The 66,230-nt window shown below is 47.3% G+C and overlaps 1 protein-coding gene across 3 annotated transcripts; it reads right to left on the bottom strand.

Moving 5' to 3' along the window:
- Positions 1-19,781: 19,781 nt before the first annotated feature.
- si:ch211-214j8.12 (uncharacterized protein LOC100000539 homolog) lies at positions 19,782-64,203 on the bottom strand. Of its 3 annotated transcripts, none has more exons than XM_068028630.1 (4): positions 61,391-61,468; positions 45,175-45,360; positions 41,067-41,233; positions 19,782-22,214 (listed from the first exon to the last, which is right to left on the bottom strand). In XM_068028630.1, the coding sequence occupies exons 2-4, from the start codon at positions 45,323-45,325 to the stop codon at positions 20,889-20,891; spliced, it is 1,644 nt and encodes a 547-aa protein (XP_067884731.1). In that variant the 5' UTR covers positions 45,326-45,360; positions 61,391-61,468; the 3' UTR covers positions 19,782-20,888. The 3 variants fall into 3 exon arrangements, with proteins under 3 accessions (XP_067884731.1, XP_067884729.1, XP_067884730.1); XM_068028628.1 differs by lacking the exon at positions 61,391-61,468 and adding an exon at positions 64,062-64,203 and having other exon boundaries at positions 19,783-22,214; XM_068028629.1 differs by lacking the exon at positions 61,391-61,468 and adding an exon at positions 64,062-64,203 and having other exon boundaries at positions 19,783-22,214; positions 45,175-45,355.
- Between the last annotated feature and the right edge of the window lie 2,027 nt (positions 64,204-66,230).

Below are 66,230 nucleotides of genomic sequence, written 5' to 3'. Positions count from 1 at the left end.
GGATAATTATTAAGCAGTCTGCAGCTGTCCTGTTAGTTTCTGCTGATAAGTTGTTTCTGCAGCCCTGAAGTTATGAAGTCATTTCTGATAAGCTGTCTCTGCAGCTCCGAGGTTATTTTGTTAGTAGACGATACTTAATTGATTAGTTCACTTTAAATGTCCCAAATAGTTCTGTTCCCACACCTGCACTTGTTGCTCCTACCCTTCACCTTAACGGGTGCATGTTGGCTCTGAACTCTCACTATTTCCTCTTTGAATGACTCCCACTGGTCTGATGTAGACTTTCCTACAAGTAGCTGCTCCCAGTCCACCTTGGCCAGATTTGTTTTTTCATATTGAAATCGGCCTTCCCCCAAGTCAGTACCTTTATTTCTGGACCATCTTTGTCCTTTTCCATAACAACCTTAAATCTTACAGAGTGATGGTCACTATCCCCGAAATGTTCCCCCACTGACACATCGACCACTTGTCCGGCTTCATTCCCTAGGATTAGGTCCAGAACTGCCCCTTCTCTTGCAGGACTTTCTACATACTGGCTCAAAAAGCTCTCCTGTATACATTTTAAGAATTCCACCCCTTTAAACCCTTTTGCACTAAGACTATCCCAGTTAATATTGGGGAAGTTGAAATCCCCTACTATTATTACCCTATTATTTTCACACCACTCAGAGATTTGCCAACATATCGGCTCCTCTATTTCTTCCTGACTGTTTGGAGGTCTGTAGTACACTCCCAGCCAAGTGATTGCCCCCTTTTTGTTTTTAAGTTCTAACCAAATGGGCTCATTTGAGGAACCTTCGAAGATATCATCCCTCCTTATTGCAGTAATTGACTCCTCGATCAACAGTGCAATGCCACCTCCTCTTTTATCCCCTCCCGTCACGCCTGAAGATTCTATACCCTGGAATATTGAGCTGCCAGTCCTGTCCCTCCCTCAACCATGTCTCTGTGATAGCAACAATATCATAATCCCATATGCTATTCAATGCCCTCAATTCATCTGCCTTATTAGTAAGACTCCTTGCTTTGAAATAGATGCAATCCAATCTTGCGTTTTTCCCTTGTGCCTTACCAGGTCTATATTTGCTCAGCCTTCTAGGCAGACTCACTTTCTGTTCCATATTACCCCCTACTGTACCTCCACTCTGTATCCCATCCTCCTGCCAAATTAATTTAAACAACCCCCCAACAGAACTAGCAAATCTCCCAGCAAGGATGCTTGTCCCATTCCGGTTCAGGTGCAACCCATCCAACAGGTCCCACCTTTGCCAGAAACAGACCCATTGATCCAGGAATGATCCTGGGATCTCGATGTTGTGGCCATTTCAGAGACATGGGTAGAGCAGGGACAGGAATGGATGTTGCGGGTTCCGGGATTTAGATGTTTCACTAAGAACAGAGAAGATGGTAAAAGAGGGGGGGGTGTGGCATTGTTAATCAAGGAAAGTATTACAGCGGCAGAAAGGACGTTTGAGGACTCGTCGACTGAGGTAGTCTGGGCCGAGGTTAGAAACAGGAGAGGTGAGGTCACCCTTTTGGGAGTTTTCTATAGACCTCCAAATAGTTCCAGAGATGTAGAGGAAAGGATAGCAAAGATGATTCTTGACAGGAGCGAGAGTAACAGGGTAGTTGTTATGGGGGACTTTAACTTTCCAAATATTGACTGGAAATACTATAGTTCGAGTACTTTAGATGGGTCAGTTTTTGTCCAGTGTGTGCAGGAGGGTTTTCTGACACAGTATGTAGACAGGCCAACCAGGGGCGATGCTACATTGGATTTGGTACTGGGTAATGAACCCGGCCAGGTGTTAGATTTAGAAGTTGGTGAGCACTTTGGTGATAGTGATCACAATTCGGTTAGGTTTACCTTAGCGATGGGCAGGGACAGGCATATACAGCAGGGCAAGAATTATAGCTGGGGGAAAGGAAATTATGATGCGATTAGGCAAGATTTAGGATGCGTAGGATGGGGAAGGAAACTGCAGGGGATGGGCACAATCGAAATGTGGAGCTTATTCAAGGAGCAGCTACTGCGTGTCCTTGATAAGTATGTACCTGTCAGGCAGGGAGGAAGTTGTCGAGCGAGGGAGCCGTGGTTCACTAAAGAAGTTGAAGAGCTTGTCAAGAGGAAGAAGAAGGCTTATGTTAGGATGAGACGTGAAGGCTCAGTTAGGGCGCTTGAGAGTTACAAGCTAGCCAGGAAGGATCTAAAGGGAGAGATAAGAAGAGCAAGGAGAGGACACGAGAAGTCATTGGCGGATAGGATCAAGGAAAACCCTAAGGCTTTCTATAGGTATATCAGGAATAAAAGAATGACTAGAGATAGGTTAGGGCCAATCAAGGATAGTAGTGGGAAGTTGTGTGTGGAATCGGAGGAGATAGGGGAAGTGTTAAATGAATATTTTTCGTCAGTATTTACAGTGGAGAAAGAAAATGTTGTCGAGGAGAATACTGAGATACAGACTACTAGGCTAGATGGGCTTGAGGTTCACAAGGAGGAGGTGTTAGCAATTTTGGAAAGTGTGAAAATAGATAAGTCCCCTGGGCCAGATGGGATTTATCCTAGGATTCTCTGGGAAGCCAGGGAGGAGATTGCAGAGCCTTTGTCCTTGATTTTTATGTCGTCATTGTCGACAGGAATAGTGCCGGAAGACTGGAGGATAGCAAATGTTGTCCCCTTGTTCAAGAAGGGGAGTAGAGACAGCCCTGGTAATTATAGACCTGTGAGCCTTACTTCGGTTGTGGGTAAAATGTTGGAAAAGGTTATAAGAGATAGGATTTATAATCATCTTGAAAAGAATAAGCTCATTAGAGATAGTCAGCACGGTTTTGTGAAGGGTAGGTCGTGCCTCACAAACCTTATTGAGTTTTTTGACAAGGTGACCAAACAGGTGGATGAGGGTAAAGCCGTGGATGTGGTCTATATGGATTTCAGTAAGGCGTTTGATAAAGTTCCCCACGGTAGGCTATTGCAGAAAATACAGAAGTATGGGATTGAAGGTGAATTAGTGCTTTGGATCAGAAATTGGCTAGCTGAAAGAAGACAGAGGGTGGTGGTTGATGGTAAATGTTCATCCTGGAGTATAGTTTCTAGTGGTGTACCGCAAGGATCTGTTTTGGGGCCACTGCTGTTTGTCATTTTTATAAATGACCTGGATGAGGGTGTAGAAGGGTGGGTTAGTAAATTTGCGGATGACACGAAGGTCGGTGGAGTTGTGGACAGTGCCGAAGGATGTTGTAGGTTACAGAGGGACATAGATAGGCTGCAGAGCTGGGCTGAGAGATGGCAAATGGAGTTTAATGCGGAGAAGTGTGAGGTGATTCACTTCGGAAGGAGTAACAGGATTGCAGAATACTGGGCTAATGGGACGATTCTTGGTAGTGTAGATGAGCAGAGAGATCTTGGTGTCCAGGTACATAAATCCCTGAAAGTTGCCACCCAGGTTAATAGAGCTGTTAAGAAGGCATATGGTGTGTTAGCTTTTATTAGTAGGGGGATCGAGTTTAGGAGCCACGAGGTCATGCTGCAGCTGTACAGAAGTCTGGTGCGGCCGCACCTGGAGTATTGCGTGCAGTTCTGGTCACCGCATTATAGGAAGGATGTGGAAGCTTTGGAAGAGGTGCAGAGGAGATTTACTAGGATGTTGCCTGGTATGGAGGGAAGGTCTTACGAGGAAAGGCTGAGGGACTTGAGGTTGTTTTCGTTAGAGAGAAGGAGGAGAAGAGGTGACTTAATAGAGACATATAAGATAATCAGAGGGTTGGACAGGGTGGATAGTGAGAGCCTTTTTCCTCGGATGGTGATGGCAAACACGAGGGGACATAGCTTTAAGTTGAGGGGTGATAGATATAGGACAGATGTCAGAGGTAGTTTCTTTACACAGAGAGTAGTAGGTGCGTGGAACGCCCTGCCTGCGACAGTAGTAGACTCGCCAACTTTAAGGGCATTTAAGTGGTCATTGGATAGACATATGGATGAAAATGGAATAGTGTAGGTCAGATGGTTTCACAGGTCGGCGTAACATCGAGGGCTGAAGGGCCTGTACTGCGCTGTAATGTTCTATGTTCTATGAAATAAAGCCCTCCCTCCTGCACCATCTCCTCAGCCACACATTCATCTGCTTTATCCTCCTGTTCCTATACTCACTAGCACGTGGCACCAGGAGCAATCCAGAGATTACAACCTTAGAGGTCCTGCTTTTTAATCTGTTACCTAGCTGTCTAAATTCTTGTTGCAGGACCTCATCCCTCTTTCTACCTATGTCATTGGTTCCAATATGGACCAAGACCTCTGACTGCTCACCCTCCCCCTTCAGAATGTCCTGCAGCCGCTCTGTGACATCCTTGACCCTAGCACCAGGGAGGCAACATACCATCCTGCAGTCACGTTTACGGCCACAGAAACGCCTATCTGTACCCCTTACGATAGAATCCCCTATCACTATAGCTCTTCCACTCCTTTTTCTCCCCTGCTGTGCAGCACAGCCATCCTTGGTGCCACGGACCTGGCTGTTGCTGCTTTCCCCTGGGAGGTCACCCCCCTCTCAAACAGATATACTGTTGGGGACTCCTGCACTACCTGCCTGCACCTACTACTCCGTCTGGTGGTCACCCATCCCTTTTCTGCCTGTGTAGCCATTATCTGCGGTGTGACCACCTCACTAAACATGCTATCCACGACGTCCTCAGCATCGCGGATGCTCCACAGTGAATCCACCCGCAGCTCCAGCTCTGTAATGCGGGTAGCCAGTAGCTGCAGATGGATACACTTCCTGCACACATGGTTGTCAGGGACACTGGAAGCATCCCTGATTTTCCACATAGCGCAGGAGGAGCAGATCACGGGGCTGAGCTCTCCTGTCATTCCTTACCTTTAAACTAATTTAGTTATTCCCTTTAAAAAATACTAATTACATCGGGTCTTGTTCTACTCCAAACACTACCCAGTACAATCTAAAGTCCTCAATAAATTACACTAATTTAAGTAGTACTACTCACCTTATCACTTGAGGTTTTTAAAAAAAAAATACTTTCCCCTTTTTTAAGCAATTTAAAAGCACTAACACTGTTACTTACCCAACCAATCACCTTGCAGAATTCCCGTGATGTCACTGTAAGTTTTTTTTTCTCCTTTCAAGTCTCAGCATGCGCTGAGAGACACAGGGAGACTGACGCTGCTCCGGATCAGCTTCCTCGCAGGTCCACCAGCCTCCGCTCTGGATCAGCTTCCTCGCAGGTCCGCCAGCCTCCGCTCCGGATCAGCTTCCTCGCAGGTCCGCCAGCCTCCGCTCTGGATCAGCTTCCTCGCAAGTCCGCCAGCCTCTGCTCCAGATCAGCTTCCTCGCAGGTCCGCCAGCCTCCGCTCCGGATCAGCTTCCTGGCAGGTCCACCAGCCTCCGCTCCGGATCAGCTTCCTCGCAGGTCCACCAGCCTCCGCTCCGGATCAGCTTCCTCGCAGGTCCACCAGCCGCTGCTCCGGATCAGCTTCCTCGCAGGTCCACCAGCCTCTGCTCCGGATCAGCTTCCACGCAGGTCCACCAGCCGCTGCTCCGGATCAGCTTCCTCGCAGGTCCACCAGCCTCTGCTCTGGATCAGCTTCCTCGCAGGTCCGCCAGCCTCCGCTCCGGATCAGCTTACTCGCAGGTCCACCAGCCTCCGCTCCGGATCAGCTTCCTCGCAGGTCCACCAGCCTCCGCTCTGAATCAGCTTCCACGCAGGTCCACCAGCTGCTGCTCCGGATCAGCTTCCACGCAGGTCCACCAGCCTCCGCTCCGGATCAGCTTCCACACAGGTCTGCCAGCCTCCGCTCCAGATCAGCTTCCTCGCAGGTCCGCCAGCCTCCACTCCGGATCAGCTTCCTCGCAGGTCCGCCAGCCGCTGCTCCGGATCAGCTTCCTCGCAGGTCCACCAGCCTCCGCTCCGGATCAGCTTCCACGCAGGTCTGCCAGCCTCCGCTCCAGATCAGCTTCCTCGCAGGTCCGCCAGCCTCCGCTCCGGATCAGCTTCCTCGCACGTCCGCCAGCCGCTGCTCCAGATCAGCTTCCTCGCAGGTCCACCAGCCTCTGCTCCGGATCAGCTTCCTCGCAGGTCCGCCAGCCTCCGCTCTGGATCAGCTTCCTCGCAGGTCCACCAGCCTCCACTCCGGATCAGCTTCCTCGCAGGTCCACCAGCCTTCGCTCCGGATCAACTTCCTCGCAAGTCTGCCAGCCTCCGCTCCGGATCAGCTTCCTCGCAGGTCCACCAGCCTCCGCTCCGGATCAGCTTCCTCGCAGGTCTGCCAGCCTCCGCTCCGCTCCCAGGTAAGTGATTGGTGACTGGTATTTGGTGTGTGTTAGGAGATGGGAAGCAGTTTTGCATTAGTTGAAGTTTATATAGGTTGGATGATGGGAATCCAGCCAAGAAAGCATTAGAATAGTCAAGTCTAGAGATAAGAAAGGCATGGATGAGGGTTTCAGCAGGAGATGAGCTGAGGTAGGGGTGGCGATGGGTCATGTAAAAGGGGATGGAAGTGGGTGTTCTTGCTAATGAAATCGATATGTAGTTGGAAGCTCATTTCGCGGTGAATAAGGCTGCGAACAGACTTGTTCAGCTTCAGGCCGTGACCAGGTAAAGAAACATTTCTACAGTTTTGGGACAGTTACTGGGCATTGAAGCAGCTGTATACAGTTCTCATCCTGATTTGAAGTAGACTAGCAGTATATATAATCCTGAAGTAATCCAGTTACCTACTTCCTGAGTCTGATCACATTGGCAATAACTCCTAAAATAACTGAAGCAGCTTTCTCTCTCGCTGTTCATGATGCCACTGGGGAGATGGCCTATATCCGGTTTGCTTTGGCCTACCTCATGTAACACAGAACTGATGTGGCTTTTCATTTGAATTAGTTAAAAGAAAGCAATTGTTTTAGATATTTTTAGATATTTAGATATGTTTTATATTTGGCAAGCAGTTAGGAAGGCGAATGGTAATGTTGGCCTTCACTGCAAGAAGATTCGAGTACAAGGTTCAAGGATGGCTAACTCAGTGATACAGGGCCTTGGTGAGACCACATCTGGAGTATTGTGTACAGTTTTGGTCTCCTTATCTGCCACGGAGGGAGTGCAAAGAAGATTTACTAGGCTGATTCCTGAGAAGGCAGGATTGACGTATGAAGAGAGATTGGGTCGACTAGGCCTATATTCACTAGTGTTTAAAAGAATGAGAGGGGATCTCAGAGAAACCTATAATATTGTAACAGGACTAGACAGGCTAAATGCAGGATGTTCCCGATGGCTGGGGAGTCCAGAACCAGGGGTCACAGTCTCAGGATACGGGGTATGCCATTTAGAACTGAGATGAGGAGAAATTTCTTCACTCAGAGGGTGGTGAACCTGTGGAATTCTCTACCGCAGAAGGCAGTGGAGGCCAAGCCATTAAATATATTCAAGAAGGAGATAGATATATTTCTTAATACCAGGGAGAAAGTACTGAGTTGGATGATCAGCCATGATCTTTTTTGAATGGCAGAGCAGGCCCGAAGGGCCGAATGGCCTACTCCTGCTCCTATTTTCTATGTTTCTATGGATAGTGGCTTTTGGCAAGTTCCATTTGATAAGAAGTCGAGGTTATTGACAACCTTCATTACTCTGATTGGAAGATTTTGTTTTAATTGTCCTCCATTTGGTATCACGTCAGCACCGGAACTACAGGGCCTTGAAGTTGTGAAATACCATCTGGATGACATCTTAGTTCACGGTGAGTCCATTGAAGAACATAACCCAAGGGTTTGAGTGGTTTTGAATTGTCTGCAGGATAAAGACGTAACACTCAATGAGAAGTGTGAGTTTTCAAAAACGTCCATTTGTTTTTCAGTAGCAGTGACATAATGGCAAATCCGCAAAAGACAAGAGCCATTAGCAAATTCCTACTTCCTATTTCTGTCCAACAAATTCATCAGGCACAGAGGCAAGAAGAAGATTGCATCTATATTCGCCAATATTGCCAGCAAGATTGGCCACAACAGTGTCCTAAGGGATAAAAGGATGAAAATTGTCTTCGAACACACAAGACACTTTACCATAGTGGATGATTTGCTGATATATGATGAGAGACTGGTCATTCCAGAGTCGCTCCAGGTAGATATCTTGGACAAAATACACCAGGGTCATATGGGCATAGTAAATGTAGAGCACAGGCTCAGGCATCTGTGTGGTGGCCAAGAGTATCGAAGGATATCGAAGAAATGATTTCAAATTGTCACATATGTGTAATTCACAAACAGGATCAGAGGGAACCCAATTCCCAACGAGACCTTGGGAACTGTTGGCAATAGATCTAATCTTTGATGGAAAATCCTATCTAATTAGAGTCAATTACTTTACAAGGTGAATCGAGGTTAAATGGATGTACACAACAACAACTGAAGCAGGTATCAGAGTTTTACAAGGGGTTTTCGCTACACATGGCATACCTGATCAGATAGTATCCGATAATGGACCACCCTTTGGTGACCCATGCATCTGCTGCCTTGTCCTTCTAGGTGGCAGAGGTCATGGGTTTGGAAGGTGCTGTTGATCCAGTTCAGTTTCTGGTCAGTGGCAAAACCCCAGGATGTTGCTCGTGGGGGATTCAGTGATGGCAATGCCATTGAATGGCAAGGGGAGATGGTTAGATTCTTTCACGTTTGAGATGATCGTGATCTGGCACTCGTGTGGCACAAATATTACTTGCCACATATCAGATCAGGCCTGAATGTTGTTCAGGACCTACTGCATCTGGACATGGGCTGCTTCAGTATCTGAGGAGATTTGAATGGTACTGAACGTTGTGCAATCATCAGCAAACATCCCACTTCTGACCTTATGATGGTGGGATGGTCATCGATGAAGCAGCTGAAGATGGTTGGGCCTAGGACACTACCCTGAGGAACTCCTGCAGTGATGTCTTGGCATTGAGATGATTGACCTCCAACAACTACAACCATCTTCCTTTGCACTAGGTATGACTCCAGCCAGTGGAGGGTTTTCCCCCGATTCCCATTGACTTCAGCTTTGTTCAGGCTCCTTGATGCCACATTCGGTCAAATGCTGCCTTGATGTCAAGCGCAGTCACTCTCATCTCACCTCTTGAGTTCAGCTCTTTTGTCCATGTTTGAACCAAGGCTGTAATGAGGTCAGGAGCTGAGTGGCCCTGGCAGAACCCAAACAGAGCATCAGTGAGCAGATTATCGCTAAGTAAGTGCCGCTTGATAGCACTGTCGACGACACCTTCCATCTTTTTGCTGATGATCGAGAGTAGACTGATCGGGTGATAATTGGTAACTGACCGGACTGGATTTATCCTGCTTTTTGTGGATAGGACCTGGGCAATTTTCCACATTGTTGGGTAGATGTATAGCTGTGTTGTTGTGGTGTTTCCTTAACAACTCTCCACTCTTCAGAGCCTCTCCAAATTCCTCTCCCACTTCCCACAGCAGCAGAAGCCTGTTCTCTTCCCCCAGTTTCCGATCTCTCCTAGCGTCAGCCTCAGCCCAGTCCACTAATCAGACTCGCCTGAGTCAAAAGTGCCACTCCGGGCCTTCAGCACCTAATCCAGGCTGACAATTCAGTGTATTACTGAGGGGTAACATCTTTCAATTGAGGTGTTAAATTGATGGGTCGAATGGCTTTCTCTGCTGTAATGACTCTTTGACAATGTTCTATCTACTTGCTTAGTTGGATATAGATCAGGTGGCACTATTCCAAGAAGAGTAGGTGATTTCTCCCTGGTATCCTGGCTATATTTATCCCTCAACCAGCATGACCGATAGTAGACCATCAGCTCATTTATCTCAGTGCTGTTTGTGGAATCTTGCTGTGTCCAAATTTGCTGCTGCTTTTCCTACATTACAACAGTAAATAAACTTCAAAACTACTTAATTGTCTGTGAAACACTTTGGGACATCCCGTGGACCTGAAATGCAAGTCTTCATTTCTTCTAAATGTAGGAAATGCAACAGCCAATTTGCACACAGAAAGCTCCTCTAATGAGGTAAATGACCAGGTAATCTATTTATGATAAATATTGTCCACAACACAAGGGAGGAATCCCCTCCTCTTCATTCAAAATATTACCATGGAATCTTTTACATCCGCCTGAGAGGGACGATGTCTGGTTTAATGTCTCATCTGAAAGACAGAAGTGCAGCACTCCCTCAGTACTGCACTGGAGGAGCTGGAGTAGGCTATTCAATAAGATCTTCTACCTCAACTCCATCTTCTCCCACTATCCCCATATCTCTTAATTCCCTTAGTATCCAAAATTCTATCGGCCTTTGTCTTGAATATACTAACAGAGTGTGTCCAAACAACGCAGAGCATATGCAGAGCGATCACCGATGTCATCAGTGCGTGCGAACATTTGCCAGTATGAATCTGCACATGCATGCACCAATGTCACAACACAACGACACCAGATGTGATGATATCCGAGCGTTACCTCACCCCTCATTGGCTGCAATGGCAGCCTCCATTTCCCCCCAACGGTATTCCGCTTCGGCTGCTCACTCCCAGCCTCACCACTTCCCCCACTCAGCCACTATGTCATAGAGTTATACAGCACAGAAACAGGCCCTTCGGCCCATCGTGTCTGTACTGGCCATCAAGCACCTAACTATTCTAATCCCATTTTCCAGCAATTGGCCCTTAGCCTTGTATGCTATGGCTTTTCAAGTGCTCATCTAAATACTCCTTAAATGTTGTGAGGGTTCCTGCCTCCACCACCACTTCAGGCAGTGTGCTCCAGATTCCAACCACCCTCTGAGTGAAAGATTTTTTCCTCAAATCCCCTCTAAACCTCCTGCCCCTTTACCTTAAATTTATGCCCCCTGGTTATTGACCCCTCCACTAAAGGAAAAAGTTTCTTCCTATCTAACCTATCAATGTCCCTCATAATTTTTTATACCTCAATCAGGTCACCCCTCAGCCTTCTCTGCTCAAAGGAAAACAACCCTAGCCTTTTCAGTCTCTCTTCATAGCTGAAATGCTCCAGCCCAGGCAACATCCTGGTGAATCTCCTCTGCACCCTCTCTAGTGCAATCACATCCTTCCTGTAGTGTGGTGACCAGACCTGTACGCAGCTGTGGCCTAACTAGAGTTTTATACAGTTCCATCATAACCTCCCTGCTCTTATATTCTATGCCTCGGCTGATAAAGGCAGGTATCCCATATGCCTTCCTCAGCTCCAGACCTCATTACAGCTACCTGTGCTGCTGCCTTCAGTGATCTATGGACACATACACCAAGATCCCTCTTCTGTACTTCCTAGGGCCCCACCATCCATTGTAAATTCCCTTGCCCTTGTTGGTTCTCCCAAAATGCATCACCTCACACTTCTCAGAATTAAATTCTATTCCAAGCACCGATCCCTGCGGTACACCACTGGTCACAGGCTTCCACTCGCAAAAACAACCTTCAACCATTACCCTCTGCCTCCTGCCACTAAGCCAATTTTGGATCCAATTTGCCAAATTTCCCTGGATCCCATGGGCTCTTTCCTTCTTAACCAATCTCCCATGTGGCACCTTATCAAAAGCCTTACTGAAGTCCATGTAGACTACATCAACTGCTTTACCCTCATCGACACTTCTAGTCACTGCCTTGAAAAATTCAATCAGGTAGATGTGATCGCCCCCTGACAAAGCCATGCTGACTATCCCTGATTATTCCCTGCCTCTCCAAGTGGAGATTAAGTCTGTCCCTCAGAATTTTTTCCAATATTTTCCCAACCACTGATGTTAAACTCACCGGCCTGTAATTACCTGGTTTATCCCTGCTACCATTCTTGAATAATGATACCACCTTCGCTATCCTCCAGTCCTCTGGTACCTCTCCTGTGACTAGAGAGGATTTGAAAATTTGTGTCAGAGTCCCTGCTGTCTCCTCCCTTGCCTCACATAACAGCCTGGGATACATCTCATCTGGGCCTGGGGATTTATCCACTTTTTAGCCCGCCAAAACAGCTAATATTTCCTCCCTTTCAATGCTAATATGTTCAAGTATATCACAATCCCCCTCCCTGATCTCTACAGTTACATCGTCCCTCTCCATAGTGAACACCAATGAAAAGTAATCATTTGAAGCCTCACCTATGTCCTCCGGCTCCACACACAGATTGCCACTTTGGTCCCTAATGGGCCCTACTCTTTCCCTGGTTATCCTCTTGCCCTTAATATACTTATAAAATGTCTTGGGATTTTCCTTTATCTTGCCTGCCAGTGTTTGTTCATGTCCCCTCTTTGCTCTAATTACTTTTTTAAGTACCCCCTGCACTTTCTATACTCCTCTAGTGCCTCCGCTGTTTTCAGCGCTCTGAATCTGCCGTAAATCTCCTTTTTTTCCTGGTCCAATCCTCTATATCTCTTGACATCCAGGGTTCCCTGGGCTTGTTGGTCCTTCCCTTCACTTTAATGGGTACATGTTGGCTCTGAACTCTCACTGGTTTTTTTAGATTAGAGATACAGCACTGAAACAGGCCCTTCGGCCCACCGAGTCTGTGCCGAACATCAACCACCCATTTATACTAATCCTACACTAATCCCATATTCCTACCAAACATCCATACCTGTCCCTATATTTCCCTACCACCTACCTACCTACCTATACTAGTGACAATTTATAATGGCCAATTTACCTACCAACCTGCAAGTCTTTTGGCTTGTGGGAGGAAACCGGAGCACCCGGAGAAAACCCACGCAGACACAGGGAGAACTTGCAAACTCCACACAGGCAGTACCCAGAATCGAACCCGGGTCCCTGGAGCTGTGAGGCTGCGGTGCTAACCACTGCGCCACTGTGCCGCCCCATTTCCTCTTTTGAATGACTTGCACTGATGTGATGTAAACTTTCCTACAAGTAGCTGCTCCCAGTCCACTTTGGCCAGATCCTGTTTTATCGTATTGAAATCTGCCTTCCCCCAATTCAGTACCTTTATTTCTGGTCCATCTGTGTCCTTTTCCATAACTACCTTAAATCTTAGAGTTATGGTCACTATCCCTGAGATGCTCCCCCACTAACACTTCTACCACTTGTCTGGCTTCATTCCCTAGGATTAGGTCCAGTACTGCCCCTTCTCTTGTAGGACTTTCTACGTACTGGCTCAAAATGCTCTCCTGTATGCATTTTAAGAATTCCACCCACTTTAAGTCTTTTGCACTAAGACTATCCCAGTTGATATTGGGGAAGTTGAAATCCCCTACTATTATTACCCTATTATTTTTACACTTCTCTGAGATTTGCCTACATATCTGCTCCTCTATCTCTCCCTTACTGTTTGATTTAGATTTTAGATTTCGAGATACAGCACTGCAACAGGCCCTTCGGCCCACCGAGTCTGTGCCGACCATTAACCACCCATTTATACTAATCCTACACTAATCCCATATTCCTACCACATCCTCACCTGTCCCTATATTCCCCTACCACCTACCTATACTAGGGGCAATTGCTAATGGCCAATTTACCTATCAACCTGCAAGTCTTTGGCTGTGGGAGGAAACCGGAGCACCCGGAGGAAACCCACGCAGACACAGGGAGAACTTGCAAACTCCACACAGGCAGTACCCAGAATTGAATCCAGGTCACTGGAGCTGTGATGCTACGGTGCGAACCACTGCGCCACTGTGCCGCCCTGTAGGAGGCCTGTAGTACACTCCCAGCCAAGTGCTTGTCCCCTTTATTTTTAAGTTCTACCCATATAGCCTCATTTGAGGAACCTTCTAAGATATCATCCCTCCTTACTGCAGTAATTGACTCCTTGATCAACAGTGCAATGCCACTTCCTCTTTTACCCCCTCCCCTATCACGCCTGGGACGAAGACTGAAAACTCAACTCCCTACACTCTCATGCACACTCATGCTGCAAACTGATGACTTGGACAAAGTGAGAGAGAAAGAGGACAAAGATAGTTCCAGCCAGATGTAGAACTAAGACAAACATCACAAGGCACAACACCTGCCGGAACTCCAACCAGGATCCGAGACAAACTCATTATGGACAAGTGGCTGAACAAACAGCACATCCACGGTCCAACATCATCCAAGCAGAGCACAGTACATGAGACAGAAAAGATGAGCACTGGTTGCTATACAGAAACAGCCTCCGAATGCGGGAAATCAGTCATCGACCAAATCGAACCGGCCAGAGATACTGCATTCATCCACCAATCCAGAGTCATCTACCAATTCCCCACCTGCACAGCAGAGTCTAAGGGACCATTCACAGGACTTAAAACTGGAGTCAATGGGAATCAGGGGGAATACTCTCCGCTGGTTGGAGTCATACCTAGCACAAAGGAAGTTGGTGGTGGTTGTTGGAGATCAATCATCTGAGCTCCAGGGCATCACTGTGGGAGTTCCTCAGGATAATGTCCTAGGCCCAACCATCTTCAACTGCTTCATCAATGACCTTCCTTCAATCATAAGTCAGAAGTGGGGATGTTCGCTGATGATTGCACAATGTTCAGCACCATTCGTGACTCCTCAGATACTGAAGCAGTCCATGTAGAAATGCAGCAAGACCTGGACAATATCCAGGCTTGGGCTGATAAGTGGCAAGTAACATTCATGCCACACAAGTGCCAGGCAATGACCATCTCCAACAAGCCTTGACAGAACGAGGTGCGGAGCGAACTTACAGCTGAGCGGTCAATTTCAGTAAGTTACAAGTTAATCCCCTTTTGTTTCGGAGGACCAGGGGACTGCTGGGTAAGGGAAAACTATTTATTTGGGCAGTTTTAAAATCTTTTTCTTTTTGCGAGGAGCAGCCTTGACAGAACGAGGTGCGGAGCGAACTTACAGCTGAGCGGTCAATTTCAGTAAGTTACAAGTTAATCCCCTTTTGTTTCGGAGGACCAGGGGACTGCTGGGTAAGGGAAAACTATTTATTTGGGCAGTGGCAGTACCCGAGACACTACATGTGTAGTGTCTCCCACCCATCCTCCTCCTCTAACCCAAAAAAAAAGGACTCTGGTGTGTTGATAAGGTAAGCTTTTTATTTAAAAAGTTCAGTCCGTCGGATTGCTAAGCGAACAAGTTTTGACTTTTTTGTTTTTCGTTTGGTTTTTCAGTAGATTTGTTGGGAATCTAGAATAGTGGGAACGGAGGTAAAGGCAGTTGCATGTTCCTCCTGCAGAATGTGGGAGGTAAGGGTCGCCAAGAGTGTCCCTGCTGACTGCATCTGCGGGAAGTGCACCCAACTCCAGCTCCTCGAGAACCGCGTTAGGGAACTGGAGCTGGAGCTGGATGAACTTCGGATCATTCGGGAGGCGGAGGGGATTATTGACAGGAGTTATAGGGAGGCAGTCACACCTCAGGTAAAAGAAGTAGGTAGATGGGTTACCGTCAGGGGAAGGAAAGGGAACCAGCAGGCAGTGCAGGGATCCCCTGTGGCCGTTTCCCTCAACAACAGGTATACCGTTTTGGATACTGTTGAGGGGGACGACTTACCAGGGGTAAGCAATGGGGTACAGGTCTCTGGCACAGAGTCTGTCCCTGTTGCTCAGAAGGGAAAGGGGAAGAGGAGCAGAGCATTAGTCATTGGGGACTCCATAGTTAGGGGAACAGATAGGAGGTTCTGTGGGAACGAGAGAGACTCACGGTTGGTGTGTTGCCTCCCAGGTGCCAGGGTACGTGATGTCTCTGATCATGTTTTTGGGATCCTTAAGGGGGAGGGGGAGCATCCCCAAGTCGTGGTCCACATAGGCACCAACGACATAGGTAGGAAGAGAGATGGGGATTTAAGGCAGAAATTCAGGGAGCTAGGGTGGAAGCTCAGAGCGAGAACAACCAGAGTTGTTATCTCTGGGTTGTTGCCTGTGCCACGTGGTAGCGAAGCGAGGAATAGGGAGTGAGAGGAGTTGAACACGTGGCTGCAGGGATGGTGTAGGAGGGAGGGTTTTGGTTTCCTGGATAATTGGGGTTCTTTCTGGGGTAGGTGGGACCTCTACAAACAGGATGGTCTTCACCTGAACCAGAGGGGTACCAATATCCTGGGGGGGAGATTTGTTAGTGCTCTTCGGGGGGGTTTAAACTAAATCAGCAGGGGAATGGGAACCTAAATTGTAGTTCCAGTGTACAGGCTGTTGAGAGTAGTGAGGTAGGGGATAAGGTTACAGGGACGCAAGAGGGCACTGGCAAGCAAGAACTTGGTTTAAAGTGTGTCTACTTCAACGCCAGGAGCATCCGGAATAAGGTGGGTGAGCTTGCAGCATGGGTTGGTACCTAGGATCCTGATGTTGTGGCCATTTCAGAGACATGGGTAGAGCAGGGGCAGGAATGGATGTTGCAGGTTCCGGGATTTAGATGTTTCAGTAAGAACAGAGAAGAGGGTAAAAGAGGGGGGGGTGTGGCATTGTTAATCAAGGAAAGTATTACAGCGGCAGAAAGGACGTTTGAGGACTCGTCTACTGAGGTAGTATGGGCCGAGGTTAGAAATAGGAGAGGAGAGGTCACCCTGTTGGGAGTTTTCTATAGACCTCCAAATAGTTCCAGAGATGTAGAGGAAAGGATAGCGAAGATGATTCTCGACAGGAGCGAGAGTAACAGGGTAGTGGTTATGGGGGACTTTAACTTTCCAAATATTGACTGGAAATACTATAGTTTGAGTACTTTAGATGGGTCTGTTTTTGTCCAGTGTGTGCAGGAGGGTTTTCTGACACAGTATGTGGACAGGCCAACCAGGGGCGATGCCACATTGGATTTGGTACTGGGTAATGAACCCGGCCAGGTGTTCGATTTAGATGTAGGTGAGCACTTTGGCGATAGTGATCACAATTCGGTTAGGTTTACCTTAGCGATGGGCAGGGACAGGTATATACCGCAGGGCAAGAATTATAGCTGGGGGAAAGGAAATTATGACGCGATTAGGCAAGATTTAGGATGTGGAGGATGGGGAAGGAAACTGCAGGGGATGGGCACAAACGAAATGTGGAGCTTATTCAAGGAGCAGCTAATGCGTGTCCTTGATAAGTATGTACCTGTCAGGCAGGGAGGAAATTGTCGAGCGAGGGAGCCCTGGTTTACTCAAGAAGTTGAAGCGCTTGTCAAGAGGAAGAGGGCGGCTTATGTTAGGATGAGACGTGAAGGCTCAGTTAGGGCGCTTGAGAGTTACAAGCTAGCCAGGAAGGATCTAAAGGGAGAGATAAGAAGAGCAAGGAGAGGACACGAGAAGTCACTGGCGGATAGGATCAAAGAAAACCCTAAGGCTTTCTATAGGTATATCAGGAATAAAAGAATGATAAGAGTTAGAACAGGGCCAATCAAGGATAGTAGTGGGAAGTTGTGTGCGGAATCAGAGGAGATAGGGGAAGCGTTAAATTAATATTTTTCGTCAGTATTTACAGTAGAGAAAGAAAATGTTGCCGAGGAGATTACTGAGATACAGCCTACTAGGCTAGATGGGATTGAGATTCACAAGGAGGAGGTGTTAGCAATTTTGGAAAGAGTGAAAATAGATAAGTCCCCTGGGCCAGATGGGATTTATCCTAGGATTCTCTGGGAAGCCAGGGAGGAGATTGCAGAGCCGTTGTTGTTGATCTTTATGTCGTCATTGTCGACAGGAGTAGTGCCGGAGGACTGGAGGATAGCAAATGTTGTCCCCTTGTTCAAGAAGGGGAGTAGAGACAGCCCTGGTAATTATAGACCTGTGAGCCTTACTTCGGTTGTGGGTAAAATGTTGGAAAAGGTTATAAGAGATAGGATTTATAATCATCTTGAAAAGAATAAGTTCATTTACGATAGTCAGCACGGTTTTGTGAAAGGTAGGTCGTGCCTCACAAACCTTATTGAGTTTTTCGAGAAGGTGACCAAACAGGTGGATGAGGGTAAAGCCGTGGATGTGGTGTATATGGATTTCAGTAAGGCGTTTGATAAGGTTCCCCACGGTAGGCTGTTGCAGACAATACGGAAGTATGGGGTTGAAGGTGATTTAGAGCTTTGGATCAGAAATTGGCTAGCTGAAAGAAGACAGAGGGTGGTGGTTGATGGCAAATGTTCATCCTGGAGTTTAGTTACTAGTGGTGTACCGCAAGGTTCTGTTTTGGGGCCACTGCTGTTTGTCATTTTTATAAATGACCTGGATGAGGGTGTAGAAGGGTGGGTTAGTAAATTTGCGGATGACACGAAGGTCGGTGGAGTTGTGGATAGTGTCGAAGGGTGTTGTAGGGTACAGAGGGACATAGATAGGCTGCAGAGCTGGGCTGAGAGATGGCAAATGGAGTTTAATGCGGAGAAGTGTGAGGTGATTCACTTTGGAAGGAGTAACAGCAATGCAGAGTACTGGGCTAATGGGAAGATTCTTGGTAGTGTGGATGAGCAGAGAGATCTTGGTGTCCAGGTACATAAATCCCTGAAAGTTGCCACCCAGGTTAATAGGGCTGTTAAGAAGGCATATGGTGTGTTCGCTTTTATTGGTCGGGGGATCGAGTTTCGGAGCCACGAGGTCATGATGCAGCTGTACAAAACTCTGGTGAGGCCGCACCTGGAGTATTGCGTGCAGTTCTGGTCACCGCATTATAGGAAGGATGTGGAAGCTTTGGAAAGGGTGCAGAGGAGATTTACTAGGATGTTGCCTGGTATGGAAGGAAGGTCTTACGAGGAAAGGCTGAGGGACTTGGGGTTGTTTTTGTTAGAGAGAAGGAGGAGGAGAGGTGACTTAATAGAGACATATAAGATAATCAGAGGGTTAGATAGGGTGGATAGTGAGAGTCCTTTTCCTCGGATGATGATGGCAAACACGAGGGGACATAGCTTTAAGTTGAGGGGTGAAAGATATAGGACAGATGTCAGAGGTAGTTTCTTTACGCAGAGAGTAGTAGGGGCGTGGAACGCCCTGCCTGCAACAGTAGTAGAATCGCCAACTTTAAGGGCATTTAAGTGTTCATTGGATAGACATATGGATGAAAATGGAATAGTGTAGGTCAGATGGTCGGTGCAACATCGAGGGCCGAAGGGCCTGTACTGCGCTGTAATGTTCTTATTCTAATTCTAATTCTAAAAGAGAGAATCTAACCATCTCCCCTTGACATTCAACAGCATTACTATCGCTGAATCCCCCACTATCAACAGAGATTACCATTGACCAGAAATGAACTGGAGTCGCCATATAAATACCGTGGCTACTAGAGCAGGTCAGAGGCTAGGAATCCTGAGGCGAGTAACTCGCCTCCTGACTCCCCAAAGCCTGTCCACCATCTACAAGGCACAAGTCAGGAGTGTGATGGAATACTCTCCACTTGCCTGGATGGGTGCAGCTCCAACAACACTCAAGAAGCTCGACACCATCCAGGACAAAGCAGCCCGCTTGATTGTTTGTGGATGGGGTGCCATTCACTCCCTGCACCACTGACACACAGAAGCAGCAGTGTGTACCATATACAAGATACAATGCAGCAACGCACCAAGGCTCCTTAGACAGCACCTTCCAAACCCGCAACCTCTACTACCGCAAAGGACAAGGGCAGCAGTTGCATGGGAACACCACCACCTGCAAGTTTCCCTCCAAGTCACACACCATCCTCACTTGGAACTATATCGTCGTTCCTTCACTGTCGCTGGGTCAAAATCCTGGAACTCCCTCCCTAACAGCACTGTGGGTGTACCTACCCCACATGGACTGCAACGGTTCAAGAAGGCAGCTTATCACCAACATCTCAAGGGAAATTTGAGATGGGCAATAAATGCTGGCCTGGCCAGCGTCGCCCACATCCCACGAATGAATTTTTAAAAAAGCCTGCTTTACATGCAGGGTGGTGGGTGTCTGGAATTCACTGGCAGGAACGGTGGTGGAGCCAGAAACCCTCAACTCTTTTCAAAGGTACGTAGACATGCACCTGAAGTGATGTAACCTGCAAGGCTATGGATCAGGTGCTGGAAGGTGGGATTAGATTGGGCAGCTAGTTGTTTTGGCCGGCACGGACGCGACGGGCTGAGCGGCCTCCTTCTATACCATAATTTTTCTCTGGCTCTAAAAAAATAATTAAACCAGACATTCCTGGGATCTCCGTGGAAATTTTATTGGTGCAAATTCCTATTGTTTGGATGGTAAGATAAGAAGTAGTGAATTCTATGATTGTGTATTAGAAATAGAATCCCAAGTGATGTCTTACACTGGTCTCCTCCCTGTTACACACCAACAGGTCACATCTATCAAACTATTGGAAAAATTCTCCAATGCACAAACATGGTTTAACATATAAAAACACGATTAATCCTCTGCCTTTAACACAATCTTCACACTGCTGAGTGTAGCCAACACCAGGTCACATGTCCATGACCACAAGACCACACGGCACTGGGTTCCATCACCAATTAACTGTACCTTGCCTGTACAGTGTACGGGCCATACCCAATAACCATTCTCCCAGGGGAAGCAGGGAAAACTTCGACAGTGGAAGTGAGATGGTCCGTTTCTTGAAGCAGCTTTCAGCAAGATGTGGAGTGGTGCTTAATCTGATTTCACTCCTGGAACTCACCACCCCACCCCACCACACACAGGGAGACAGTCTCCGTCCACCCCCACCCACCCCACACCCAGGGGCAGTCTCTCCACCCTGTCCCCCAACAGGAGCAGTCTGTGTGTCTCTCTCTGTGCCTGTATGTGCTTGTGTGTGTGTATGCTTCTGTGTGTCTGTGTGTCTGTGTGCGTGTGTCTGTGTGCGTGTGTGACTGGCTGGCTGCATGTGTTTATGTATAAATTTCTCCACTTTCTCCAGACCCCGCCCTTGGACATGGAAACTAGGGAGCTGCCGCTCCCTCTTCCTCCACTCACCAGCAGGATTCCCTTAGCTACACTCAGAGGACTATTGCAGGACAGCAGTGCTCATTACCCCTGATCGGAATGTCACTCCACCCTGCCTCTGCTTTCCTATCAGACATTATTCCCAGAAGATTTTCAAATCGAACTTGCTTCGTTTTGCATCTTCCACAAACTGATCAAAGTGACGGCGGTGAATGTCACGACAGTGCCTCAGGTCCAGTGAGGTCAGCTGATTGTCTGCGGCCAACAAAAGGCAAACAGCAACACTCGACACGCAGCTCTGGGCCAGGCACAGCTCCGACAGCTGCACGAGCGAGGCGGGCTGCTCCAGAACATTCTGGAAGATCTTGTCCAGAGACACAGGGATGTTGATGAGGGACAGTTTGTGCAGTTGCGGTGAGCCCTGCAGTGTGGAGATCAGGGTCGCTGTCATGGAGAGCTGCAAACTGCGAGGCAAGGGAGCGGAATCTTCAATCCTTAAACTGAAATCCTTTAAATGGAGAAACCGCCAGTTGGCGGGAAACAAGCGCTTTCTATCCTGCTGGTTGTCGCCACCTTCATCATCACTGTCTTCATTTACTGGGGCGGAGTTAAACTCCTGCGGAGATGGATGCAGTTGAGCCCGGAAAACCCGGAGATTGGGGCAGAATTCCAGGATGTTGCCGAGGGAGGCTTCCAGGTGATACTGGAAATTCTGAAGGGAGAGAAGCTGGAGGCGAGGGCCCAGGCAGGACAGAACTGGAACCATGTCACTCAATGGCCTCCCGTGAAACCCAGAACATTCCAGGGTGAGGTGGGTCAGCTTTTTCCAGGAATTAAGGTGCCACAAGTCCCTCAGACTGTCGTCAAGGGCAATTGTGGCTTCTGCAACATCTCTGCAGGTGGACGTTAAGATGGAAAGATCCTGACCCAGGCTGACATCCAATCTTCTCAGCCTGAGGACTGCCTGTGGGGCGTTAGCCCCCGACGTCAGTGCTACCTCAGCCAGTGAGGGGAAGCCACTGCTCTGGAGAAACTCTTGGCCATTTCTGAAGAGCTGCCCATGAATCAGGGTTAATGCTTCCATGAGAAATGTGTGAGTGACATACCGTAAGCTGGGAAGAGTCAGCAACACAAACGCCATGACTACCACGTGCTGCAAATCAGCGTCTGGAGAGAGTGTTATCCCCTCAGTCAGGAGATTCCTCAGCTGGAGAGAGTAGAATGCAGCTTGAGTCCGATCGTACACCAGGTGCAGCAAACCCAAGGACGTCACCTCCTTACACCGTGACAGGTCCAACTCTCTCAGCTCTCGGCAGGTAAATCCAATGGCCGACAGGACCTGGCTGTTACACTGGGTGCTGGACAGAGTCAACTTGCGAAGACGCGGAAGACATTCAATCAGGTCGACCAAAATAGAGGACTGGATTCTGCTGCATCCGTGTAGGTTGAGAGCGGTTAGACCCTGAGGGATGGGGAAAACATGAAGATTTTATGCAGACAAAAGTACAGAGACAACTTGTGCTCATACATTAAAGAAGAAAGTCAGATTAGGCAGAGTGCCACACTCCATTCCAACTGCCTGTGCCACACTATCACCATTATCCCCACCTTCACTCCCATCCCCTACCCCTCTCCCCCATCCACCACTCTCACTCCAGCATCCCCACACTCAATCCCAAATTCACCCCTCCCCCCACCTTCATCCCCACTGCCACACCATCATCCCCAATCTCCCATCCCCTATCTCCCATCCCTTACCCCAACATGTCCCTCTCCCCCACCTGACAACCTCACTCCAGCACCCCCACACTCAATCCCAAATTCACCCCTCCCCCCACCTTCATCCCCACTGCCACACCATCATCCCCAATCTCCCATCCCCTATCTCCCATCCCTTACCCCAACATGTCCCTCTCCCCCACCTGCCAACTTCACTCCAGCACCCCCACACTCAATCCCAAATTCACCCCCACCCCACACCTTCATCCCAAGTGCCCCACCATCGGCACCCTTCTAGCAGCAAAACCAGAGTACCACATCGATACCACGATTTGAGCGGTGGTACCACACTGTCCATAGCACTGTCCATGGCAGAGAGTCCCAAATGTCACCATCCCTTTCCAACCACACTCATACGGTGGGTAGAGGAAACCCCGAGAGCAGCCATTTTATGTAGAATTTCTCCCTGCCCCCATCCCACCAACTAGCTCAGCAGATAAAGGTACCATTCACATGGTACAGACCCAGGCATGCCCGAGACTGCTCGGAGTGGGCTGACCTCACACAGGATGTTGTAATTGTTCTCGGACCCCTGGGTTAGGGAAGGCCATCAGCAGAATTCCCACTCCTGAACACTAACTCCAGCCAGAAAGTGAGGGTGTCAATATCAGCTAAGGACAGGATCAGACTCGGCTGGGATGACCCTCGCGGCTCACTTTTCTATTGACACTCAATATCTAGGCTCACATGTTAACAGCAGCCAGTTGGAAAGAGCACTGGTAATTGTACAACACAGAAGGAGGCCATTCAGCCCATCATGTCCATGTTGGCTCTATGTAAGTGCTCCTCAGCTATAGTCCCATTCCCCTGCTCTTTCCCCGAGCATTGTAAACTTTTTTCTTTTCAGATAATTGTTCAGTTCTCTTTGGAAAGCCTGGATTGATCCTGCCTCCACCACACTCTGAGACAGTGCATTCCAGATCCTAAACATTCACTGAATCTGCCTCCACCACACTCTCAGACAGTGCATTCCAGATCCTAAACACTGACTGAACCTGCCACCACCACACTCTGAGACAGTACATTCCGGATCCTAAACACTCACTGAATCTGCCTCCACCACTCTCTCAGGCAGTGCATTCCAGATCCTAAACACTCACTGAACCTGCCTCCACCACACTCTCAGATAGTGCATTCCAGATCCTAAACACTCACTGAATCTGCCTCCACCACACTCTCAGACAGTGCATTCCAGATCCTAAACACTCACTGAACCTGCCTCCACCACACTCTCAGACAGTGCATTCCAGATCCTAAACACTCACTGAACCTGCCTCCACCACACTCTCAGACAGTGCATTCCAGACACTAAACACTCACTGAACCTGCCTCCACCACACTCTCAGACAGTACATTACGGATCCTAAACACTCACTGAACCTGCCTCCACCACACTCTCAGACAGTGCATTCCAGACACTAAACACTCACTGAACCTGCCTCCACCACACTCTCAGACAGTACATTCCAGATCCTAAACACTCACTGAATCTGCCTCCACCACCCTCTCAGACAGTGCATTCCAGATCCTAAACACTCACTGAATCTGTCTCCACCACCCTCTCAGACAGTGCATTCCAGATCCTAAACACTCACTGAACCTGCCTCCACCACACTCTGAGACAGTACATTCCGGATCCTAAACACTGACTGAATCTGCCTCCACCACTCTCTCAGGCAGTACATTCCGGATCCTAAACACTCACTGAATCTGCCTCCACCACTCTCTCAGGCAGTACATTCCAGATCCTAAACACTCACTGAACCTGCCTCCACCACACTCTCAGGCACTGCATTCCAGATCCTAAACACTCACTGAACCTGCCTCCACCACACTCTCAGACAGTGCATTCCAGACACTAAACACTCACTGAACTTGCCTCCACCACACTCTCAGACAGTACATTCCAGATCCTAAACACTCACTGAATCTGCCTCCACCACACTCTCAGACAGTGCATTCCAGACACTAAACACTCACTGAACCTGCCTCCACCACACTCTCAGACAGTACATTCCGGATCCTAAACATCACTGAATCTGCCTCCACCACTCTCTCAGGCAGTACATTCCAGATCCTAAACACTGACTGAATCTGCCTCCACCACTCTCTCAGGCAGTACATTCCGGATCCTAAACACTCACTGAATCTGCCTCCACCACTCTCTCAGGCAGTACATTCCAGATCCTAAACACTCACTGAATCTGCCTCCACCACTCTCTCAGGCAGTACATTCCAGATCCTAACCACTCACTGAACCTGCCTCCACCACACTCTCAGACAGTGCATTCCAGATCCTAAACACTCACTGAACCTGCCACCACCACACTCTCAGACAGTGCATTCCAGATCCTAAACATCACTGAATCTGCCTCCACCACTCTCTCAGGCAGTACATTCCAGATCCTAAACACTCACTGAACCTGCCTCCACCACACTCTCAGACAGTGCATTCCAGATCCTAAACACTCACTGAACCTGCCACCACCACACTCTCAGACAGTGCATTCCAGATCCTAAACACTCACTGAACCTGCCACCACCACACTCTCAGACAGTGCATTCCAGATCCTAAACACTCACTGAACCTGCCACCACCACACTCTCAGACAGTGCATTCCAGATCCTAAACACTCACTGAACCTGCCTCCACCACACTCTCAGACAGTGCATTCCAGATCCTAAACACTCACTGAACCTGCCACCACCACTCTCTCAGGCAGTACATTCCGGATCCTAAACACTCACTGAATCTGCCTCCACCACTCTCTCAGGCAGTACATTCCAGATCCTAAACACTCACTGAATCTGCCTCCACCACTCTCTCAGGCAGTACATTCCAGATCCTAAACACTCACTGAACCTGCCTCCACCACACTCTCAGACAGTGCATTCCAGATCCTAAACACTCACTGAACCTGCCACCACCACACTCTCAGACAGTGCATTCCAGATCCAAAACACTCACTGAACCTGCCACCACCACACTCTCAGACAGTGCATTCCAGATCCTAAACACTCACTGAACCTGCCTCCACCACACTCTCAGACAGTGCATTCCAGATCCTAAACACTCACTGAACCTGCCACCACCACACTCTCAGACAGTGCATTCCAGATCCTAAACACTCACTGAACCTGCCTCCACCACACTCTCAGACAGTGCATTCCAGATCCTAAACACTCACTGAATCTGCCTCCACCACTCTCTCAGGCAGTACATTCCAGATCCTAAACACTCACTGAACCTGCCTCCACCACACTCTCAGACAGTGCATTCCAGATCCTAAACACTCACTGAACCTGCCACCACCACACTCTCAGACAGTGCATTCCAGATCCTAAACACTCACTGAACCTGCCACCACCACACTCTCAGACAGTGCATTCCAGATCCTAAACACTCACTGAACCTGCGATCCTAAACACTCACTGAACCTGCCTCCACCACTCTCTCAGTCAATGCATTCCAGATCCTAAACACTCACTGAACCTGCCTCCACCACACTCTCAGACAGTACATTCCAGATCCTAAACACACACTGAACCTGCCTCCACCGCACTCTCAGGCAGTGCATTCCAGATCCTAAACACTCACTGAACCTGCCTCCACCACACTCTCAGACAGTACATTCCAGATCCTAAACACACACTGAACCTGCCTCCACCGCACTCTCAGGCAGTACATTCCAGATCCTAAACACTCACTGAACCTGCCTCCACCACACTCTCAGGCAGTGCATTCCAGATCCTAAACACTCACTGAACCTGCCTCCACCACACTCTCAGGCAGTGCATTCCAGATCCTAAACACACACTGAACCTGCCTCCACAACTCTCTCAGTCAATGCATTCCAGATCCTAAACACTCACTGAACCTGCCTCCACCACACTCTCAGGCAGTACATTCCGGATCCTAAACACTCACTTTATCTGCCTCCACCACTCTATCAGTCAATGCATTCCAGATCCTAAACACTCACTGAACCTGCCTCCACCACTCTCTCAGGCAGTACATTCCAGATCCTAAACACTCACTGAATCTGCCTCCACCACTCTCTCAGGCAGTACATTCCAGATCCTAAACACTCACTGAACCTGCCTCCACCACACTCTCAGACAGTGCATTCCAGACACTAAACACTCACTGAACCTGCCTCCACCACACTCTCAGACAGTACATTCCAGATCCTAAACACTCACTGAATCTGCCTCCACCACCCTCTCAGACAGTGCATTCCAGATCCTAAACACTCACTGAACCTGCCTCCACCACACTCTGAGACAGTACATTCCGGATCCTAAACACTGACTGAATCTGCCTCCACCACTCTCTCAGGCAGTACATTCCGGATCCTAAACACTCACTGAATCTGCCTCCACCACTCTCTCAGGCAGTACATTCCAGATCCTAAACACTCACTGAACCTGCCTCCACCACACTCTCAGGCACTGCATTCCAGATCCTAAACACTCACTGAACCTGCCTCCACCACACTCTCAGACAGTACATTCCAGATCCTAAACACACACTGAACCTGCCTCCACCGCACTCTCAGGCAGTGCATTCCAGATCCTAAACACTCACTGAACCTGTCTCCACCACACTCTCAGACAGTACATTCCAGATCCTAAACACACACTGAATCTGCCTCCACCACCCTCTCAGACAGTGCATTCCAGATCCTAAACACTCACTGAACCTGCCTCCACCACACTCTGAGACAGTACATTCCAGATCCTAAACACTCACTGAATCTGCCTCCACCACTCTCTCAGGCAGTACATTCCAGATCCTAAACACTCACTGAACCTGCCTCCACCACACTCTCAGACAGTGCATTCCAGATCCTAACCACTCACTGAACCTGCCACCACCACACTCTCAGACAGTGCATTCCAGATCCTAAACACTCACTGAACCTGCCACCACCACACTCGCAGGCAGTACATTCCAGATCCTAAACACTCACTGAACCTGCCTCCACCACACTCTCAGACAGTGCATTCCAGATCCTAAACACTCACTGAACCTGCCACCACCACACTCTCAGACAGTGCATTCCAGATCCTAAACACTCACTGAACCTGCCTCCACCACACTCTCAGACAGTGCATTCCAGATCCTAAACACTCACTGAACCTGCCACCACCACACTCTCAGACAGTGCATTCCAGATCCTAAACACTCACTGAACCTGCCTCCACCACACTCTCAGACAGTGCATTCCAGATCCTAAACACTCACTGAACCTGCCTCCACCACTCTCTCAGGCAGTACATTCCAGATCCTAAACACTCACTGAATCTGCCTCCACCACTCTCTCAGGCAGTACATTCCAGATCCTAAACACTCACTGAACCTGCCTCCACCACACTCTCAGACAGTGCATTCCAGATCCTAAACACTCACTGAACCTGCCTCCACCACACTCTCAGACAGTACATTCCAGATCCTAAACACTCACTGAACCTGCCTCCACCACACTCTCAGACAGTGCTTTCCAGATCCTAAACACTCACTGAACCTGCCACCACCACACTCTCAGACAGTGCATTCCAGATCCTAAACACTCACTGAACCTGCCTCCACCACACTCTCAGACAGTGCATTCCAGATCCTAAACACTCACTGAACCTGCCACCACCACACTCTCAGACAGTGCATTCCAGATCCTAAACACTCACTGAACCTGCCTCCACCACACTCTCAGACAGTGCATTCCAGATCCTAAACACTCACTGAACCTGCCTCCACCACACTCTCAGACAGTGCATTCCAGATCCTAAACACTCACTGAACCTGCCACCACCACACTCTCAGACAGTGCATTCCAGATCCTAAACACTCACTGAACCTGCCACCACCACACTCTCAGACAGTGCATTCCAGATCCTAAACACTCACTGAACCTGCGATCCTAAACACTCACTGAACCTGCCTCCACCACTCTCTCAGTCAATGCATTCCAGATCCTAAACACTCACTGAACCTGCCTCCACCACACTCTCAGACAGTACATTCCAGATCCTAAACACACACTGAACCTGCCTCCACCGCACTCTCAGGCAGTGCATTCCAGATCCTAAACACTCACTGAATCTGCCTCCACCACTCTCTCAGGCAGTACATTCCAGATCCTAAACACTCACTGAACCTGCCTCCACCACACTCTCAGACAGTGCATTCCAGACACTAAACACTCACTGAACCTGCCTCCACCACACTCTCAGACAGTACATTCCAGATCCTAAACACTCACTGAATCTGCCTCCACCACCCTCTCAGACAGTGCATTCCAGATCCTAAACACTCACTGAACCTGCCTCCACCACACTCTGAGACAGTACATTCCGGATCCTAAACACTGACTGAATCTGCCTCCACCACTCTCTCAGGCAGTACATTCCGGATCCTAAACACTCACTGAATCTGCCTCCACCACTCTCTCAGGCAGTACATTCCAGATCCTAAACACTCACTGAACCTGCCTCCACCACACTCTCAGGCACTGCATTCCAGATCCTAAACACTCACTGAACCTGCCTCCACCACACTCTCAGACAGTACATTCCAGATCCTAAACACACACTGAACCTGCCTCCACCGCACTCTCAGGCAGTGCATTCCAGATCCTAAACACTCACTGAACCTGCCTCCACCACACTCTCAGACAGTACATTCCAGATCCTAAACACACACTGAATCTGCCTCCACCACCCTCTCAGACAGTGCATTCCAGATCCTAAACACTCACTGAACCTGCCTCCACCACACTCTGAGACAGTACATTCCAGATCCTAAACACTCACTGAATCTGCCTCCACCACTCTCTCAGGCAGTACATTCCAGATCCTAAACACTCACTGAACCTGCCTCCACCACACTCTCAGACAGTGCATTCCAGATCCTAACCACTCACTGAACCTGCCACCACCACACTCTCAGACAGTGCATTCCAGATCCTAAACACTCACTGAACCTGCCACCACCACACTCGCAGGCAGTACATTCCAGATCCTAAACACTCACTGAACCTGCCTCCACCACACTCTCAGACAGTGCATTCCAGATCCTAAACACTCACTGAACCTGCCACCACCACACTCTCAGACAGTGCATTCCAGATCCTAAACACTCACTGAACCTGCCTCCACCACACTCTCAGACAGTGCATTCCAGATCCTAAACACTCACTGAACCTGCCACCACCACACTCTCAGACAGTGCATTCCAGATCCTAAACACTCACTGAACCTGCCTCCACCACACTCTCAGACAGTGCATTCCAGATCCTAAACACTCACTGAACCTGCCTCCACCACTCTCTCAGGCAGTACATTCCAGATCCTAAACACTCACTGAATCTGCCTCCACCACTCTCTCAGGCAGTACATTCCAGATCCTAAACACTCACTGAACCTGCCTCCACCACACTCTCAGACAGTGCATTCCAGATCCTAAACACTCACTGAACCTGCCTCCACCACACTCTCAGACAGTACATTCCAGATCCTAAACACTCACTGAACCTGCCTCCACCACACTCTCAGACAGTGCTTTCCAGATCCTAAACACTCACTGAACCTGCCACCACCACACTCTCAGACAGTGCATTCCAGATCCTAAACACTCACTGAACCTGCCTCCACCACACTCTCAGACAGTGCATTCCAGATCCTAAACACTCACTGAACCTGCCACCACCACACTCTCAGACAGTGCATTCCAGATCCTAAACACTCACTGAACCTGCCTCCACCACACTCTCAGACAGTGCATTCCAGATCCTAAACACTCACTGAACCTGCCTCCACCACACTCTCAGACAGTGCATTCCAGATCCTAAACACTCACTGAACCTGCCACCACCACACTCTCAGACAGTGCATTCCAGATCCTAAACACTCACTGAACCTGCCACCACCACACTCTCAGACAGTGCATTCCAGATCCTAAACACTCACTGAACCTGCCTCCACCACACTCTCAGACAGTGCATTCCAGATCCTAAACACTCACTGAACCTGCCACCACCACACTCTCAGACAGTGCATTCCAGATCCTAAACACTCACTGAACCTGCCTCCACCACACTCTCAGACAGTGCATTCCAGATCCTAAACACTCACTGAACCTGCCTCCACCACACTCTCAGACAGTGCATTCCAGATCCTAAACACTCACTGAACCTGCCACCACCACACTCTCAGACAGTGCATTCCAGATCCTAAACACTCACTGAACCTGCCACCACCACACTCTCAGACAGTGCATTCCAGATCCTAAACACTCACTGAACCTGCGATCCTAAACACTCACTGAACCTGCCTCCACCACTCTCTCAGTCAATGCATTCCAGATCCTAAACACTCACTGAACCTGCCTCCACCACACTCTCAGACAGTACATTCCAGATCCTAAACACACACTGAACCTGCCTCCACCGCACTCTCAGGCAGTGCATTCCAGATCCTAAACACTCACTGAACCTGCCTCCACCACACTCTCAGACAGTACATTCCAGATCCTAAACACACACTGAACCTGCCTCCACCGCACTCTCAGGCAGTGCATTCCAGATCCTAAACACTCACTGAACCTGCCTCCACCACACTCTCAGGCAGTGCATTCCAGATCCTAAACACTCACTGAACCTGCCTCCACCACACTCTCAGGCAGTGCATTCCAGATCCTAAACACACACTGAACCTGCCTCCACAACTCTCTCAGTCAATGCATTCCAGATCCTAAACACTCACTGAACCTGCCTCCACCACACTCTCAGGCAGTACATTCCGGATCCTAAACACTCACTTTATCTGCCTCCACCACTCTATCAGTCAATGCATTCCAGATCCTAAACACTCACTGAACCTGCCTCCACCACTCTCTCAGGCAGTACATTCCAGATCCTAAACACTCACTGAATCTGCCTCCACCACACTCTCAGACAGTACATTCCAGATCCTAAACACTCACTGAACCTGCCTCCACCACTCTCTCAGGCAGTACATTCCAGATCCTAAACACTCACTGAACCTGCCTCCACCACACTCTCAGACAGTGCATTCCAGATCCTAAACATCACTGAATCTGCCTCCACCACTCTCTCAGGCAGTACATTCCAGATCCTAAACACTCACTGAACCTGCCACCACCACACTCTCAGACAGTGCATTCCAGATCCTAAACACTCACTGAACCTGCCACCACCACACTCTCAGACAGTGCATTCCAGATCCTAAACACACACTGAACCTGCCTCCACCGCACTCTCAGGCAGTGCATTCCAGATCCTAAACACTCACTGAACCTGCCTCCACCACACTCTCAGGCAGTGCATTCCAGATCCTAAACACTCACTGAACCTGCCTCCACAACTCTCTCAGTCAATGCATTCCAGATCCTAAACACTCACTGAACCTGCCTCCACCACACTCTCAGGCAGTACATTCCGGATCCTAAACACTCACTGAACCTGCCACCACCACACTCTCAGACAGTGCATTCCAGATCCTAAACACTCACTGAACCTGCCTCCACCACACTCTCAGACAGTGCATTCCAGACACTAAACACTCACTGAACCTGCCTCCACCACACTCTCAGACAGTACATTACGGATCCTAAACACTCACTGAACCTGCCTCCACCACACTCTCAGACAGTGCATTCCAGACACTAAACACTCACTGAACCTGCCTCCACCACACTCTCAGACAGTACATTCCAGATCCTAAACACTCACTGAATCTGCCTCCACCACCCTCTCAGACAGTGCATTCCAGATCCTAAACACTCACTGAATCTGTCTCCACCACCCTCTCAGACAGTGCATTCCAGATCCTAAACACTCACTGAACCTGCCTCCACCACACTCTGAGACAGTACATTCCGGATCCTAAACACTGACTGAATCTGCCTCCACCACTCTCTCAGGCAGTACATTCCGGATCCTAAACACTCACTGAATCTGCCTCCACCACTCTCTCAGGCAGTACATTCCAGATCCTAAACACTCACTGAACCTGCCTCCACCACACTCTCAGGCACTGCATTCCAGATCCTAAACACTCACTGAACCTGCCTCCACCACACTCTCAGACAGTGCATTCCAGACACTAAACACTCACTGAACTTGCCTCCACCACACTCTCAGACAGTACATTCCAGATCCTAAACACTCACTGAATCTGCCTCCACCACACTCTCAGACAGTGCATTCCAGACACTAAACACTCACTGAACCTGCCTCCACCACACTCTCAGACAGTACATTCCGGATCCTACACACTCACTGAACCTACCTCCACCACTCTCTCAGGCAGTACATTCCGGATCCTAAACACTCACTGAATCTGCCTCCACCACTCTCTCAGGCAGTACATTCCAGATCCTAAACACTCACTGAATCTGCCTCCACCACTCTCTCAGGCAGTACATTCCAGATCCTAACCACTCACTGAACCTGCCTCCACCACACTCTCAGACAGTGCATTCCAGATCCTAAACACTCACTGAACCTGCCACCACCACACTCTCAGACAGTGCATTCCAGATCCTAAACATCACTGAATCTGCCTCCACCACTCTCTCAGGCAGTACATTCCAGATCCTAAACACTCACTGAACCTGCCTCCACCACACTCTCAGACAGTGCATTCCAGATCCTAAACACTCACTGAACCTGCCACCACCACACTCTCAGACACTGCATTCCAGATCCTAAACACTCACTGAACCTGCCTCCACCACACTCTCAGACAGTGCATTCCAGATCCTAAACACTCACTGAACCTGCCTCCACCACACTCTCAGACAGTGCATTCCAGATCCTAAACACTCACTGAACCTGCCTCCACCACACTCTCAGACAGTGCATTCCAGATCCTAAACACTCACTGATCCTGCCTCCACCACACTCTCAGACAGTGCATTCCAGATCCTAAACACTCACTGAACCTGCCACCACCACACTCTCAGGCAGTACATTCCAGATCCTAAACACTCACTGAACCTGCCTCCACCACACTCTCAGACAGTGCATTCCAGATCCTAAACACTCACTGAACCTGCCACCACCACACTCTCAGACAGTGCATTCCAGATCCTAAACACTCACTGAACCTGCCTCCACCACACTCTCAGACAGTGCATTCCAGATCCTAAACACTCACTGAACCTGCCACCACCACACTCTCAGACAGTGCATTCCAGATCCTAAACACTCACTGAACCTGCCTCCACCACACTCTCAGACAGTGCATTCCAGATCCTAAACACTCACTGAACCTGCCACCACCACTCTCTCAGGCAGTACATTCCGGATCCTAAACACTCACTGAATCTGCCTCCACCACTCTCTCAGGCAGTACATTCCAGATCCTAAACACTCACTGAATCTGCCTCCACCACTCTCTCAGGCAGTACATTCCAGATCCTAAACACTCACTGAACCTGCCTCCACCACACTCTCAGACAGTGCATTCCAGATCCTAAACACTCACTGAACCTGCCTCCACCACACTCTCACACAGTGCATTCCAGATCCTAAACACTCACTGAACCTGCCACCACCACACTCTCAGACAGTGCATTCCAGATCCTAAACACTCACTGAACCTGCCACCACCACACTCTCAGACAGTGCATTCCAGATCCTAAACACTCACTGAACCTGCCTCCACCACACTCTCAGACAGTGCATTCCAGATCCTAAACACTCACTGAACCTGCCACCACCACACTCTCAGACAGTGCATTCCAGATCCTAAACACTCACTGAACCTGCCTCCACCACACTCTCAGACAGTGCATTCCAGATCCTAAACACTCACTGAATCTGCCTCCACCACTCTCTCAGGCAGTACATTCCAGATCCTAAACACTCACTGAACCTGCCTCCACCACACTCTCAGACAGTGCATTCCAGATCCTAAACACTCACTGAACCTGCCTCCACCACACTCTCAGGCAGTGCATTCCAGATCCTAAACACACACTGAACCTGCCTCCACCACTCTCTCAGGCAGTACATTCCAGATCCTAAACACTCACTGAACCTGCCTCCACAACTCTCTCAGTCAATGCATTCCAGATCCTAAACACTCACTGAACCTGCCTCCACCACACTCTCAGGCAGTACATTCCGGATCCTAAACACTCACTTTATCTGCCTCCACCACTCTATCAGTCAATGCATTCCAGATCCTAAACACTCACTGAACCTGCCTCCACCACTCTCTCAGGCAGTACATTCCAGATCCTAAACACTCACTGAACCTGCCTCCACCAGACTCTCAGACAGTGCATTCCAGATCCTAAACACTCACTGAATGTGCCACCACCACACTCTCAGACAGTGCATTCCAGATCCTAAACATCACTGAATCTGCCTCCACCACTCTCTCAGGCAGTACATTCCAGATCCTAAACACTCACTGAACCTGCCTCCACCACACTCTCAGACAGTGCATTCCAGATCCTAAACACTCACTGAACCTGCCACCACCACACTCTCAGACAGTGCATTCCAGATCCTAAACACTCACTGAACCTGCCTCCACCACACTCTCAGACAGTGCATTCCAGATCCTAAACACTCACTGAACCTGCCTCCACCACACTCTCAGACAGTGCATTCCAGATCCTAAACACTCACTGAACCTGCCTCCACCACACTCTCAGACAGTGCATTCCAGATCCTAAACACTCACTGAACCTGCCACCACCACACTCTCAGACAGTGCATTCCAGATCCTAAACACTCACTGAACCTGCCTCCACCACACTCTCAGACAGTGCATTCCAGATCCTAAACACTCACTGAACCTGCCACCACCACACTCTCAGACAGTGCATTCCAGATCCTAAACACTCACTGAACCTGCCTCCACCACACTCTCAGACAGTGCATTCCAGATCCTAAACACTCACTGAACCTGCCACCACCACACTCTCAGACAGTGCATTCCAGATCCTAAACACTCACTGAACCTGCCTCCACCACACTCTCAGACAGTGCATTCCAGATCCTAAACACTCACTGAACCTGCCACCACCACTCTCTCAGGCAGTACATTCCGGATCCTAAACACTCACTGAATCTGCCTCCACCACTCTCTCAGGCAGTACATTCCAGATCCTAAACACTCACTGAATCTGCCTCCACCACTCTCTCAGGCAGTACATTCCAGATCCTAAACACTCACTGAACCTGCCTCCACCACACTCTCAGACAGTGCATTCCAGATCCTAAACACTCACTGAACCTGCCACCACCACACTCTCAGACAGTGCATTCCAGATCCTAAACACTCACTGAACCTGCCACCACCACACTCTCAGACAGTGCATTCCAGATCCTAAACACTCACTGAACCTGCCTCCACCACACTCTCAGACAGTGCATTCCAGATCCTAAACACTCACTGAACCTGCCACCACCACACTCTCAGACAGTGCATTCCAGATCCTAAACACTCACTGAACCTGCCTCCACCACACTCTCAGACAGTGCATTCCAGATCCTAAACACTCACTGAATCTGCCTCCACCACTCTCTGAGGCAGTACATTCCAGATCCTAAACACTCACTGAACCTGCCTCCACCACACTCTCAGACAGTGCATTCCAGATCCTAAACACTCACTGAACCTGCCACCACCACACTCTCAGACAGTGCATTCCAGATCCTAAACACTCACTGAACCTGCCACCACCACACTCTCAGACAGTGCATTCCAGATCCTAAACACTCACTGAACCTGCGATCCTAAACACTCACTGAACCTGCCTCCACCACTCTCTCAGTCAATGCATTCCAGATCCTAAACACTCACTGAACCTGCCTCCACCACACTCTCAGACAGTACATTCCAGATCCTAAACACACACTGAACCTGCCTCCACCGCACTCTCAGGCAGTGCATTCCAGATCCTAAACACTCACTGAACCTGCCTCCACCACACTCTCAGACAGTACATTCCAGATCCTAAACACACACTGAACCTGCCTCCACCGCACTCTCAGGCAGTGCATTCCAGATCCTAAACACTCACTGAACCTGCCTCCACCACACTCTCAGGCAGTGCATTCCAGATCCTAAACACTCACTGAACCTGCCTCCACCACACTCTCAGGCAGTGCATTCCAGATCCTAAACACACACTGAACCTGCCTCCACAACTCTCTCAGTCAATGCATTCCAGATCCTAAACACTCACTGAACCTGCCTCCACCACACTCTCAGGCAGTACATTCCGGATCCTAAACACTCACTTTATCTGCCTCCACCACTCTATCAGTCAATGCATTCCAGATCCTAAACACTCACTGAACCTGCCTACACCACACTCTCAGACAGTACATTCCAGATCCTAAACACACACTGAACCTGCCACCACCACACTCTCAGACAGTGCATTCCAGATCCTATACACTCACTGAACCTGCCTCCACCACACTCTCAGGCAGTGCATTCCAGATCCTAAACACACACTGAACCTGCCTCCACCACACTCTCAGACAGTACATTCCAGGTCCTAAACACTCACTGAACCTGCCTCCGCCACACTCTCAGACAGTGCATTCCAGATCCTAAACACTCACTGAACCTGCCTCCACCACACTCTCAGACAGTGCATTCCAGATCCTAAACACTCACTGAATCTGCCTCCACCACACTCTCAGGCAGTACATTCCAGATCCTAAACACTCGCTGCATAAAAAGGATTTTCCTCATGTTGCCTGATTGGTTGACCAATCACTTTAGATTGATGCCCTCTGGTTCTTGACCCTTCACCAATAGAAACAGTGTTTCCCTATCTACTCTGTCCAGACCCCTCATGATTTTGAACACCTCTCCTCTCAGCCTCATGGATTCAGAACTTGAGTGTTGCTGAAAATAGAGACATGTTGTGGAAGCTTTTCGTCTTGCACTCATCAGGACAATCCGCAAGAATAACCAATGTAAGGGAAAACAACATCTTATACTGCATGAGCAGAGAGTGCTGATTGGCTGGCAAGTGAACTGGTCGTGGCGTTGCCATGGAGAATGCACCAGTTTACGGTGACTGACAGTTAACTGCCAAACCTTGTTTAAAATTTAAACCAGGCACCTTGACTCTGATTGGTCAAGGCATTGTCCTGAGGAATGAACCAGTGAATGGCTGTCACCGATTTTGTTCAGCTGAAACAGGCACAATGTGCACATTGAAAAAGATTTGCAAAAATAACAACATCCTGAGATATACTGGAATAAAGGTGCTGCATGTGGACAAAGTAAGGAACACTTTTCAGAATGGATCCAGGACTGTATTCTTCATCAATATGATTCTGGCCCAACAAGGCGTGGAGCATCACTTGAATTCGTTCTGGGAAATGAAGTGGGGGAAATAAAGAACAAAGAACAAAGAACAAAGAAAATTACAGCACAGGAACAGGCCCTTCGGCCCTCCAAGCCTGCGCCGATCCAGATCCTCTATCTAAACCTGTCGCCTATTTTCTAAGGGTCTGTATCTCTTTACTTCCTGCCCATTCATGGATTTGTCTAGATACATCTTAAAAGACGCTATCGTGCCCGCGTCTACCACCTCCGCTGGCAACACGTTCCAGGCACCCACCACCCTCTGCGTAAAGAACTTTCCATGCATATCCCCCCTAAACTTTTCCCCTTTCACTTTGAACTCGTGTCCCCTTGTAATTGAATCCCCCACTCTGGGAAAAAGCCTCTTGCTATCCACCCTGTCTATACCTCTCATGATTTTGTACACCTCAATCAGGTCCCCCCTCAACCTCCGTCTTTCTAATGAAAATAATCCTAATCTACTCAACCTCTCTTCATAGCTAGCGCCCTCCATACCAGGCAACATCCTGGTGAACCTCCTCTGCACCCTCTCCAAATCATCCACATCCTTTTGGTAATGTGGCGACCAGAACTGCACGCAGTATTCCAAATGTGGCCGAACCAAAGTCCTATACAACTGTAACATGACCTGCCAACTCTTGTACTCAATACCCCGTCCGATGAAGGAAAGCATGCCGTATGCCTTCTTGACCACTCTATTGACCTGTGTTGCCACCTTCAGGGAACAATGGACCTGAACACCCAAATCTCTCTGGACATCAATTTTCCCCAGGACTTTTCCATTTACTGTATGGTTCACTCTTGAATTGGATCTTCCAAAATGCATCACCTCGCATTTGCCCTGATTGAACTCCATCTGCCATTTCTCTGCCCAACTCTCCAGTCTATCTATATTCTGCTGTATTCTCTGACAGTCCCCTTCAGTATCTGCTACTCCACCAATCTTAGTGTCGTCTGCAAACTTGCTAATCAGACCACCTATACTTTCCTCCAAATCATTTATGTATATCACAAACAACAGTGGTCCCAGCACGGATCCCTGTGGAACACCACTGGTCACACGTCTCCATTTTGAGAAACTCCCTTCCACTGCTACTCTCTGTCTCCTGTTGCCCAGCCAGTTCTTTATCCATCTAGCTAGTACACCTTGGACCCCATGCGCCTTCACTTTCTCCATCAGCCTACCATGGGGAACCTTATCAAACGCCTTACTGAAGTCCATGTATACGGCATCTACAGCCCTTCCCTCATCAATCAACTTTGTCACTTCCTCAAAGAATTCTATTAAGTTGGTAAGACATGACCTTCCCTGCACAAAACCATGTTGCCTATCACTGATAAGCCCATTTTCTTCCAGATGGGAACAGATCCTATCCCTCAGTATCTTCTCCAGAAGCTTCCCTACCACTGACGTCAGGCTCACCGGTCTATAATTACCTGGATTTTCCCTGCTACCCTTCTTAAGCAAGGGGACAACATTAGCAATTCTCCAGTCCTCCGGACCTCACCCGTGTTTAAGGATGTTGCAAAGATATCTGTTAAGGCCCCAACTATTTCCTCTCTAGCTTCCCACAGTAACCTGGGATAGATCCCATCCGGACCTGGGGACTTGTCCACCTTAATCCCTTTTAGAATACCCAACACTTCCTCCCTCCTTATGCCGACTTGACTTAGAGTAATCAAACATCTGTCCCTAACCTCAACATCCGTCATGTCCCTCTCCTCGGTGAATACCGATGCAAAGTACTCGTTTAGAATCTCACCCATTTTCTCTGACTCCACGCATAACTTGCCTCCTTTGTCCTTGAGTGGGCCAATCCTTTCTCTAGTTACCCTCTTGCTCCTTATATATGAATAAAAGGCTTTGGGATTTTCCTTAACCCTGTTTGCTAAAGATATTTCATGACCCCTTTTAGCCCTCTTAATTCCTCGTTTCAGATTGCGCCTACAATCCCGATATTCTTTCAAAGCTTCGTCTTTCTTCAGCCGCCTAGACCTTATGTATGCTTCCTTTTTCCTCTTCGCTAGTCTCACAGTTTCACCTGTCATCCATGGTTCCCTAATCTTGCCATTTCTATCCCTCATTTTCACAGGAACATGTCTCTCCTGCACACTAATCAACCTCTCTTTAAAAGCCTCCCACATATCAAAAGTGGATTTACCTTCAAACAGCTGCTCCCAATCTACATTCCCCAGCTCCTGCCGAATTTTGGTATAGTTGGCCTTCCCCCAATTTAGCACTCTTCCTTTAGGACCACTCTCGTCTTTGTCCATGAGTATTCTAAAACTTACGGAATTGTGATCACTATTCCCAAAGTCGTCCCCTACTGAAACGTCAACCACCTGGCCTGGCTCATTTCCCAACACCAGGTTCAGTATGGCCCCTTCCCGAGTTGGACTATTTACATACTGCTCTAGAAAACCCTCCTGGATGCTCCTTACAAATTCTGCTCCATCTAGACCTCTAACATTAAGTAAATAACTAAACTGTTGTGAGAGTTGCAGAATTATTGGGACAAAGCAACCATAACATAGATAGATTCAACATAAGCACAGAAAGGCACAATGAAGTGTTAAAGATAAGGGAGCTGGACTGAAAAAAGGCAAAGTTCGGTTAGATAACAGGATCCAAATGAACTGGGCAGAACACTGAGCAAACAGGTAGCTGCAGCAGCAGTGGGGAAATTGAGATGGATAGAATAGCAAATAAATATATATTAATACAAGATGAAAAGATGGAAGGGCATCAAAGAAAAGCTCTGTGGATAAATAGATTAAAACTCAACAAACTTAAAACAGAGCTCCCTGACAAACCAGATCTAACACTAGAGAAAATCATGAATATAGAAAGTGAAATGAAAAGAGACATTTGAAGGGCAAAGGGGAAAATTGAAAAAAAGATTAGTAAATAAAATAAAAGGAATAGTCAAGGCTTCAAAAACAAAGTAAAAGAACAGTTAGAGAGGGTGGACCTCTCAGGAACCAATCAGGTGTTTCATTGTGGAGGATGAAGGTTGGGTAGAAATATTTCTAAAGTGTTCTGTTTTTCTTTTTAAAAACGATGGTGGCAGTGAGAAGATCGGGAGAGTGTTACAGGCTGAATCTAATGGGGATGATGTAGTTCATCCAAAGCAGACACTGACCGTCATGGAGTTTGTGTTACCTGACAGCGGATGTGGATGATCTGGCCAATGGCGTTACTGACCAGCCCAGAACAGCTCCTCAGATTCAACTCCACCAAGTGTGGCACCAGGAGAAGCTGCAGGAAGGCACGGGTCAAACGGTGAGTGTCACCCAGCAACTGCAGCAGATCCTGAACTAGACTGGACGCTGATGGGCAAAGGAAGAAAAATATCAGAGAGGCATCCCAGGTACCTTCAGGATACAGAGACAGACACAGGCATAGGGGGACTAGGGGGCTGTGGGGTGGGGGGGGGGGGGTGGTGCAGGGGAAAGATTGGGGCTCCAGGTACACACAGGTAGGGAGGTGTGCTCCTCAGAACACACACACACACACAGATGAACATGGTTCCCTGTTATTCCATGTACAAACCCCCCAAACATCTGGATTCAATTCCATTTGTAACTCACTCCCGGGTATCTGTTATTCTATATAACCACCCGAACCCCTCGATTAGATTCCAGCCTGTAACTCACACCCAGTATCTAATATTCTATATATAAATCCCCCGAACCCTTCGATTAGATTCCAGCCCGTGACTCACACCCAGGTACCGGGTATCTATTATTCTATATATAAATCCACCGAACCCCTCGATTAGATTCCAGCCTGTAACTCACACCCGGTAACTAATATTCTATATATAAATCCACCAAATCCCTTGATTAGATTCCAGCCTGTAACTCACACCCGGGTATCTATTATTCTATATATAAATCCACCAAATCCCTTGATTAGATTCCAGCCTGTAACTCACACCCGGGTATCTATTATTCTATATATAAATCCACCAAATCCCTTGATTAGATTCCAGCCTGTAACTCACACCCGGGTATCTATTATTCTATATATAAATCCACCGAACCCCTCGATTAGATTCCAGCCTGTAACTCACACCCGGTAACTAATATTCTATATATAAATCCACCAAATCCCTTGATTAGATTCCAGCCTGTAACTCACACCCGGGTATCTATTATTCTATATATAAATCCACCGAATCCCTCGATTAGATTCCAGCCTGTAACTCACACCCGGTATCTATTATTCTATATATAAATCCACCGAATCCCTCGATTAGATTCCAGCCTGTAACTCACACCCGGTATCTATTATTCTATATATAAATCCACCGACCCCTTCGATTAGATTCCAGCCTGTAACTCACACCCGGTATCTATTATTCTATATATAAATCCACCGACCCCTTCGATTAGATTCCAGCCTGTAACTCACACCCAGTATCTAATATTCTATATATAAATCCACCGACCCCTTCGATTAGATTCCAGCCTGTAACTCACACCCGGTATCTAATATTCTATATATAAATCCCCCGAACCCTTCGATTAGATTCCAGCCTGTAACTCACACCCGGTATCTATTATTCTATATATAAATCCACCGACCCCTTCGATTAGATTCCAGCCTGTAACTCACACCCGGTATCTAATATTCTATATATAAATCCCCCGAACCCTTCGATTTGATTCCAGCCTGTAACTCACACCCGGTATCTAATATTCTATATATAAATCCCCCGAACCCTTCGATTAGATTCCAGCCTGTAACTCACACCCGGGTATCTAATATTCTATATATAAATCCCCCGAACCCTTCGATTAGATTCCAGCCTGTAACTCACACCCGGTATCTATTATTCTATATATAAATCCACCGACCCCTTCGATTAGATTCCAGCCTGTAACTCACACCCGGTATCTAATATTCTATATATAAATCCCCCGAACCCTTCGATTAGATTCCAGCCTGTAACTCACACCCGGTATCTAATATTCTATATATAAATCCCCCGAACCCTTCGATTAGATTCCAGCCTGTAACTCACACCTGGGTATCTATTATTCTATATATAAATCCACCGACCCCTTCGATTTGATTCCAGCTTGTCACTCATTCCCAGGTCTCTATTATTCAATATATAAATCCCCGAACCATTTGATTAGATTCCATCCTGTAACTCACTCCTGGATATTTGCTATTTTATATATAAATCCTCCCCGAACCCCTCAATTAGATTTCAGCCTGTAACTCACTCCTGGGTATCTCTTATTCTATATACAAACCAGCTGAATAAATGGATTCGATTCCAGCCTGTAACTCACTCCTGGATATCTGATATTCTATACATAAATCCTCCCTGAATCCCAGATTCCTGTCTGTAACTCACTCCTTGGTATCTGTTATTCTATAAAAAAACACCCTGAACCCCTTGATTAGATTCCAGCCTGCAACTCACTCCCAGGTATCTTGATTATTGCTGAAAATAGAGACATGTTGTCAAAGCTTTTCGTCTTGCACTCATCAGGACAATCCGCAAGAATAACCAATGTATGAGAAAATAACAACTTATATTGCATGAGAAGAGAGTGCTGATTGATTGGCAAGTGAACTCTGATTGGTAGAGGCGTTGCCATGGAGAATGCACCAGTTTACAGTGACTGACAGTTAACTGCCCAACTTTGTTTAAAATTTAAACCAGGCAGCTTGACTCTGATTGCTCAAGGCATTGCCCTGAGGAATGAACAGCGAATGGCTGTCACTTGTTTTGTTCAGCTGAAACAAGCGCCATGTTGTAAATGTTCTTTTTGTCTGTAAAGAACAAGGCCCTGTGTATTAATAAATGTAGCTTCCAGTACGCTCAAATGCACCACACTGTGAGCCCTACTGACAATCCTAAATTGGTTGTCAGCGTAATTCTTAGCACACTGAGGATTATTTAGCAAATGTTGTCCAATCGCGGAATCACATCTAACGTTGGACACTATTTTGAGTTTTGCAAGCACAGGCTGGTTGGGTACGGCCTGTACCTTGCCCATTGCGAACAGCACGTTGTTTGATATGATCTGCCAGTCTTTGGGACGTACGGCCTATATACCTAGCATCACTGGCATTGAAATTCTTATATCACATTATTTGTGATATTACACATTATTTGTGTGATAGGCAGGATGTCTTTTTGACTTGACGGCAGCATCCTGTTAGTGACGAACATCACATGTGTTGCTTCTGCATAGTAGCAGTGTGAAACAGCTAGTTTTACCTGTTGCTCAAATTTTTGGGATACATTACCCTTCCAGGATAATTTGAGGTGGAGTGGGCACTTTTCAGGGCCGAGAAAGATAGCTTTAGGCCCATTCATAAGTTTGTGCGATATACAGTGAGAAATGATCTGATCAAGGTAGCCATTGTCATGCAGGATGTCTTTGATTCGCCCTATTTCAGCATCAAGATTGCATGGTGAGCAAATGGCTCGAGCCCTATTTATGAGGTCAGAGTTCACTTGCCAACAGATCAGCACTCTCTTCTCATGCAGTATAAGTTGTTGTTTCCCCTTACATTGGTTATTCTTGCGGATTGTCCTGATGAGTGCAAGACGAAAAGCTTCGACAACATGTCTCTATTTTCAGCAATACTCAAGTTCTGTACGACTAAACGACTATCCCGGGTATCTGTTATTCTATATATAAACCACCCAAACCCCTTGGCTAGATTCCAACCTGAAACTCATTCCTGGGTATCTGTTAATCTATATATAAACCCCCATCCCCCCGGACCCCTGGATTAGAGTCCAGCCTGTACCGCAATTTTTTTTTGTATTCATTCATGGGATGTGGGCCTTGCTGGCCAGGCCACCATTTATTGCCCATCCCTAATTGCCCTTGAGAAGGTGGTGGTGAGCTGCCTTCTTGAACCGCTGCAGTCCATGTGGGGTAGGTAGACCCACAGTGCTGTTAGGAAGGGAGTTCCAGGATTTTGACCCAGCGACAGTGAAGGAACGGCAATATAGTTCCAACTCAGGATGGTGTGTGACTTGGAGGGGAACTTGCAGGTGGTGGTGTTCCCTTGCATTTGCTGCCCTTGTCCTTCTAGTTGGTAGAGGTCGCGGGATTGGAAGGTGCTGTCAAAGGAGCCTTGGTGATCCTGATCAATGTGTATTTCTGCTGGAAGTTTAAGTTTAATAGAGGGTGGATCCTAGATTGTGAAAGGCTTAGAGACAGGGGATTGGTGGAATAGATAGCGCAGTCAGTAGGAAGACGAATATTGTGCTATTAATGCTCATTCTTACCAAGGTCATTGAATGGCCCCATAATGTACAGGAAATTGTAGTCGGTCAGGTAGTTGTCTATATAATCCTTGGCCCACACTTCCTTCATGTTAGCTGCCACATTACTCAGGCATAACTGCTTCAGTGTCCGCACTCTCTGCCTCCTTGGCATTCTCAGGTGATCACAGCAGTTCTGAATATGCTGGGCTGGACAAGGATTGTGTGGGAGGGATGGGGTACATACAGGGGCAAGGAACATGAAAAAAATAAAGAAACACATAACACATAATACTACAGAGATGCTGCAAACCTGAAATAAAAAACAGAAAAGGCTGGAAATACTCAGCAGGTCAGATAGCATCTGCGGCGAGAGAAACAGAGCTAAGATTTCACATTGATAATCTTCCGTCAGATTGTTCACAACCTCGTAATGACCATGATTAAGTTCCTTAGAAACAGAAATCCCCCTGTTAAACTGTGCGGTTGTACAATTAGCTTCTTGCTGTTACGAGACTGCTTCCATTTCTTTTGTAAAGTATTTATATTTGAATTATGGACACTGATTCATCTGGAATCTTGAAGGGATGGCTGAACTTTGTGGTTTTTGTTTAAAAGTAGTGACCAGCAGGTTCCAAGATTTGGCAAGTAAAAAAAGTCTTACTGGAAGGCACCTGTCTGTGGATAATCACAAAGCAGGAGTTGTTTTTGACTTGGGGAGGTGTTTAAAAAGAAGTGACAAGCCAAGATTTATAGATGTCAGGAGATTTGACTTCTGGAAGGTTTTAGTTTCAGTTTTAGCTGTTGCAACAGTCAGTTGATTTTTCCCTGCCAGAAGAAGAACTGCTCAGTTCTCTGTCTCTTGAAAACAAACCCTCAATACAGTGTGGCAGTTTCCTAACTCCTCCTGTATTTGAAGAAATTCTGCATGTTTAAAGGAACCTTGCATATCGAATGTGTGGGAACCAAAACCTTGTTGCTACATTCCTGTGTAAGACCTATCTGGAGCCTCTGCAATTGCATCTCTTGGAAAGCCTACCCAAACTGATCTTCAATATTGCCTGGAAAGAACTGTTCTGGGAAGATCCTAGTGATAGCTGCCTATTTGCATTTGGGACGCCTACCAACACATCTTTCATAGAAAATAGGAGCAGGTGTAGGCCATTCGGCCCTTCGAGCCTGCTCCGCCATTCATTATGATCATGGCTGATCATCCAACTCAGTAACCTGTTCTTGCTTTTGCCCCATACCCTATGATCTCTTTAAACACAAGAGCTATATCTAACTCCTTCTTGAAAACCTTCCATACCTTCTTTTCAGCCTAAGTGGTTTTTTTTATTCCTCCGGTTTTCTTTTTAACAACTGTAAACAAAAATCCCTTTTTTTTTATTTCCCTGGTTAACCGGTTGTGCATGTGTGTGTGTGAGGGGCAAGGATAAATAAGGAGTTTTAATATTTCAATTGTGTGTGCATGTTTTATTTAATTATTTGTTAAGACTTGGTTTATAATAAACTGATAATTTTGATATTTATTAAAGAAACCTGGTTTGTGTGTCTTATTCTGGGGAAAAATAGAGTCTATGATTGGCTGTATCGGTAAGTGGGAACATTTAAATCTATGTTGTGACCTGTGGAGAAGTGGGACTAGAATAAACGGTGCACTCCTCCCACCTCGGTCGCAACGTATAATTGGGCGCTCTTGTCGAGATAAACCTGATGATTGTAAGTGGGGTAATAATAATTGAAAAAGGAAAATCAAAGAACCAGGTTTCTTTTGTAATAGAGTTAATTCTACACCACCTTTAACAGTTATCTTTAACAGTTGCTGCGACTTTTTTGGCATCGGCAGCAAAATTGGGGTTACAGTTAAAACCAGGAGCTAAGAAAGCCGACATAATTGAAGTAATAGCAAAACATTTGGAATTGGAAGAAGAAGAAAGCAAACCAGAGTCATAGAGTGATACAGCGCTGAAACAGGCCCTTCGGCCCACCGAGTCTGTGCCGACCATCAACCATCCATTTATACTAATCCTACATTAATCCCATATTCCCTACCACATCCCCATCTTCCCTCACCACCTACCTATACATGGGGCAATTTACAAAGGTCAGTTTACCTATCAACCTGCAAATCTTTAGCTGTGGGAGGAAACCGGAGCACCCGGAGGAAACCCACGTAGACACAGGGAGAACTTGCAAACTCCGCACAGGCAGTACCCAGAACCGAACCCGGGTCGCTGGAGCTGTGAGGCTGCGGTGCTAACCACTGCGCCACCTATAATGCAGTTGAATTAGCTAAGATTCGGTTACAGATGAGGCAGATTGAACTTGACAAGGAAAAAGAAAAAGAAATGGAAAAACTTAAGCTACAACAGGAAAAAGATTTGAAAAAAAAAACTTGAGTTTTAAAAAGAATTGACAATGAAAGACCTTGAACTTGAGGAATGAGAAAGGGAAAGAGAAAGAGAATAAAAGGAATTCAAATTTAAAAAAGATGGAACTAAGACAAAAGAGTCCCAGTGAAGATTCTGGTGAGGAAGGATCTGACTCCAGCCCAGGACCTAGGGAAAGCTGTTTAAATTTATACAGGCTCTCCCTAAGTTTGAGGAAAGGGACGTAGAAACATTTTTCATTTCTTTTGAAAAGATAGCCAAATGAAATGGCCAAAGGAAAGCTGGACACTGCTTATGCAAAGCAGGTTAATGGACAGAGCTCATGAAGTTTATGCCATACTTTCTGAGCAGGCTTCTGCAGATTATGAGATGGCAAAAAAGGCTATTCCCGCTGCACATGAGTTAGTCCCTGCAACTTAGCGACAGAAGTTTTGGAACCTCTGGAGACTGTCTGGGCAGGCTTGTATAGAATTTGAGACGGTAAAGCAAATTAATTTTGATCGTTCGATACGGGCACTAAAGATGAAAACCACATATGAGAATCTTAGGGAACTAATTCTCTTGGAAGAATTTAAAAATTCAGTCCCTCCATTAGTAAAAACACATGTAGAGAACCAGAAGGTTTAAAACAGCCAGAATGGCAATGGAAATTGCTGATGATTATGAGCTTGTGTAGAAGCCCAAACCCTTTGTCTGTCACCCCCACAAACCTGAGATGGATAGAAGGTTGGAGAGTGAAAGCGAGGCAAGTAGCCGGGGACAAGAAGGGACAGCTGGGAATGCCCCAGGATCTCCTCCTCAAGGCAGAAAGGAAGATGCTGAGGATGGAAGTGAGATCCACAAGCCTAAGTGTTATCACTTTCACAAGGTGGGACTTCTTTGTGCAGAATTGCAGAATGCTGCAAGTTGCGAGGTAAACCCATGGGGCTTATTGGGGTACACAGAGCCAATGAAGAGAAAGGGACCCTGATCGAGAGTAGAGCAGACCAGGCTGTAGCTCTGAATGCAGCTGGAAGACTAAATACAAAAACCAATGTGAGTGCAGGGGTTGAAAATAAAGATACATGAAAGTTATAGGGAATTCTTGTCAATTGGATTGTTAATTTTGAACTGGCTTATAGTGGAAACAGACTGTTCTAATTCAGAGACACAGACAGACAGCTGGACCAGCATATACTGAAGGAAATGAGATCTCTCTCGGTTCATTTAAACCCTATTTATTATACTCTCAGAATTCTGATGTCAAGCCAGATTAATTTCTTTAAAAACAAATAATCAAATTCCTTTAACTACTGAACTGTAATTGTTGAATTCATCGCTGGAGAAGGAAAGCATCCCTTCAACCACTGAATTAGACCGGACTGTTCTACTGTTGAAGAACATTTTTTTCTCCCCATCAGACGGTTGTGAGGACTTCAAGCAACCTTGGACGGTTCCACATTCGGCAGGAATGTAAATCTGCAAGGACACTAATTTTTTCTATTTTAAATGTTGTTTATATCTTCATAGTGTTTAAGAATTTAGTTTCTTTAATTAAACAGTTAATTTGTTGATCTAAAGACACCCGGTTTGGTTAGCCTCATTCGGGAGTTAATAGATGGTACAATTTGGCTGGGTCTTTCTTTAATTTGGAAAGTTTAAAATGATATGTTCGATGATCTGTGGAGGGACGGGATTGAATTAACAGTGCGTTTTTCCCACTACAATCAAAATTGTGTATTTTGATTGGGGGCTTTGACTGAAGCGGTCAGTCGGAACAGACCCAATGTCTGGAACAGTAGCTGTAGGAGTTGTCCATAGTTTACCAGTAGACGGAATTGACCTACTCCTGGAAAATGATTTGGCATGGAGTAAAACTAATAGTTTTTCCATGACTACCGGAGAAGCTAAGTGAAGTTAAAGAGATAGAATAGTTATAGGAAAAGGTTCCAGGAATTTTTCCTACATGTGCAGTAACCCGAGCAATAGCTAAACAAGTTCCATTGTCGGAGGTAAAATTGGCACCACAGACAGATAGCCGAATATCTGAAACTTCCTTTGAGAATTTGAATAATCCAAAAGAAATGTTTAATAAGTCGTCTCTGATCACGGCTCAGCAAGCCAATCCAGACTTAAATAAAGTGGCACAATCAGCTCTAACAGAAACTGAGGCAAAAGGAGTTCCAGAAGGCTATTATATTAAAGATGGGGGTTCTGATGGGGAAGTGGAGACCTCCTCCCAGACCTGCAGACAAAGAATGGACAGTTGATTATCAGGCAGTGATACCGCCAAAGTATCATCGGGAACTATTAAGGTTAACGCATGTAATTCCTATAGTGGAACATGTGGGAAGCCGGAAGACCTGATCACGTATTAGTCAACATTTTTACTGGCCAGGTCTTTCCAAGGATGTGGTGCCGTTTTGTAAAACATGCCATACGTGCCAGATTGTGGAAAAACTGCAATCTGCCATAAACCTGGCACCTCTAATTCCCATACCAGTTAGTGGAGAACAATTTAGTAGGCTGTTGGTAGACTGTGTAGGACCTTTACCGGAACAAAAGCAGGACACCAATATATACTCACTATCATGGATATGGCTACTCGGTTCCTAGAGGCCATTCCCTTGAGAACAACTTCTGCTAAGGTATGACTAGAGAAGTTAACCCAGTTCTTCACTAGATATGGATTACCGATTGAGATTCAGGTGGGTCAAGGCTCCAATTTTAGGTCTTAGGAGAGGCGGTGGCGTAGCGGTAATGTCACTGGATTAGTAATCCAAAGCCCAGGGCAATGCTCTGGGGACATGAGTTCAAATCCCACCACAGCAGATGGCGAAATTTGAATTCAATTAATAAAACAGGAATTAAAAAGCTAGTCTACTGATGACCATGAAACCATTGTCGATTGTTGTAAAAACTCAACTGGGTCACTAATGTCCTTTAGGGAAGAAAATCTGCCAACCTTACCTGGTCTGGCCTACATGTGACTCCAGACCCACAGCAATGTGGTTAACTCACAAAATGCCCTTTGCAAGGGCTTAGCAAGCCACTCAGTTCAAGGGCAAAAAATGCTGGCCTAGCCAGTGACACCCACATTCAACAAACGAATAAAAAACAATTTTCAGGAAGTTATGGGTAATTTGGGTGTAACACTAGGGGCGGCACAGTGGCCAGCCTCACAGCTCCAGCGACCCGGGTTCAATTCTGGGTACTGCCTGTGCGGAGTTTGCAAGTTCTCCCTGTGACTGCGTGGGTTTCCTCCCACATGCCAAAGACTTGCGGGTTGATAGGTAAATTGGCCATTGTAAAAAATTGCCCCTAGTGTAGGTAGGTGGTAGGAGAATTGAGGGAAGGTGGGAATGTGAGAGGGAAAAATGGGATTCATGTAGGATTGGTATAAACGGGTGGTTGATGGTCGGCACGGACTCGTTGGGCCTGTTTTGGTGCTGTATCTTTCTATGACTCTAACACAGTTATAGTTTTCAGCATACCACCCACAGACACAGGGAGCTTTAGAAAGGTACCATCAGACCCTCAAAACGATGATCCGGGCATATTGTCATGAATATCCTCATGACTATGATAAAGAGCGAGAATTTCTTTTGTTTGCCACTTGGGATTCACCTAATGAGTCTAAAGGGTTTAGTCCTTTTGAATTAGTTTACAGACATGAGATAAGAGGTCCTCTAAAACTAATTAAAGAAAGGTTTTTAGAACAGAGGGATGAATCTTCTATACTAGATTATACATCTGTGTTCCGGGAACGGCTCACGAGAGCTTGCAAAGTGACTTGAAAGCTTCCCAAACAACCATGGAGAAATGGGCAGAGCAGACAAGCATGCTAAGACCCAAGAATTTCAACCAGGGGATGAAGTGTTAGTATTATTACCTTTACAGGGTGAACCGTTGAAAGCACAGTTCAGTGGTCCTCAAAGTGATCAACAGAATTGGTAAAGTAAATTATTTGATTGACACCCCAGATCGCCAGAAAATGAGTCGACTGTGTCATATCAATATATTGAAACAATATCATTGCCGGGAGGAGGATAAGCAAGCACAGATATGTCAGGTAGTAGGGACAGTGAAGAATGAAAGAGATAGTGAGGATGAGACAGAAGGAGGCCTAGACAATTCTCAAATTGAACCTCCTACTATCTGGTTAGCTAATACTGAATTGTTAGGGAGATTGGACACTACGCTTTCATATTTAGATGCAGAACGAGAAAACCTAACAAGGCTACTCATAGCATTTAAAGGAGTTTGTAAGGATAAGCCAGGATGTACAACCTCAGCCACACATGATGTGGATGTAGGGGAATCCGTTCCTATAAACGACATCCTTATCACTTAAGTCCAGAGAAATAGGTCCAAGTAATAGCAGAAATCCAATACATGTTGGAAAACCAGCTCATTGAACCCAGTCAAAGCAGCCGGAGTTCAGCAATAGTATTAGTGCCTAAACCTGACGGTTCAACTACACTTTCCACAGACTGCAGAAAGGTTAATACAGTAACAAAGGCAATTCCTCATTTGCAAGGCTGTATTGACAGAGAGGGCAGTGCCATTTTTCTTACGAAAATAGATTTGTTAAAGAGATACTGGCAAGTTCGTTTAACAGCCCAAGCTAAAGAAATATAGACCTTTATCATATCAGGCGGTCTTTTCCAATGCTGAGTGATGCCATTCGGGCTAAAAAAAATGCCCCAGCAACCTTTCAGAGACTAATGAATCAAGTGGTAGCCAGTGTTCCTAACTGTGTAGTTTACCTTGATGATGTACTGCTAAACAATTACATTTGGAAGGACTACTTGAAACAACTAGAAGTTCTGTTTAAAAAAATTACAATCAGCTGATTTAGTAATAAACCTGGTCAAAAGTGAGTTCACAAAAGCGAGAGTGACCTACCTCGGGCATATAGTAGGGCAAAGACAAGTGTTGCCAAGAACCGCGAAAGTACAAGCATTGGTGGAGTTCCCTACCCGTAAGACTAAGCGAGATATCATGAGATTTTGGGGGATGTGTAGTTCTACAGAAATTCTGCACCAAATTTCAGTACTATAGCTGCTCCACTAACAGATTTGCTACAAAAAAAAAACCAAGGTAGTATGGTCAGGGGAGGGCCAAGCAGCTTATGAGAGGTTGAAAGCCATTTTGACAAATGAACCAGTGTTGGCTGCTCCAAATTTCACTAAGCCCTTCAAGATAGCAATTGATGCGAGTGACCTGGGGGTCGGTACAGTCCTGTTACAAGATGGTGAATTGGCCATAGAAAGGCCAGTGAGATAATTTTCAAAGAAACCAAATTGACATTGTTACGACCGAGGCAGGAGAAGTGCATTGTTATTTCAGTCCCACTCTCCATAGGTCACAACATATATTTAAATTTTCCCACTAACCGAAACAGTCAGATACACTATTTGTCCCCAGAATAAAGCATCTCTCCAACACTCCCGACTCTCTGGATCAGGATCCGCATTATTTAAAAAAGGCATTGTGTAAAAAAGCAAGGGTTTTTTTTATTCATTCGTGGGATGTGGGCGTCGCTGGCCAGGCCAGCATTTATTGCCCATCCCTAATTGCCCTAACTGATTGGCTTGCTAGGCCATTTCAGATGGCATGTAAGAGTTAACCACATTGCTGTGGGTCTGGAGTCACATGTAGGCCAGACCAGGTAAGGACAGCAGAGTTCCTTCCCCTAAAGGACATTAGTGAACCAGATGGGTTTTTACAACAATTGACAATGGTTTCATGGCCATCATTAGACTAGCTTTTTAATTCCAGATTTATTAATTAAATTCAAATTCCACCTTCTGCTGTGGTGGGATTTGAACCCATGTCCCCAGAGCAATATCCTGGGTCTCTGGGTTACTAGTCCAGTGACAATACCACTACGCCACCACCTACCTTTATAAAACACTAGTTCGGCCTCAACTGGAGTACTGTGTCCAGTTCTGGGCACCACACTTTTGGAAAGATTTGAAGACATTGGAGTGAGTGCAGTAAAGATTCACGAGAATGGTTCCAGGGATGAAGAAATTCTGCTACGAGGATGAATCAGTGAAGTTGGGGCTGTTCTCTTCACCTTCTCTTTTCCAAGGAGAAGATTTAATACAAGTGTTAAAAATCATATGGGATCTGAACAGAGTAGATAGGGAGAAATTGTTTCTATTGGCAAAAGAAGAAATAGCAGAAGGGTGGTTAAAGGTGGAGTGGGGCCGATTCGGGACCTAAAAGAGGATTTACTAATGGAGTCAGGGGACACGGTTGAGGTACTAAATGAGTACTTTGCATCTGTCTTTACCATAGAGGAAGATGCTGTCCAAGTCATGGTGAAGGAGGAGGTAGTTAAGACACTGGATGGGTTAAGAATTAATAAAGAGGCGTTATTAGAAAGGCTGGCTGTACTTAAAGTTGCTGTCACAGGACCAAGTGAGATGCATCCACGGATACTGATGGAAGTAAGGGTGGAAATTGCAGAAGCATTGGCCATAATTTGCAAAACCTCCTAAGATACAGGGATGGTTCCAGAGGACTGGAGAATTGCAAATGTTACATCCTTGTTCTCTTTAACAAGATCAAGTCCAGTAACTACAGGCCTGTCAGTTTAACTTCAGTAGTGGGAAAGCTTTTAGAAATGATTGCTAGTTCGGGATAAAATTATCATTTGGACAAATGTGCATTAATTAAGGAAAGCCAGCACAGATTTGTTAAGGGCAAATCGTGTTCAACTAACTTGCTTGAATTTTTTGATGAGGTAACAGAGGGTTGATGAGGGTAATGTGGTTGATGTGGTGTACATGGTCTTCCAAAAGGCGTTTAATAAAGTGCCACATAACAGGCTTGTTAACAAAGTTAGAGCCCATGGAATAAATGGGACAGAAGCAACATGGATTCCTGAGCGACAGGAAATAGAGAGTAGTTGTGGACGGTTGCTCATTGGACTGGAGGAAGGTACATAGTGGGGGTCCCCAGGGGTCGATATTAGGGCCCCTGCTTGTCGTGATATATATTTATTCAGGACAGCAGGCGCGCGGGTAAGGAGGCAGATCCGTGCTGGCGGGACAGTAAGTCCGAAGCCGTGCAGAGGTCAGAACCACTTACTGTAAGGTATACAAACGTGAAGCCACGCTGGTTGGGAGAGTTATAGGGGGAATAGGGGACCGCACTGAGTGAAGTTCGGAAGCTAGCAAAATGTGGTTAAAACAGTACTCAGAGTCATAGAGTTATACAGCACAGAAACAGGCCCTTCGGCCCATCGTGTCTGGGCAGGCCATCAAGCACCTAACTATTCTAATCCCATTTTCCAGCACTTGGCCCATAGCCTTGTATGCTATGGCATTTCAAGTGCTCATCTAAATACTTCTTAAATGTTGTGAGGGTTCCTGCCTTTACCACCACTTCAGGCAGTGTGTTCCAGGTTCCAATCACCCTCTGGGTGAAAAGATTTTTCCTCAAATCCCCTCTAAACCTCCTGCCCCTTACCTTAAATCTATGCCCCCTGGTTATTGATCCCTCCGCTAAGAGAAAAAGTTTCTTCCTATCTAACCTATCAATGCCCCTCATAATTTTGTATACCTCAATCACATCTCCCCTCAGCCTTCTCTGCTCTAAGGAAAACAACCCTAGCTTTTTCAGTCTCTCTTCATAGCTGAAATGCTCCAGGCCAGGCAACATCCTGGTGAACCTCCTCTGAACCCTCTCCAGTGCAATCACATCCTTCCTATAGTGTGGTGACCAGAACTGTACACAGTACTCCAGTTGTGGCCTAACTAGTGTTTTATACAGCTCCATCATAACCTATCTGCTCTTATATTCTATGACTTGGTTAATAAAGGCAAGTATCCCATATGCCTTCCCAACAACCTTATCTGCCTGTACTGCTGCCTTCAGTGATCTATGGACAAGTACACCAAGGTCCCTCTGACCCTTTGTACTTCCTAGGGTCCTACCATCCATTGTATATTCCCTTGCCTTGTTAGTCCTCCCAAAATGCCTCATCTCACGCTTCTCAGGATTAAATTCCATTTGCCACTGCTCCACCCATCTTACCAGCCCATCTATATCGTCCTGTAATCTAAGGCTTTCCTCCTCACTATTTACGACACCAATTTCCATGTCATCTGCGAACTTACTGATCATACCTCAATTATTCACGTCTAAATCATGAATGTACAACACAAACAGCAAGGGTCCCAGCACCCGATCCCTGCGGTACACCACTGGTCACAGGCTTCCACTCGCAAAAACTGAATTATACTTTTAGTAAGCAATAAAACAATACTCCCTACAGGAATCATGTATAAGAATCATGGTAACGAAGCAAGAGTGCTAGAAGCTTACAACATACACTTAGCAATACGTTGGTCTAAGTCTCATTTATCCTTTTGGCCAATGTGCAACATGATAAAGGATCAAAAATAAACAACAGATAAAAAGCACACTTTCACAAAAGAACTTTGCAGTGTACACAGTTAGGTTTAAATTTCAGCCTGCAACAAGGAACAGAGGAAACAGGAGGCCATTTAGCCCCTCAAGTTTGTTCCGCTATTCGATGAGATCATGGCTGACTGGCGACCTAACTCCATATACCCGCCTTTGCCCTATATCCCTCTACTGCTGTTGTTCACAGAAATCATCAATCCCAGATTTAAAATTAACAATTGATCAAATATCGTTTGTAGAAGAGTGTTCCAAACCCTTAACACCCTTTGCCTGTAAGAAGGGTTTCCTAACTTCACTCCCGAAAAGTTGGGCTCTAATTTTTCAACTATGCCCCCTAGTCCTAGAATCCCCATCAAGTGGAAATAGATTTTTTTTATTCATTCCTGGGATTTGGGCGTCACTGGCTAGGCCAGCCTTCATTGCCCATCCCTAATTCCCCTCGAGAAGGTGGTGGTGAGCTGCCTTCTTGAACCGCTGCAGTCCAGTCCATGCAGGGTAGGTACACCAATAGTGCTGACGGAAGGGAGTTCCAGGATTTTGACCAAGCGACAGTGAAGGAACGGCGATATAGTTCCAAGTCAGGATGGTGTGTAGCTTGGAGGGGAACTTGCAGGTGGTGGTATTACCATGCATCTGCTGCCCTTATCCCTCTAGTTGGTAGAGGTCGCGGATTTGGAAGGTGCTCTCTAAGGAGCCTTGGTGCATTGCTGCAAAGCATCTTGTAGATGGTACACACTGCTGCCACTGTGCGTCAGTGGTGAAGGGAGTGAATGTTTGTGAATGGGGTGTCAATCAAGCGGGCTGCTTTGCCCTGGATGGTGGTCGAACTTAAGTGTTGTTGGAGCTGCACCCATCCAGGCAAGTGGAGAGTATTCCATCACACTCATGACTTGTGCCTTGTGGACAGGTATTGGGGTGTCAGGAGGTGTGCTACTCGCCGCAGGATTCCTAGCCTCTGACCTGCTCCTGTAGCCACGGTGTTTATATGGCTACTCCAGTTCAGTTTCTGGTTAATGATAACCCCCAGGATATTGATAGTGGGGGATTCCGCAATCGTAATGCCATTGAATGTCATGGGGAGATAGTTAGATTCTCTCTTGTTAGAGATGGTCATTGCCTGGCACTTGCGTGGCGCGAATGTTATTTGCCACTTATCAGCCCAAGCCTGGATATTGTCCAGGTCATGCTGCATTTCTACATGGACTGCTTCAGTATCTGAGGAATTGTGAATGGTGCTGAACATTGTGCAGTCATCGCAAACGTCCCCACTTCTGACCTTATGACTGAAGGAAGGTCGTTGATGAAGCAGCTGAAGATGGTTGGGCCTAGGACACTACCCTGATGAACTCCTGCAGTGATGTCCTGGAGCTGAGATGATTGGCCTCCAACAACCACAACCATCTTCCTTTGCGTTAGGTACAACTCCAACCAGCAGAGAGTTTTCCCCAATTCCCACTGACTCCAGTTTTGCTGGGGCTCCTTGGTGCCATACTCGGTCAAATGCTGCCTTGATGTCAAGGGCAGTCACTCTCACCTCACCTCTTGAGTTCAGCTCTTTTGTCCATTTTTGAACCAAGGCTGTAATGAGGTCAGGAGCTGAGTGTCCCTGGCAGAACCCAAACTGAGCGTCAGCAAGCAGGTTATTGCTAAGCAAGTGCTGCTTGATAGCACTGTCGACGACACCTTCTATTACTTTACTGCTAATCGAGAGTAGACTGATGGGATGATAATTGGCAGGGTTGGACAGGACATACATGGGCAATTTTCCACATTGCTGGGTAGATGCCAGTGCGTAGCTGTACTGGAACAGCTTGGCGCGGGGCCCGGCAAGTTCTGGAGCACAGGTCTTCAGTGCTATTGCCGGAATGTTGTCAGGGTCCATCACCTTTACAGTATCTAGTGTCTTCAGTCATTTATTGATAGTCAGATAAGAAGTTGAGTAATGAAATGTTTTCGGACTGCGGCCCGCATGGCAGAGCAACATAAACAGACTATGTTTTTAGTGAAATTTCAAGTGCATAAAAGCAAGTTATTGTGTCTTTGTTCAAGCCTGCATGAATGTGTACTGTGGAGCTGAGCTGTTAACTCTTTGTTGCCTGGCTTTAATGCTGAAAGCATAAGTCTGTTACTTTTCATGTATATTTTTGTGGGAACCTTGAGTCATGTTTTGGGTGCAAACTAGTTGAACCTAGTGTGTGTTTATTTCAATCAGGACAGGGAATTTAACACAGATTTTGGTACTTTGAATTCGTAACCCATTACAGGAATCAATTTTCAAAGTTTGGAATTGAATAAGTGTGAAAATGAATTGTTGAGTGTGAATTTCAATTTAAGATTGTGCACCCAGGAATGGGATATAAAATGGAATTATACTTTAAGTTAAAGTTTTATTTTTATTTTAAAGGTTGGTTTTGCAACTGTGAAAAAGCAATGAACAATTTTCTAAGAGAAAATTGGGTGGCACAGTGGTGCAGTGGTTAGCACCGCGGCCTCACAGCTCCAGGGACCCGGGTTCGATTCTGGGTACTGCCTGTGCGGAGTTTGCAAGTTCTCTCTGTGTCTGTGTGGGTTTTCGCCGGGTGCTCCGGTTTCCTCTCACATCCAAAGACTTGCAGGTGATAGGTAAATTGGCTGTTGTAAATTGCCCCTAGTGTAGGGAGGTGATAGGGAATATGGGATTACTGTAGGGTTAGTATAAATGGGTGGTTGATGGTCGGCACAGACTTGGTGGGCCGAAGGGCCTGTTTCAGTGCTGTATCTCTAAATTTTAAAAAATTTTTTTAAAAAGATATGCTTCAGCCTTGAAGGTCTGAGGATTTCTGCAGAAATCCAATTTGAAGTTTAAAACACTGCTTGAATTGGACCAAAGTTTAAAATCTGTTCTTGTTTTTTGCAGCTTAACTTTAGAACATGTCTTATTGATTGTTTGTAAGTCGTAAATGTCAGGAATTGGATATTGCTTTAAGGGAGAGAAGGACAAACAAAGGAGATGTGGGAAAGATTGGAATATTTAAAGTTTGTATAAGAAGCAGGTGTGTTAAACTTTTTGTTTTAAGAATGTTAAGTAACTTTGCCTTAGATTGTAATAGGTTTTAAGCAAGTAAACTGGGGGTGGGGCTAGAGATAACAAAAGAAGTGTTGATCGGACAAGGTCACAGAGAATAACTGACCAGAATGACATGGAGCAAAAGCAAACGGTATGTTAATGGTGTGCTGAAAGACAAAGTGTTAGTACACAGAGGGTGTGAATCGACAGAAAAATGAACAGCCCTGATCCCAAGCACAAACAAAATATGGTAATTCCTGGAATCAAATGGGAATGTTTGATTTCTGTTTTAAAGAATTATGACTGTACAGTTTCTCCAGGGCTCATGAATGAAATAGAATTATAATTAATGGAAATGGGCAATCAGATCTGACTGATGCAGGAGCTAATCAGAATTCAAACCATTAAATGAATATAGTGTAGAATTTCCAAGAAGCCTAGAACTTTCCAGTGAAAGTGAGGAAAGTGTAGATGAGGCTGGTACTTTGATAGTTTCTCTTGGAGATATTTGTATCCTTGCCTTTCAGTTTTTAAAGAAGGCTACGTTTGAAAGTTTGGCCATGACCCGAGACATCAGGACCCTGCGGGGGGGAGGTAACTGAAACATCTCAGACAGACGCCACCAGCTCTCCCCGACATTTTGATCTTTTGATAAGATCGTCTGACAGTTGAGAATGTGTGGCATGATGTTGTGATACCGGCGTGAGTGTGCAGATGTGGTTTGTTACATGAAGTGCAACTGAACTAATGACAGTAAGGGTGATGAGACTGTCAAGGTATGTCGTAGCAGGTAGCGAGGAAGTAGGACCCGCGAGAGAAAGGGTTAAAGGATTCGTAAAGGAGCTGTGCAAACAACTGCATGAGCTGAGGCAGGAGGTTATATAGAAACGGACAAGAAACATAAACAGGCAAAGGTGCCTGTTGTGGGAGACAAGTAAGAGTAAAAGTAGTGCATGAGAAACTGGGATTTGTGCCAAGGTGGATAGGACCCTAGGAGGTAATAATGACCAGTGATACCTGTGCGGACATCAGAGGGAAGGGACACTGGAAACATTAGAAACAGCTGAAACATGTAACTAACTGATTTTGTTTTGGAGAATTTAATCGTGGCTGAGCAATTACAACTGGAAGGCTCATTATATCTTACAGAATGTTATTCACAATACTGCTACTCCTGGGACTGGGAATCGGTGAAGGCTCAACCCACCAAGCAACAACTGGATCATACCATAACAGCTCAACAGACCTCAACACCATAGGGATCAACCAACAGAACACCGAACCCAAGGACATAATTAACGCACTGCTCCCTCCCCCTTGCCCAACACTAAACTCTGCACCACAGAATGGGCTAGTGTTAACAAAAATTAGTAAAACTAGTAAGACTTTGTATGATAATGTACACCAATGAGCTGGTACCCACTGTCCTAAACATTTCTGACATTAAATTACCTCATGGTGTCCGGTGGAAAGCTGAACATTGCATGGAGCGTCAGTAAAACAAGTAATAACACAGGCATCTTGGTTCAATGCTGGGGAGCAACCAAGGGGTGCACTCCCCACTCAGGGGAGGTACCAACGGAAACGTAGCCAATTGAATGATGCTGCCACGTTATTTAACACGGGAACTTCAGTTGTAAATGCTATTGATTTGGCTGCAATGGACCAAAAGGTCTGGATGCTAAGCACCCAACTTAAAGTAATCCTCAGACAGGAAAAAAAGATCCAGAGTGGACAGCTCAGTGTGGGTCAAACCCTGACACGGACACTTCAGGATTTGGTTGCAGTACTTGAGAGTCACACATGGATCATTAACGAATTAATTGGTGAGGGGCGTAATATCTCAGAGCATGCGGTTAGGAACGATGTCTGCAGCCCTTATGGATCTTGGATGTTTGAGCAGACTCGGGAGAGCTTGAGACAGCTCCACGAGGGTGAAGTTTTCCTGTGGATATCAAGCGCCCATTTATCTAATTTGTCCTGTCACCTGAACCTGAACCTGACTGGTTTAACACATGTATATAAAACTGAGGAGAAATGTATTGTCAAAAACAGCCTTGTGATAGGTGTGGTCTTGGCAATCCCGGTTATACCAGAATCAATACACAGTAAAACTCTATACGAAGTAGAGAACATTGGGGTAATAAGGGAAGATTTCTTCTTGGCCTCCTTATCTCGAGAGACAATGGTTAAGCGCCTGGAAGTGGTCAGCGGTTTGTGAAGCAGCGCCTGGAGTGGCTATAAAGGCCAATTCTAGAGTGACAGGCTCTTCCACAGGTGCTGCAGAGAAATTTGTTTGCCGGGGCTGTTACACAGTTGGCTCTCCCCTTGCGCCTCTGTCTTTTTTCCTGCCAACTACTAAGTCTCTTCGACTCACCACACTTTAGCCCCGCCTTTATGGCTGCCCGCCAGTTCTGGCGATCGCTGGCAACTGACTCCCACGACTTGTGATCAATGTCACAGGACTTCATGTCGCGTTTGCAGACGTCTTTAAAGCGGAGACATGGACGGCCGGTGGGTCTGATACCAGTGACGAGCTCGCTGTACAATGTGTCTTTGGGGATCCTGCCATCTTCCATGCGGCTCACATGGCCAAGCCATCTCAAGCGCCGCTGACTCAGTAGTGTGTATAAGCTGGGGATGTTGGCTGCCTCGAGGACTTCTGTGTTGGAGATACGGTCCTGCCACCTGATGCCAAGTATTCTCCGGAGGCAGCGAAGATGGAATGAATTGAGACGTCGCTCTTGGCTGACATACGTTGTCCAGGCCTCGCTGCCATAGAGCAAGGTACTGAGGACACAGGCCTGATACACTCGGACTTTTGTGTTCCGTGTCAGTGCGCCATTTTCCCGCACTCTCTTGGCTTGTCTGGACATAGCAGTGGAAGCCTTTCCCATGCGCTTGTTGATTTCTGCATCTAGAGACAGGTTACTAGTGATAGTTGAGCCTAGGTAGGTGAACTCTTGAGCGTGGTCGCCAATATTGATGGATGGAGCATTTCTGACGTCCTGCCCCATGATGTTCGTTTTCTTGAGGCTGATGGTTAGGCCAAATTCATTGCAGGCAGCCGCAAACCTGTCGATGAGACTCTGCAGGCACTCTTCAGTGTGAGATGTTAAAACAGCATCGTCAGCAAAGAGGAGTTCCCTGATGAGGACTTTCCGTACTTTGGACTTCGCTCTTAGACGGGCAAGGTTGAACAACCTGCCCCCTGATCTTGTGTGGAGGAAAATTCCTTCTTCAGAGAACTTGAACGCATGTGAAAGCAGCAGAGAGAAGAAAATCCCAAAAAGTGTGGGTGCGAGAACACAGCCCTGTTTCACGCCACTCAGGATAGGAAAGATTATTACACAAGATATCATAGAATACCGCCATACGCTGTAGAATTAGAGGGAAAAATGACAGGTACTACCTTAGATAGATGCAGTACAGGAGTCTCAGCCGTACTGTGTCCACATTCAATATATATGAGCGAGGAGGCCCAATGTGGGTTTACTTCAGCAGTCAATTGTACAATGGAAGCGATACAGACAGTTATGGAACCAACCCATGTGGCACATGTTGGAAAAGGGAGACACTGCCGGACTACAACACAACCAGAATATCAGTATGGACACAACCGATCCTGTCCGATAACTAATCACACGGTGTGTCTACACCCACAGGTACCAGCGAGGGTGGGCAAGGTAGAGCTGGTGGAAATATATAAAAGGGAAACTGTCAACCTGCAGATCACCGAGAGCATAAAAGAAAACCTCACACAGTATTGAGACAGTTCTCATACTCTATCCCACCATTACCCACACACCTCACAGCCATCCATGAGGGGGTACGCAGGGTGTATTACACATTACATCAACAAACGAAGGCACTGGAAGAAGAGGTCGAACAGATCGATGATACCACATGGTAGGAGCATCTGTGGAATTGGGGTTCGAACATACAGATACCCCCCCGGTTCAGGGTCATCTCTCACGTCTTGGTTATTGCCCAAGTAGTGATGGTTGTATATTTGACGTGCTTAGTCCACAGGGTCAGCAGGACACACGAGGAGAAGTCAGTAGTATGGGAACATGGGAACTCGGGGATTAGGAAAGTAGGTTGTGAGCCCTTACTACAGGGTCGACCCATACAGACGGTGTGGCCGATTGCCTTTGCAACCCTCAGCGCGATACCTGGCCAGTATCAAAGAGTGGCGGAGAGCAATGAGAATTGAACACATCACTATTCAGGTCTTGGGCTGGGCCAAGGGCCAATATGGGGGACTGAAGGGGTTAAGCAGAAACAAGCCGAGTTTTAGAACAGCATCTCAGCAGAATTTAATGATCAGGTTGAGAAAACAAACAAACATGCTGCTAGGGTAAAGGACAGGATTAGGGAGCGAAGGTTGGAGCCGAGACCTCGAGGCCATTATTTCTGTGAAAGGTTGGTGTAATGCGAAACAAAGAGATAATAAGCACCATTGTTTTATGATCAATCCTCCCTGGTTGAACACATTGTATGATAAGACCAGTATTTATGTCTGTGCGCCTGAATGTAAAGTTAGAGTATTAACTCGGAATATCCGAGGTAGTATCTCTCCCTGCGCTCGCCTGAATAAATCGATTGAACCTGTACTCGAGTCTCCTTGTGTGGTGATTGAGTTTGTCCCAAAACAGAACCGATAAAGAGAAAACAGAATATCAAAGTAAACTAGTTGGAAACATAAATACAGACTGTAAAAGCTTCGAGAAGGTATGAAAAAAGAAAAAGATTAGCAAAGATAAATGTAGGCCCACTACAGGTGAATTTATAATGGAGGATAATCACAGAATCACAGCGCAGAGAAAGGCCATTCGGCCCATCATGTCTGCACCAGCTCTCTGAATGAGCAATTCACCCCGTGCCATTCACCTGCCTTCTCCCTGTAACCCTGCACATTCTTCCTTTTCATAAAACAAGGTAATTCCCTTCTGAATGCCTGGATTGAACCTCCCTCTTCCTACTCCTCCTCCTCCCTCCTCTCCTCTCCCTCCACCACCCTCCTCTCCTCTCCCGCCCGCCCTCACCTCCTGCTGCTAAATTCCGCTCTCAATCCCGCCCGGGTTACGGTATTCTCCGGCCGGCCTCAGTCTCCTCGCCGATTCGGATGCTTCTCCCGGAACTCAGACAACTCGAGGCCGCGGCGCCGCTCCTGCTCCAGCTCCTCCCGGGCCCGCGGTGTCCCCCCCCCCCCCCCCCCCCAATCCCGGAAGAAGCGAACTCCGCCCGGCGGGGAGGCGGCTCCTGGCTCCCGGCCCCCAGTCACCCGGCACAGCACCCACAGCACAGCACCCAGTCACCCAGCACAGCACCCAGTCACCCAGCACAGCACCCAGTCACTCACAGCACCCAGTCACTCACAGCACCCAGTCACCCAGCACAGCACCCAGTCACTCACAGCACCCAGTCACCCAGCACAGCACCCAGTCACTCACAGCACCCAGTCACCCAGCACAGCACCCAGTCACTCACAGCACCCAGTCACTCACAGCAGTCAGTCACCCAGCACAGCACCCAGTCACTCACAGCAGTCAGTCACCCGGCACAGCACCCACAGTACAGCACCCAGTCACCCAGCACAGCACCCAGTCACTCACAGCACTCAGTCACCCAGCACAGCACCCAGTCACCCAGCACAGCACCCAGTCACTCACAGCAGTCAGTCACCCAGCACAGCACCCAGTCACCCAGCACAGCACCCAGTCACTCACAGCAGTCAGTCACCCGGCACAGCACCCACAGTACAGCACCCAGTCACCCAGCACAGCACCCAGTCACTCACAGCAGTCAGTCACCCAGCACAGCACCCAGTCACTCACAGCACCCAGTCACCCGGCACAGCACCCAGTCACTCACAGCACCCAGTCACCTGGCACAGCACCCAGTCACTCACAGCACCCAGTCACCCGGCACAGCACCCAGTCACTCACAGCACCCAGTCACCTGGCACAGCACCCAGTCACTCACAGCAGTCAGTCACTCACAGCAGTCAGTCACCCAGCACAGCACCCAGTCACCCAGCACAGCACCCAGTCACTCACAGCAGTCAGTCACCCGGCACAGCACCCAGTCACCCAGCACAGCACCCAGCACAGCACCCAGTCACCCAGCACAGCACCCAGTCACCCAGCACAGCACCCAGTCACCCAGCACAGCACCCAGTCACTCACAGCAGTCAGTCACCCAGCACAGCACCCAGTCACCCAGCACAGCACCCAGCACAGCACCCAGTCACCCAGCACTTCACCCAGTCACCCAGCACAGCACCCAGTCACTCACAGCACCCAGTCACCCAGCACAGCACCGAGTCACTCACAGCACCCAGTCACCCAGCACAGCACCCAGTCACCCAGCACAGCACCCAGTCACCCAGCACAGCACCCAGTCACTCACAGCAGTCAGTCACCCAGCACAGCACCCAGTCACCCAGCACAGCACCCAGTCACTCACAGCAGTCAGTCACCCAGCACAGCACCCAGTCACCCAGCACAGCACCCAGTCACTCACAGCAGTCAGTCACCCAGCACAGCACCCAGTCACCCAGCACAGCACCCAATCACTCACAGCACCCAGTCACCCAGCACAGCACCCAGTCACCCAGCACAGCACCGAGTCACTCACAGCACCCAGTCACTCACAGCAGTCAGTCACTCACAGCAGTCAGTCACCCAGCACAGCACCCAGTCACCCAGCACAGCACCCAGTCACTCACAGCAGTCAGTCACCCAGCACAGCACCCAGTCACCCAGCACAGCACCCAGTCACTCACAGCAGTCAGTCACCCAGCACAGCACCCACAGTACAGTACCCAGTCACCCAGTACAGCACCCAGCACAGCACCCAGTCACTCACAACAGTCTGTCACCCAGCACAGCGCCCAGTCACTAACAGCAGTCAGTCACCCACCACAGCACCCAGTCACCCAGCACAGCACCCAGTCACTCACAACAGTCTGTCACCCAGCACAGCACCCAGTCACTAACAGCAGTCAGTCACCCAGCACAGCACTCAGTCACTAACAGCAGTCAGTCACCCAGCACAGCACCCAGTCACTCACAACAGTCTGTCACCCAGCACAGCGCCCAGTCACTAACAGCAGTCAGTCACCCACCACAGCACCCAGTCACCCAGCACAGCACCCAGTCACTCACAACAGTCTGTCACCCAGCACAGCACCCAGTCACTAACAGCAGTCA

This window comes from Heterodontus francisci, chromosome 1 (assembly GCF_036365525.1).
Source record: "Heterodontus francisci isolate sHetFra1 chromosome 1, sHetFra1.hap1, whole genome shotgun sequence".
NCBI classification, from domain to species: domain Eukaryota; kingdom Metazoa; phylum Chordata; class Chondrichthyes; order Heterodontiformes; family Heterodontidae; genus Heterodontus; species Heterodontus francisci.
Note: the sequence above shows the minus strand (reverse complement) of the source record. Positions and strands in the feature narration are given on the sequence as shown.

What these genes read in the sequence shown, in the direction of transcription:
- si:ch211-214j8.12 (XM_068028628.1), bottom strand. Translation starts at nt 45,325, where the DNA reads ATGCCAAGGAGGCAGAGAGTGCGGACACTGAAGCAGTTATGCCTGAGT. An exon ending in GGGGCCATTCAATGACCTTG is followed by an intron (nt 41,234 to 45,174) that starts GTAAGAATGAGC and finishes TTTGCCCATCAG; the next exon opens with CGTCCAGTCTAGTTCAGGAT. An exon ending in TCATCCACATCCGCTGTCAG is followed by an intron (nt 22,215 to 41,066) that starts GTAACACAAACT and finishes CCCATCCCTCAG; the next exon opens with GGTCTAACCGCTCTCAACCT.